This window comes from Aegilops tauschii, chromosome 2 (assembly GCF_002575655.3).
Source record: "Aegilops tauschii subsp. strangulata cultivar AL8/78 chromosome 2, Aet v6.0, whole genome shotgun sequence".
Classification (NCBI taxonomy): Eukaryota; Viridiplantae; Streptophyta; class Magnoliopsida; order Poales; family Poaceae; genus Aegilops; species Aegilops tauschii.
Genome location: NC_053036.3, coordinates 183,672,873 through 183,744,961, shown reverse-complemented (window position 1 = coordinate 183,744,961; position 72,089 = coordinate 183,672,873). Strand labels below are relative to the sequence as shown.

The following is a 72,089-nucleotide window of genomic DNA, read 5'->3' as shown; positions in this document are numbered from 1 at the left end:
ATTTTAAAATTTCCTACGCATCACCAAGATCCATCTATGGAGTATACTAGCAACGAGGAGAAAGGAGTGCATCTACATACCCTTGTAGATCGCGAGCGGAAGCGTTCCAATGAACGGGGTTGATGGATTCGTACTCGCCGTGATCCAAATCACCGATGACCGAGTGCCGAACGGACGGCACCTCCGTGTTCAACACACGTACGGAGCAGCGACGTCTCCTCCTTCTTGATCCAGCAAGGGGGAAGGACAGGTTGATGGAGATCCAGCAGCACGACGGCGTGGTGGTGGAAGTAGCGGGATCCCGGCAGGGCTTCGCCAACGCAAGCGGCAGGGAGAGGTGTTGCAGGGGGAGAGGGAGGCGCCAGGGGCTGTGTTGCTGCTGCCCTCCCTCCCCCCCACTATATATAGGGACCCCTGGGGCGGGCGCCGGCCCTGGGAGATCAGATCTCCAAGGGGGGCGGCGGCCAAGGGGGAAGGGGGTGGCTTCCCCCCCCCCCCCAAGCCAAGTGGGGCGCCCCCACCCCTAGGGTTTCCAACCCTAGGCGCAGGGGGAGGCCCAAGGGGGGACGCCTCAGCCCACTAAGGGCGGGTTCCCTTCCCACTTCAGCCCATGGGGCCCTCCGGGATAGGTGGCCCCACCCGGTGGACCCCCGTGACCCTTCCCGTGGTCCCGGTACAATACCGATAACCCCCGAAACTTTCCCGGTGGCCGAAACTGGACTTCCCATATATAATTCTTCACCTCCGGACCATTCCGGAACTCCTCGTGACGTCCGGGATCTCATTCGGGACTCCGAACAACTTTCGGGTTTCCGCATACTAATATCTCTACAACCCTAGCGTCACCGAACCTTAAGTGTGTAGACCCTACCGGTTCGGGAGACATGCAGACATGACCGAGACGCCTCTCCGGTCAATAACGAACAGCGGGATCTGGATACCCATGTTGGCTCCCATATGTTCCACGATGATCTCATCGGATGAACTACAATGTCGAGGATTCAATCAATCCCATATACAATTCCCTTTGTCAATCGGTATGTTACTTGCCCGAGATTCGATCGTCGGTATCCCGATACCTTGTTCAATCTCGTTCCCGGCAAGTCACTTTACTCGTACCGTAATGCATGATCCCGTGGCTAACTCCTTAGTCACATTGAGCTCATTATGATGATACATTACCGAGTGGGCCCAGAGATACCTCTCCGTCATACGGAGTGACAAATCCCAGTCTCGATCCGTGCCAACTCAACAGACACTTTCGGAGATACCCGTAGTGTACCTTTATAGTCACCCAGTTACATTGTGACGTTTGGCACACCCAAAGCACTCCTACGGAATCCGGGAGTTGCATGATCTCATGGTCTAAGGAAATGATACTTGACATTGGAAAAGCTCTAGCAAACGAACTACACGATCTTTTGTGCTATGCTTAGGATTGGGTCTTTGTCCATCACATCATTCTCCTAATGATGTGATCCCGTTATCAACGACATCCAATGTCCATGGTCAGGAAACCGTAACCATCTATTGATCAACGAGCTAGTCAACTAGAGGCTTACTAGGGACATGGTGTTGTCTATGTATCCACACATGTATCTGAGTTTCCTATCAATACAATTCTAGCATGGATAATAAACGATTATCATGAACAAGGAAATATAATAATAACCAATTTATTATTGCCTCTAGGGCATATTTCCAACAGTCTCCCACTTGCACTAGAGTCAATAATCTAGTTCACATCACCATGTGATTAACACTCACGGGTCACATCACCATGTGACCAACATCCAAAGAGTTTACTAGAGTCAACAATCTAGTTCACATCACTATGTGATTAACACTCAATGAGTTCTGGTTTGATCATGTTATTCTTGTGAGAGAGGTTATTAGTCAACGGGTCTGAACCTTTCAGATCCGTGTGTGCTTTACGAATATCTATGTCATCTTGTGGATGCTACCACGCGCTACTTGGAGCCATTTCAAATAATTGCTCTACTATACGAATCGGGTTTACTACTCAGAGTCATCCGGATTAGTGTCAAAGTTCGCATCGACGTAACCCTTAACGACGAACTCCTTTTTACCTCCATAATCGAGAAAATTCCGTAGTCCACTAGATACTAAGGATAAGTTCGACCGCTGTCATGTGATCCATTCCCGGATCACTATTGTACCCCTTGACCAACTCATGGCAAGGCACACTTCAAGTGCGGTACACAGCATAGCATACTGTAGAGCCTATGTCTAAAGCATAGGGGACGACCTTTGTCCTTTCTCTCTCTTCTGCTGTGGTCAGGTCTTGAGTCTTACTCAATACTCACACCTTGTTACACAGCCAAGAACTCCTTCTTTGCTGATCTATTTTGAACTCTTTCAAAATCATGTCAAGGTGTGCGTTCTTTGAAAGTATCATCAGGCGTCTTGATCTATCTCTATAGATCTTGATGCCCAATATGTAAGCAGCTTTATCCAGGTCTTCCTTTGAAAAAACTCCTTTCAAACAACCCTTTATGCTTTCCAGAAATTCAACATCATTTCGGATCAACAATATGTCATTCACATATACTTATCAGAAATGTTGTAGCGCTCCCACTCACTTTATTGTAAATACAAGTTTCTAACAAACTTTGTATAAACTCAAAAACTTTGATCACTCCATCAAAGCGTATATTCTGACTCCGAGATGCTTGCTCTAATCCATGGAAGGATCGCTGGAGCTAGCATACCTTTCAGCATCCTTAGGATCGACAAAACCTTTCTGATTGTATCACATACAACCTTTCCTTACGAAAACTGGTAAGGAAACTTGTTTTGACATCCATCTGCCAGATTTCATAAATGCAGCTAATGCTAACATGATTCCGACAGACTTAAGCATCGCTACGGATGAGAAAATCTCATCGTAGTCAACTCCTTGAACTTGTGAAAACATTCTTTGCCACAAGAAGAGCTTCATAGACGGTAACCTTACCGTCCACGTCCGTCTTCTTCTTAAAGATCCATTTATCTCAATGGCTTGCCGATCATCGGGCAAGTTCACCAAAGTCCATGCTTTGTTCTGATACATGGATCCTATCTCGGATTTCATGGCTTCTAACCATTTGTCGGAATATGGGCCCACCATCGCTTCTCCATAGCTCATAGGTTCATTGTTGTCTAGCAACATGACTTCCAAGACAGGATCACGCATTACTCTGAAGTAGTACGCATCCTCGTCGTCCTACGAGGTTTGGTAGTGACTTGATCCGAAGTTTCATGATCACTATCATAAGCTTCCACTTCAATTGGTGTAGGTGCCACAGGAATAACTTCATGTGCCTTGCTACACACTAGTTGAAGTTATGGTTCAATAACCTCATCAAATCTCCACCATCCTCCCACTCAATTCTTTCGAGAGAAACTTTTCCTCGAGAAAGGACCCGTTTCTAGAAGCAATTACTTTTGCTTCCAGATCTGAAATAGGAGGTATACCCAACTGTTTTGGGTATTCTATGAAGATGCATTTATCCGCTTTGGGTTCGAGCTTATCAGCCTGAAACTTTTTCACATAAGCATCGCAGCCCCAAACTTTTAAGAAACGACAACTTAGGTTTCTCTAAACGGTGTCGTCTCAACGGAATTGCGTGGTGCCCCTTTTAAAGTGAATGCGGTTGTCTCTAATGCCTAACCCATAAACGATAGTGGTAATTCGATAAGAGACATCATGGTATGCACCATATCCAATAGGGTGCAGTTATGATGTTCGGACACACCATCACACTGTGGTGTTCCAGGCGGTATTAATTGTGAAACACTTTCCACAATGTCTTAATTGTGTGCCAAACTCGTAACTCAGATATCTCTATGATCATATCATAGACATTTTATCCTCTTGTCACGACGATCTTCAACTTCACTCTGAAATTACTTGAACCTTTCAATAATTCAGACTTGTGTTTCATCAAGTAAATATTCTCAGCATCTACTCAAATCATCTGTGAAGTAAGAACATATCGATATCCACTGCGTGCCTCAGCACTCATTGGACTGCACACATCAAATGTATTACTTCCAACAAGTTGCTCTCTTGTTCCATCTTACTGAAAACGAGGCCGTTCAGTCATCTTGCCCATGTGGTATGATTTGCATGTCTCAAGTGATTCAAAATCAAGTGAGTCCAAACGATCCATCTGCATGGAGTTTCTTCATGCATATATACCAATAGACATGGTTCGCATGTCTCAATCTTTTCAAAAACGAGTGAGTCCGAAGATCCATCTACATGGAGCTTCTTCATGCGTTCTATACCAATATGACTCAAATGGCAGTGCCACAAGTATGTGGTACTATCATCACTATTTTATATCTTTTGGCATGAACATGTGTATCACTGCGATCGAGATTCATTTTAGGTGCAAGACCATTGAAGGTATTATTCAAATAAACAGAGTAACCATTATTCTCCTTAAATGAATAACCGTATTGCGATAAACATAATCCAATCATGTTTATGTTCAACGCAAACACCAAATAACAATTATTTAGGTTTAACACCAATCTCGATGGTAGAGGGAGCATGCGATGCTTGATCACATCAACCTTGGAAACACTTCCAACACATATCGTCATCTCACCTTCAGCTAGTCTCCGTTTATTCTGCAGCTTTTATTTCGAGTTACTAACTCTTAGCAACCGAACCGGTATCTAATACCCTGGTGCTGCTAGGAGTACTAGTAAAGTACAGCTTCGCAACGGTGCACAGTTAGGGGGAACACGTCTCTTGAAATTTTAGTGAGGGATCATCTTATTTATGCTACCGTCGTTCTAAGCAAATAAGATGTAAACATGATAAACATCACATGCAAATCATAAAGTGACGTGATATGGCCAATATCATCTTGCGCCTTTGATCTCCATCTGCGAGGCGCGGCATGATCACCTTCGTCACCGGCATGACACCATGATCTCCATCATTGTGTCTTCATGAAGTTGTCTCGCCAACTATTACTTCTACTACTATGGCTAACGGTTAGCAATAAAGTAAAGTAATTACATGGCGTTTTCATTGACACGCAGGTCATACAATAAATTAAGACAACTCCTATGGCTCCTGCCGGTTGTCATACTCATCGACATGCAAGTCATGATTCCTATTACAAGAACATGATCAATCTCATACATCACATATATCATTCATCACATCCTTTTTGGCCATATCACATCACATAGCATACCCTGCAAAAACAAGTTAGACGTCCTCTAATTGTTGTTGCATGTTTTACGTGGCTGCTATGGGTTTCTAGCAAGAACGTTTCTTACCTACGCAAAAGCCACAACGTGATATGCCAATTTCTATTTACCCTTCATAAGGACCCTTTTGATCGAATCCGATCCGACTAAAGTGGGAGAGACAGACACCCGCTAGCCACCTTATGCAACTAGTGCATGTCAGTCGGTGGAACCTGTCTCACGTAAGTGTACGTGTAAGGTCGGTCCGGGCCGCTTCATCCCACAATACCGCCGAAACAAGATAAGACTAGTAGCGGCAAGAAGAATTGGCAACATCTACGCCCACAACTACTTTGTGTTCTACTCGTGCATAGTAACTACGCATAGGCCTGGCTCATGATGCCACTGTTGGGGATCGTAGCAGAATTTTAAAATTTCCTACGCATCACCAAGATCCATCTATGGAGTATACTAGCAATGAGGGGAAAGGAGTGCATCTACATACCCTTGTAGATCGCGAGCGGAAGCATTCCAATGAACGGGGTTGATGGAGTCGTACTCGCCGTGATCCAAATCACCGATGACCGAGTGCCGAACGGACGACACCTCCGCGTTCAACACACGTACGGAGCAGCGACGTCTCCTCCTTCTTGATCCAGCAAGGGGGAAGGAGAGGTTGATGGAGATCCAGCAGCACGAAGGCGTGGTGGTGGAAGTAGCGGGATCCCGGCAGGGCTTCGCCAAGCGCAAGCGGGAGGGAGAGGTGTTGCAGGGGGAGAGGGAGGCGCCAGGGGCTGTGTTGCTGCTGCCCTCCCTCCCCCCACTATATATAGGGACCCCTGGGGCGGGCACCAGCCCTGGGAGATCAGATCTCCAAGGGGGGGCGGCGGCCAAGGGGGAAGGGGGTGGCTTCCCCCCCAAGCCAAGTGGGGCGCCCCCCACCTCTAGGGTTTCCAAACCTAGGCGCAGGGGGAGGCCCAAGGGGGGTGCCCCAGCCCACTAAGGGCTGGTTCCCTTCCCACTTCAGCCCATGGGGCCCTCCAGGATAGGTGGCCCCACCTGGTGGACCCCCGGGACCCTTCCGGTGGTCCCGGTACAATACCGATAACCCCCGAAACTTTCCCGGTGGTCCAAACTGGACTTCCCATATATAATTCTTCACCTCCGGACCATTCCGGAACTCCTCGTGACGTCTGGGATCTCATCCGGGACTTCGAACAACTTTCGGGTTAATGCATAGTAATATCTCTACAACCCTAGCATCACCGAACCTTAAGTGTGTAGACCCTACGGGTTCGGGAGACATGCAGACATGACCGAGACGCCTCTCCGGTCAATAACCAACAGCGGGATCTGGATACCCATGTTGGCTCCCACATGTTCCATGATGATCTCATCGGATGAACCACGATGTCGAGGATTCAATCAATCCCGTATACAATTCCCTTTGTCAATCGGTATGTTACTTGCCCGAGATTCGATCGTCGGTATCCCGATACCTTGTTCAATCTCGTTCCCGGCAAGTCACTTTACTCGTACCGTAATGCGTGATCCCGTGGCTAACTCCTTAGTCACATTGAGCTCATTATGATGATGCATTACCGAGTGGGCCCAGAGATACCTCTCCGTCATACGGAGTGACAAATCCCAGTCTCGATCCGTGCCAACTCAACAGACACTTTCGGAGATACCCGTAGTGTACCTTTATAGTCACCCAGTTACGTTGTGATGTTTGGCACACCCAAAGCACTCCTACGGTATCCGGGAGTTGCACGATCTCATGGTCTAAGGAAATGATACTTGACATTGGAAAAGCTCTAGCAAACGAACTACACGATCTTTTGTGCTATGCTTAGGATTGGGTCTTTGTCCATCACATCATTCTCCTAATGATGTGATCCCGTTATCAACGACATCCAATGTCCATGGTCAGGAAACCGTAACCATCTATTGTTGAACGAGCTAGTCAACTAGAGGCTTACTAGGGACATGGTGTTGTCTATGTATCCACACATGTATCTGAGTTTCCTATCAATACAATTCTAGCATGGACAATAAATGATTATCATGAACAAGGAAATATAATAATAACCAATTTATTATTGCCTCTAGGGCATATTTCCAACAGGTAGGTATGGTGGCTGTTTTGAGGAAGATATAATAAGGCTTATGTGTGATAGAGTGTATCATCACGGGGTTTGGATGCACCGGCGAAGTTTGCACCGACTCTCGAGGTGAGAAAGGGCAATGCACGGTAACGTAGAGGCTAGCAAATTGCGGAAAGGTAAGAGTGCGTATAATCCATGGACTCACATTAGTCATAAAGAACTCATATACTTATTGCAAAATTTTATTAGCCCTCGAAGTAAAGTACTACTACGCATGCCCCTAGGAGGATAGATTGGTAGGAAAAGACCATCGCTCGTCCCCGGCCGCCACTCATAAGGAGGACAATCAAAAATAAATCATGCTCTTCATAGCATAACGAGAGACTATACGTGCATACTTCGGGAATCACAAACCATAACACCAATATTCTTACTAACCACAACCATTTTGCTAGTACCTCCCACATATTCCATCTCTATATCGCAAAACTATTGCAAGGAATCAAGCATATCATATTCAGTGATCCATAAGTTTTATGTAGGATTTCATGACTAACCATGCAATTGACCAATTCCTTTTGACTCTCTAAATAGATAAAAGTGAAGCATGAGAGTTTAATTCTTTCTACAAAATATCATTCTCTAACAAATATAAGTGAAGCAAAAGAGCATTCTTCAAATAACGGTTTTCTATGTGAAGAGAAACAGGCAATCCAAACTTCAAATGATATAAGTGAAGCACATGAAGCATTCTACAAGGCCATACTCAAAAGATATAAGTGAAGTGCAATGAGCATTCTATAAATCAACCATGGACTATCTCATACCAGCATGGTGCAAAAAAGAAAAATGAAAACTAAATGCAAAAGACGCTCCAAGATTTGCACATATCATGTGAACGAAACGAATCCGAAAACATACCGACACTTGTTGAAGAAAGATGGGATGCCTTCCGGGGCATCCCCAAGCTTAGACGCTTGAGTCTCCTTGAATATTTACTTGGGGTGCCTTGGGCATCCCCAAGATTGATCTCTTGCCTCTCCTCCTTCTCCTCACATCGAGACCTCCTCGATCTTCGAACACTTCATCCACACAAAACTTAACCGAACTTTTAGTGGCGGGGTTAGTGAATATGGTAATGAAATCACATCATGTACTGCTGTAACATTATTGTATAATTATAAACAAAAAATACCCGCTGTATGCTATCACAATTCTATGGCCCCAAGTCAAGGGGGTTCAACAAGAATTCAAACATACGCAAATAATGAAGCTATAATAGCAATCTGTGAAAACAGGACAGTCTGTAAAGATTTGAACATCCACCATACTTCTGTAACTCTAACAATTCTGAAAATATTAGGAAAAATATAAAAATTGTATAGAAAGACAGTGCAAAAAGTTTTAGAACCATTTGACGTTCCAGTAAAAAATGTAAAATCGCACACTACAGCCAAAGTTTCTGTTTTGCACCGCACAAACCAACAAGTAATTTAAACATCCTAAAGGAGAATCTTGGCACATTATTTTTAAAATACAGTGGAATTGTACAAGGGGATAATTATTTTTTTGAAAAGTTTCTACAATTAAGATTCACAAAGTTTCCATGAGAATGAACAAAGTTCAAGGACGTCCCCCACTTTCACAATGCTCGTCTCTCTCACTTTCGCTTTTCTTTTTGAAAAATTTTGTGCTCCCCTCTGTATTTTTTTGTTTTTAAACTATATAAAAGCACTCAACAGAAATAAATGACTCTCTAAAACTTCCGGGTTGTCTCCCTGGCAGCGCTTTCTTTAAAGCCATTAAGCTAGGCATAAAGTGCTCAAGTAATGAATCCACCAGGATCCCAAGGTATATCAGAACCAATTTTAATTAACAATGATTTGGCATTTAGTAATGAGCACAAATCAACATATATCATGCAATGACGAAGTCTAACTCTCTTCCTATGCATCGGCATGTCATAGAAGAACAATTCATGCACATCAAGTAAAGGCCAATACATAGCATAAGCAGTTTCTTGCAACTTTTTCGTGTTGGAAACATAAAGAGGCGGAGATATAGTTCCTCTCTCATAATAATTGCAAGTAGGAGCAGCAAGCACATGCATATTATACTCATCAAAATCATCATGCACAACGGTAAAAGGCAACCCATCAATGTAATCCTTAATAAGTGCAAACTTCTCTGATATAGTGTAGTTTGGAGAATTCAAAAAGATAATAGGACTATCATGTGTGGGTGCAATAGCAACAATATCATTCTTAACATAAGGAACTATAGCAAGTTCATCTTCATAAGCATAATTCATATTGGCATCTTGGCCACAAGCATAGCAAGCATCATCAAAAAGGGATATTTCAAATGAATCAACGGGATCATAGCAATTATCATGGCATTCATCCTTCGGTAAGAATGAAGGGGAATTAAATAATGTATGAGTTGAAGAGTTACTCTCATTAGAAGGTGGGCACGGGTAGCTAATCCGCTCTTCCTCCTTTTGTTCTTCGCTCTCCTCGTCATCTTTTTCATCCAATGAGCTCACAGTTTCATCAATTCCTTCTTCAATAGACTCCTGCAAAATATTAGTCTCTTCTCGGACAGCGGAGATTTTCTCAATAAATTCATCAATATCGGAATTATAGTTTTAATTATCATAGCAATATTTAAGGATGGCAAAATTTTCAGGTCTATAAACATCATCATCAAAAGCTTCAAACTTTTCAAACAAAGATTCAATTTCATAAGCACTCTTAAAAGCAACAAATTTTTCTATTCGTTCCACATCATAGTAGTCATATATACCATTAGAATAAGAATCTAATGTTTCATTATCATTAAATTTGCATGAAAAGGGAAGGTGTGGAGCATTCATCCTAGAGCAACAAGTAAAATTATATCTCAAGCATAAATCCCGAGCATACCAATGCAACATATAAATTTGATCCCATAAAAGTTTCCCTTTTGTGTCAACCGATAATCCCTAAAGTATTCACGTTGATCCAATGTTACTCCCATAATCATGTTGAATGGGGTTTTCTCAGGATTATCAAAGTAGTGCATAATATTTTTCACATAACGAGCATCGAGGGTTTTAGGAGGTTCCCCATCTCCATGAGTAGCAAGTACCACTAATTTTTTTGGTGTTTCGTGTTCCATATCCATAACTAAAGATAGAGAACAACTTAGAACAAGAACTAAAAACTACTTGGTGATAAAACAAACAAGCACACACGAGAATATCCAGCCCACACTATTACTCCCCGGCAACGGCGCCAGAAAAAGGTCTTGATAACCCACAAGTACAGGGGATCGTTTGTAGCCTTTTTCGATAAATAAGAGTGTCGAACCCAACGAGGAGCTAAAGGTAGACCAAATATCCCCTCAAGTTCTATCGACCACCAATACAACTCTACGCACACTTGACGTTCACCTTACCGGAAACAAGTATGAAACTAGAAGTACTTTGTACGTGTGATAGGATAGGTTTACAAGATAATAAAGAGCACGTAAATAAAATCTAGGGGCTGTTTAGATAAAGACACAACTAAGTTAGTTTTAGTAGAGAGCTTTTGTCAACAAGAAAGCCATTTGTCCCTAGGCAATCGATAACAAGTACCGGTAATCATTCTTGTAATTTCATATGAGGGAGAGGCATGAGCTAACATACTTTCTCTACTTGGATCATATGCACTTATGATTGGACCTCTAGCAAGCATCCGCAACTACTAAAGATCATTAAGGTCATAAAACCCAACCATAGCATTAAGTATCAAGTCATCTTTACTCTCATAAGTCATACCCCACTTACTCGGGTTTACGCTTCTGTCACTCTCGCTGAGGGAGTCCTGGATTAGGGGGTCCTCGGACGGCCGGACTATATCCTTTGGCCGAACTGTTGGACTATGAAGATACAAGATTGAAGACTTCGACCCGTGTCCGGATGGGACTCTCCTTGGCGTGAAGGCAAGCTTGGCAATACGGATATGTAGATCTCCTCCTTTGTAACCGACTCTGTGTAACCCTAGCCCCCTCCGGTGTCTATATAAACCAGAGGGTTTAGTCCGTAGGACAACAACAATCATACCATAGGCTAGCTTCTAGGGTTTAGCCTCTACGATCTCGTGGTAGATCAACTCTTGTAATACTCATATCATCAAGATCAATCAAGCAGGAAGTAGGGTATTACCTCCATCGAGAGGGCCCGAACCTGGGTAAACATCGTGTCCCCCGCCTCCTGTTACCATCCGCCTTAGACGCACAGTTCGGGACTCCCTACCCGAGATCTGCCGGTTTTGACACCGACATTGGTGCTTTCATTGAGAGTTCCACTGTGCCGTCACCGTAAGGCTAGATGGCTCCTTCGATCATCGGCAACGATGCGATCCAGGGTGAGGTTTTCCTCCCCGGACAGATCTTCGTATTCGGCGGCTTCGTACTGTGGGCCAACTCGCTTGGCCATCTGGAGCAGATCGAGAGCTATGCCCCTGGCCATCAGGTCAGGTTTGGAAACTTGAACTATACTGCCGACATCCGCGGAGACTTGATCTTCGACGGATTCGAGCCCATGTCAGGTGTGTCGCACAATCACGACGAGCATGACTTAGCTCTGCCGTCGGACAGTGTTCGGGAGATCACACCTGCAACTACTCCGGCCCTCAATCCGGAACAAATTGCGCCATCTGAGGACGGGTGGATGGACACTGCCATGGAGGCCGCATACTCAGTGGCGATAGAGCCGAATACTGACTTCACCTCCTACGAGACCCGTGTTGCCGAACCGTTAGATTCGTCCCCGGCCACGGGCTCCGAACCGCCTGCGTCCGTGCCTATCGAATCTGATTGGGCACCGATCTTAGAGTTTCCCTCTGCGGATATCTTTCAGCACTCACCACTGGGCGACGTGCTAAATTCATTAAGGTCTCTCTCCTTGTCAGGAGGCCTTTTGCCGAACTATGTCCGGCCCGAACGGGAAGCGGACGGCGAAGAAATTCGTTCCCCACCCACCACCCACTTAATAGCCACTGTCGACGATCTAACCGACATGCTCGATTTCGACTCCGAAGACATCGACGGCATGGACGACAATGCAGGAGAGGAACAGGAACCACCACCCACAGGGCGCTGGACGGCCACTTCATCACACGATATATATATGGTGGATACACCCAAAGAAAACAATGGCGAGGAACGGAAGGATGCAGCGAAAGATAGCTCCCCCGAGAAGCAACCAAAGCGACGACGTAGGCGCCGCTCCAAATCCCGCCTCGGCAAGAACAGCGATAACAGCGCAAGAAAAAATAACACCCCGGTCGACTCCAGAGGAAACAATGACCACATTGACCCGGCGACAGAACAGGATGAACCAGCGGACGGCGAACATAGTACGGAGCCGCTGTCCGATCACGGCGACGCCGAGGATAAAGCTCATCAACCTCTCTCCGGAGAGGAAAACAGTCCGGACGACGATGCACACATCATCCCGAAAAGGCACTTGGAACAAGAGAACCTCCGTAGAAGGCTTATTGCCACCGCGAGGAGTCTAAAGAAGCAGAAGCAAAGGCTTAAGGCCGCATAGAATACACTCAATAGTAGATGGAACAAAGTGCTTGACACCGAAGAAAAGTATGGTGGCAGCTGCCACACAAAAAGCTATCCAAAGCGCAAGCTGTTGCCTGAATTCGATGATGAGGCCTTAGAGCCCACATAGTCGAAAAATAAAATGGCCGACCGGTCGGATCGACCACCTCGTGGCCGCGATAGGGCGGCTAACGAGGCCGCACATAAGTCAGCACACGATCCAAGCGAGGACTTGCATCAAAAGGCCGGCGTGACCAGATCCATCTATGGATCTAGGAAGCGCGCTCCAGCGCATAATCAAAACCGAACACTACAACCGTCAGAACGCCATGACACATCCAAATACAGGGGTGCCGCGCACCCCTATGTTTCACCGATGAGGTGCTGGATCACGAATTTCCAGAGGGATTCAAACCCGTGAACATAGTGGCGTACAATGGAACGACAGACCCTGGGGTCTGGATTGAGGACTTCATCCTCCATATCCATATGGCTCGCGGAGACAATCTCCACGCCATCAAATACTTGCCCCTCAAGTTGAAAGGACCAGCTCGGCACTGGCTGAAGAGCCTCCCCGAAAATTCAATTGGAAGTTGGGAGGAGCTTGAGGATGCTTTTAGGGCTAACTTTCAAGGGACCTATGTCCGACCTCCGGATGCAGACGATTTAAGTCATATAATTCAACAGCCCGGAGAGTCAGCCCGAAAGCTTTGGAACAGATTTCTCACTAAGAAGAATCAAATTGTCGACTGCCCGGACGCCAAAGCCTTAGGAGCTTTCAAACACAGCGTCCGAGACGAATGGCTCGCCAGACACCTCGGCCAAGAAAAGCCAAGAACAATGGCAGCCCTAACAAGCCTCATGAGCCGCTTTTGCATGGGCAAAGATAGCTGGCTGGCACGTAGTAGCACCAGCGACCCAGGCACATCTAAAGTCATGGATGGTAATGGAAAACCACGACGCAGTAAAAGCAAGCGTCGAAATAACGAAGACAGCCCAGACAACACAGCGGTAAACGCCGGATTTAGGGGCTCTCGACCCGGTCAGCGGAAAAAGCCTTTCAAAGGCAATAGAGATGGACCGTCCAGCCTAAACAAGATTCTAGACAAATTATGTCAGATTCATGGCACCTCTGATAAACCTGCAAATCACACCCATAGAGAATGTTGGGTCTTCAAGCAGGCCGGCAAGTTAAACACTGAACACAAGGGGAGGGATACACCAAGTGAAGACGTGGATGAGCCTCGCCAGCAAAGCACTGGGGGATAGAAAAAATTCCCACCAGAGGTCAAAACAGTGAACATGATTCACGTAACAAAAATAAGAAGCAAACATGCACTCCGAGACATACGCGCCGTAGAGCCCGTCACCCCTAAGTCCAATCCTTGGTTGGCCTACTCGATCACTTTTGATCGCAGGGATCACTTGACAAGTATCCCGCACCGAGGATTGGCTGCCTTGGTGCTAGACCCAATTATCGACGGATGCCATCTCACCCAAGTCCTCATGGACGGCGGCAGTAGTCTTAATCTGATATATCAGGACACAGTCCGCAAAATGGGGATAGACCCGACAAGAATCAGCCACAGAAATACTACCTTTAAAGGAGTAATACCAGGCCCAGAGGCCCGCTGTACGGGCTCTCTAGTACTAGAGGTTGTATTCGGTTCTCCCGACAACTTCCGAAGTGAAAATTTAACTTTCGACATCGCTCCATTCCAAAGCGGCTATCAAGCACTACTCGGAAGAACAGCTTTCACGCGTTTTAATGCAGTACCGCATTACGCTTCTCTTAAGCTTAAGATGCCCGGTCTACGTGGCATCATCACAGTTAGCGGAAATGTTGAGCGTTCCTTACGCGCGGAGGAATGTGTGGCGGCTTTAGCAGCCGAACACTAAAACGGCCCCTCCAACCAGAATAAACGATCGGTCGTCAAGACCGCGGACAAGGCTAGACGAGTCCGGCGCATCAGTAGGTGTAACAGCTTAGATAAACCTGAGGGCCTCTTTGATTCATAGGATTTTAAAAATGTAGGAATAGGAAAAGTATAGGGTTGGAGTGGCTTGCTCACTTGAATCCTATAGAATTAGCAATGAGTGTTTGATGGCACGGGAAAAACAGAGGAATTGTAAAAAGAGGTTGGAGTGGATGTTAGATTTCCTATGAAACGTAGTACAAAAGATTCCATAGGAAAAAATCCCATGGGATTCAATCCTATGAATCAAAGGACCAACATAGGAAAAAATCCTAAGGATTTTAATTCTCCAGAAATCCTATAAAATTCCTTTGAATCAAAGGAGCCCTGAGATTGGTTTGATGGATATACCCCCAAAGGCGGTACCAGGGGCTTCCCGCATGTACAAAGGACTACAGTTCGGCTTGACCTTACTTATCTTGAATTTTAATGGTTTATTGAGAATAACCAATTTTTCACATGACAACTTTCACCTAAGTTCTTCTCTTTTGCAGATGATAATCGTGCTACACCCTTCCAGGATATGGCACAACGGAGACACAGGCGCAGATGTGCAGCAGGGCCCTGCTCAAAGGTTTCTTTTTAGATTAAGACCCTGTGTAAACCTTTTTTACTGCCTCTTGTTGCTTCACATCCTCCGGATACTCAGTATAACTGAGAGGGATGCTGACGTTATTGGCATTTCGCCACGTCAGAATAATGCACGTACCTGGACACTCGGGGTTCATTATCAAGGGCGTTACTCAGCCCGGTATATGTTGTAAAGACCGAATACCTTAGGGAGTGTTCGGCGTCGCGAGTTTGGCCTTATATGCATCAGCTCCGAATCATGTCTTTGGTCAAATGTTGGGTTTGCCCGGCTCCCGCGTTTTGCTACCTTATGTTCCGCTCTATCGGCTAAGGTGGCACCGGGAGAACTACTGTGATTGTGCCCTGGTTCATCCGGATGAGCACCTCAGTAGAGAAAGCCGAAAACTGACTATCATGATAAAGCGCGAGACTGGTCAACCACTCGATGACTTAGCGGAATCTTCGGGATTCCTCTGCATTAATGAAGGGCCGGTTTTCCCGGTCATGTACGTACGCGCACCGTATTCGGATAGCCGCGAAAATACCAGGGGCTATATAGTAGCCCCACTGTCAAACTCCTATGGTTAAGTGAAAGTGTTAAAGCAATATAGTCTGATTGCCTCGTTCGCCGTGCTACCACCTCCTTAATGGACCAAGACGTTGGATCAAGTGTGAAGACGCGCTTTTGCGAACACCCCCGCATTATATGCGTGGGGGCTGAAGCCGATGACTGCAAACTTTCAGGATATATATACATACATAAACGACCGCACAGGAGGCATAATAATACTTTCAGGCAAAAGTATAAACACAGCCTTTATAATTAAAATAACATTGTTCTTATAATTGGGATACATGTTACTAGAACATGATACTCTTCAAGCACTGAGCCTCTATTAAACGAGCGCCTTCTAAGACTTCTTCAAAATAGTGCTCGGCCGATATCCGGCCTACGGTCGAACTCTGGGTTGCAATAGCGGTGGCTTCCATCTCTGCCCAGTATGTCTTGACACGGGCAAGAGCCATCCGTGCACCCTCTATGCACGCCGACCTCTTCCCAGCGTCGATATGCGGCACGGCACCAAAGAATCGTTGCACTAAGCCAAAATAACTATTCGGCCTTAGTCCTTCCGGCCAAAGATGATCCACAACAGACCTCATGGCAAGCCCGGACAACCTATGGAGCTCGACCCACTCGGCCATTTGCTCATTTAACAACAGCGGACACGCCGGAGCATTGAACTGCGACCAGAACAACTTTTCCACTTCGTGCTCTTTTTGATCTTCAAAAAACCTGGTCGCATCAGCAGCACTTGCTGCCAAATCCAGGTACGCGTCTGCAGAACTCCATAATTGATCCAGAAGGGCATACTTAGGATCTCCGAACTTCGTCCGCAACAAAGAGGCTTCCCAGCCGCGATATCTCCAGCTTGACGTAGCTCCTCCTTTGCCGCTCTGATTTTAGAGCGGGCTTCCTTGGCTGCTACCGTGGCATTCTCCAGGTCCGCCATCTTCGTTTGGCTTTCCTTTTCAAGAAGCTCATAACGGTCGGTGGCATCTTTCAGCTCAACGGCCATCTTGGCTATTTTCTCTTTGCTCTGGCAATGCGCAGCCTGTTCGGCTCTTAGCTCTTCGACCGCCTTTAGGGCGGCCGCATCACTCTTCCTGGCTTGTTCCCTGGCTCGGGCAAGTTCCGCCCGAAGGGTCTCCACGGCGACAGCTCCATCTGCAGTCACAGCATATTACAGGTACTAGCATCATGCTCCTCTTAATATGTGTTGATCATAGGAGAATACATACCCTGTGCCTCGTCAAGCCGCTTGTTTACAAGCACGATATCGGCATCTGCCGCATCAAGTTGCCGCTTCAGTTCGGCAAACTCACCAGTCCGGCTAGCCACCGGACCCTCAGCCGCCTGCACGTGAAAGCAGCACGGTTATTACCTGGGACTATGATCCTCTATTTGTCATCTTTTTCGACAGCAACCAGAGTCTCAGGGGCTACTATCTGCATAGGGCACACCTAGCATGTGCGGTACCGTCAAATATATATATTACTTTGCGTACCTCAAAGCCTCTCAGCAGGCTCATAAAAGCTTCATGCAACCCGCTTTCGGCGGATGAAATCCTCTCAACCACCGTACCCGTTAGCGTACGATGCGCTTCTGAGATAGCCGCTTGCTCCAGAAGATTCATCAGTACGTCTGGTCGCGCACCGGATAGTCCCATACTCTTTCTGTTGCTCTCCTTTTGAGCCGAATACTCTGGACTTCGGGTGGCCGAAGGGTTACCCTCTGGCCTTGGCGGATCAGGAGAAATCCTCCGTCATGACACCTTAGGATCGTCCGCGTCACGAGGCGGGTAGGCACGGGGAGGTGTTTCGCTCTCCATCATCTCCGGAAGAAGATCCCCCGAAGACGAACCCTGTCGAGAAGGGCTACGATCCGAACTACAAGACATACGTCTCGGTTATTGTTCTAAGAAATGAAGCAGGGTATATTTACTATAAACTACTTTTATTTACTTACAGCTCGGTGGAGGGCTGGTCCCCTTGCGGGTACTGTGCGGTAAGGATGCCCTTCGGGGTAGGGCCCTCTGACAAAGGTTTCTTCCCTCGTTTGAAAACCATTGTTTCCAAGTCTTCAGAGACGGCCCTCTTCTTTCCTTGGGGAGAGGGAATTTTAGATTCTTCTCCCCGGTTATCCTCCTTCACGGAGGCACTAATTCCCCCGGTTTGGATGAATAATGAGTGAGGCTCGCTTTCGGCTTCTTTGTTCCTCCCCTTATCTTCCCCTGATGGCGCTTGATAAGGCGCAAGCTCAAGCATCCTGGCTAGTACAGGATCCGGTGAGCCCTCGGGAAGGGGGGCCGAACACCTGATCATCTTCGCCTTTTTTATCCAGCCCTGGTCAAAAGGCAACTTTTCAGAATGATGTTGTGGTAAATTAAAAGACAACGTGTTCGGCCGCGGAATTACTTACTTGGGTGTCTGGAGGATTGCAGTTCAGACCCGCATCCTCGATGGTGTCCGGACACTTTATTCGTGATCCGAAGAACAATCCATACATCTCTTCGAGCGTCGCGCCGAAGAATTGCTGAATAGTTCGCGGTCCTTCCGGGTTGAACTCCCACATACGGAGAGGTTGACGTTGGCATGGCAGGACCCGACAAACTAGCATGACTTGCATCACCTTGACAAGGCTGACATCTCCCTTGAAGAGATCTCGGATGCGGGTCTGCAACGTCGGCACATCATTAGCTGGCCCCCAGTCCAGCTCTTTGTTGACCCATGACGCCAATTGTGGCGGGGGGCCCGGACGGAAGGCGGGGGCAGCTACCCACTTAGCACTTCGGGGAGCGGTGATGTAAAACCACTCCCGCTGCCATAACTTGGATGTCTCCGGGAAGGAAACCTTTGGCCATGGAGCATCGGCGCCTTTGTTTATTATGGCGCCTCCGCATTCTGCGTGTCGCCCCTCAATCATCTTCGGCTTCACATTGAAGGTCTTGAGCCATAAGCCAAAGTGTGGGGTGATGCGGAGGAAGGCTTCACACACGACGATCAACGAGATGTGAAGGATGGAATCCGGACCCAGATCATGGAAATCGAGCCCGTAGTAGAACATAAGCCCTCTAACAAAGGGATCAAGACTAAAGCCTAGCCCTCGGAGGAAGTGGGAAATAAATACGACACTCTCGTTGGGTTCGGGAATGGGGATGACCTGCCCTCGAGCAGGTGATACGTCTCCGTCGTATCTACTTTTCCAAACACTTTTGCCCTTGTTTTGGACTCTAACTTGCATGATTTGAATGGAACTAACCCGGACTGACGCTGTTTTCAGCAGACTTTCCATGGTGTTATTTATGTGCAGAAACAAAAGTTCTCGGAATGACCTGAAAGTCCACGGAACATCTATTTGGAAAATAAGAAAAATACTGGAAGAAAAATCCACGTCAGAGGGCCCACACCCTGTCCACGAGGGTGGGGGCGCGCCTGCCCCCCTAGGGCGCGCCCCCTGCCTCGTGGGCCCCCTCACGCTCCACCGACCTCAACTCCAACTCCATATATTCACTTTCGGGGAGAAAAAAATCAGAGAGAAGGATTCATCGCGTTTTACGACACGGAGCCGCCGCCAAGCCCTAAAACCTCTCGGGAGGGCTGATCTGGAGTCCGTTCGGGGCTCCGGAGAGGGGAATCCGTCGCCGTTGTCATCATCAACCATCCTCCATCACCAATTTCATGATGCTCACCGCCGTGCGTGAGTAATTCCATCGTAGGCTTGCTGGACGGTGATGGGTTGGATGAGATCTATCATGTAATCGAGTTAGTTTCGTTAGGGTTTGATCCCTAGTATCCACTATGTTATGAGATTGATGTTGCTATGACTTTGCTATGCTTAATGCTTGTCACTAGGGCCCGAGTGCCATGGTTTCAGATGTGAACCTATTATGTTTTCATGAATATATGTGAGTTCTTGATCATATCTTGCAAGTCTATAGTCACCTACTATGTGTTATATCTGGCAACCCCGAAGTGACAATAATCGGGACCACTCCCGGTGATGACCATAGTTTGAGGAGTTCATGTATTCACTATGTGTTAATGCTTTGTTCCGGTACTCTATTAAAAGGAGGCCTTATTATCCCTTAGTTTCCATTAGGACCCCGCTGCCACGGGAGGGCAGGACAAAAGATGTCATGCAAGTTCTTTTCCATAAGCACGTATGACTATATTCGGAATACATGCCTACATTATATTGATGAATTGGAGCTAGTTCTGTGTCACCCTATGTTATGACTGTTACATGATGAACCACATCCGGCATAATTCTCCATCACCGATCCAATGCCTACGAGCTTTTCACATATTGTTCTTCGCTTATTTACTTTTCCGTTGCTACTGTTACAATCACTACAAAACCCAAAAATATTACTTTTGCTATCGTTACCGTTATTTCCATACTACTTTGATACTAAATACTTTGCTGCAGATACTAAGTTATCCAAGTGTGGTTGAATTGACAACTCAACTGCTAATACTTCAGAATATTCTTTGGCTCCCCTTGTGTCGAATCAATAAATTTGGGTTGAATACTCTACCCTCGAAAACTATTGCGATCCCCTATACTTGTGGGTTATCAAGACTATTTTCTGACGCCGTTGCCGGGGAGCATAGCTCTATTCTTTGAGTCACTTGGTATTTATATCTGCTGGTCACTATGAAGAACTTGAAAGACGCTAAGACAACAATTTATCCCTCAACTACGAGGTGAGGTAAGGAACTGCCATCTAGCTCTGCACTTGATTCACCTTCTGTTTTGAGTAAGCTTGCGACAACTAAACCTGCTTCTGCTATTCATTTTGATATGTCGCATGTTATTGATGATGCTACTTCTGCTATGCATGACACTTATGATGAACCTACTACTATGCTTGATACTACCGTGCCACTTGGTGAATTTCTTGATGAACAACTTGCTAGGGTTAGGGAGAAAGAAATTATTGAAACTGATAATATTGATGAAAGTGATGATGAAAACTCTCCCCCTAATAAATATGAATCGCCTGTTGTTCCTGAGGGTTATGTTTTTGAAAAGGAAGCTGCTTTAGCTATTTTCGCTTGCAAAGATAGATACGAGCTCAAGAGGTTATTAGCTAAATGGAAGCAGCAATCTCTTAATGCTAGAATGAAACCTGACCCTGCTTTTGCTACTTCACCTATCTGTGTTAGTGATAAGGATTATGAATTCTCTGTTGATCCTGATATAATTACTTTGGTTGAATCTGATCCTTTTCATGGCTATGAATCTGAAACTGTTGTGGCACACCTTACTAAATTAAATGATATAGCCACCCTGTTCACTAATGATGAGAAATCTCGCTATCTTTATATCCTTCAAATATTTCCGTTCTCATTAAAGGGTGATGCTAAGATATGGTTTAATTCTCTTGATCCTGGTTGTGTGCGTAGTCGCCGGGATATGATTTATTACTTCTTTGCTAAATATTTCCCCGCTCATAAGAAACAAGCTGCTTTAAGGGAAATGTATAATTTTGTGCAAATTCAAAAAGAGAGTCTCCCACAAGCTTGGGGGAGGCTTCTCCGATTACTTAATGCTTTGCCTGATCATCCTCTTAAGAAAAATGAAATACTTGATATCTTTTATAATGGACTAACCGATGCTTCCAGAGATTACCTGGATAGTTGTGCTGGTTCTGTTTTCAGGGAAAGAACACCGGATGAAGCTGAAATTATATTGAATGATATGTTGACAAATGAAAATAATTGGACACTTCCTGAGCCAGCTCCTGAGCCAATTCCTGAGCCTATTCCTAAACCAACTCCGAAGAAGAGAGGTGTTCTATTTCTCAGTCCTGAAGATATGCAAGAGGCAAAGAAATCTATGAAAGAAAAAGGTATTAAAGCTGAAGATGTTAAGAATTTACCTCCTATTGAAGAAATACATGGTCTTAATTTACCGCCTGTTGAAGAAACATATGATCTTAATCCTCCACCTATTGAAGAAACTCATGGTCTTGATAACCCGACACAGGTAGTAAAGGTAAATTCTCTCTATAGATTTGATGAAGGTGATATCCCTCACTATAAGTCTGCTAGACAATGCTTAGAAGAGTTTGATAATTTTATTGTCAAACAAGAAAACTTCAATGCTTATTTTGGTAGACAATTGAAATACAATTCTGATATGATTGAACACTTGGGTGATCATATGTCTAGAGTTAAAGGTGAACTTAAACTTATTACTAAACATGCTTCTATGGTTACCACTCAAGTAGAACAAGTACTTAAGGCTCAAAATGATTTGCTCAATGAATTAAATAGTAAGAATAATGACTATGTTGTTAGAGTGGCTACTAGAACTGGTAGAATGACTCAGGAACCTTTGTATTCTGCAGGCCACCCCAGGAGAATAGAACAAGATTCTCAGAGAAATAATATAGATGCACCTAGTCCTTCTAAAAAGAAGAAAAAGAAAAATGATAGGACTTTGCATGCTTCTAGTGAACCTATTGCTGAACCACCTGAGAATCCAAATGATATTTCTATTTCTGATGCTAAAACACAATCTGGTAATGAACATGAATCTAGTGATAACATTAATGAAGATGTTCATGATGATGCTCAACCTAGTAATGATAATGATGTAGAAATTGAACCTGCTGTTGATCTTGATAACCCACAATCAAAGAATCAACATTATGATAAGAGAGACTTTGTTGCTAGGAAACATGGTAAAGAAAGAGAACCATGGGTTCAGAAACCTATGCCCTTTCCTCCCAAACCATCCAAGAAAAAGGATGATGAGGATTTTGAGTGCTTTGCTGAAATGATTAGACCTATCTTTTTGCGTATGCGATTAACTGATATGCTCAAAATGAATCCTTATGCTAAGTACATGAAAGATATTGTTACTAATAAAAGAAAGATACCGGAAGATGAAATTTCCACCATGCTTGCTAACTATGCTTTTAAAGGTGGAATACCAAAGAAACTTGGAGATCCAGGAGTACCCACGATACCATGCTCCATTAAAAGAAACTATGTTAAAACTGCTTTATGTGATCTTGGAGCCGGTGTTAGTGTTATGCCTCTCTCTTTATATCGTAGACTTGATTTGAATAAGTTGACACCTACTGAAATATCTTTGCAAATGGCTGATAAATCAACTGCTATACCTGTCGGTATTTGTGAGGATGTGCTTGTTGTGGTTGCAAACGTGACTATTTTAACGGACTTTGTTATTCTTGATATTCCCGAGGACGATAGTATGTCTATTATTCTTGGAAGACCCTTTTTGAATACTGCATGGGCTCTTATTGATTGCAACAAAGGCAATGTCACTTTTCATGTTAATGGCAATGAGCATACGGTACACTTTCCGAGGAAACAACCTCAAGTTCATAGTATCAATTCTATTGGAAAAATTCCATCGATTATTATTGGAGGTTTTGAATTTCCTCTTCCTACTGTCAAAAAGAGATATGATATTCTTATTATTGGGGATGTGCATATCCCCGTTGAGGTAACATAGTGTTATTCAAAATTTCTCCGGTTCCATGTTGGTCGGAATGAGTTGGTTAACAAGACTTGATCAACCTTGTTAGTGCATTCCTTTTGATGAGCATAAGATGGATGAAGTTAGAAAGCACAACCTTGTGTACCCTCTTTTTACTTTCTGTTATTTAGTTGAAATAAAGTAAAAATATTATTTTTCTGTCTGTTTTCTGAATTATCCGTGCAATATAAAAATACCCCGAAAATAAAAGTTAATGGCAATGAATAGTATGTCTATTATTCTTGGAAGACCCTTTTTGAATACTGCATGGGCTCTTATTGATTGCAACAAAGGCAATTTCACTTTTCATGTTAATGGCAATGAGCATACGATACACTTTCCGAGGAATCAACCTCAAGTCCACAGTATCAATTCTATTGGAAAAATTCCATCGGTTATTTTTGGAGGTTTTGAATTTCCTCTTCCTACTGTCAAGAAGAAATATGATATTCTTACTATTGGGGATGTGCATATCCCCGTTGAGGTAACATAGTGTTATTCGAAATTTCTCCGGTTCCATATTATTCGGAATGAGTTTATTAACAAGACTTGATCAACCTTGTTAGTGGATTCCTTTTGATGAGCATGAGATGGATGAAACTAGAAGGCACAACCTTCTGTACCCTCTTTCTACTTTCTGTTATTTAGTTGAAATAAAGTAAAAATAGTATTTTCCTGTATGTCTTCTGATTTATCCGTGCAATATAAAAATACCTCGAAAATAAAAGTTCTCCAAATGCCCTGAAAATGAAATATGATTTTTTCTAGAATATTTGAGAATATCTGGCACTGAGAACACAGCAGGAGGGGCAAGCACCTGGCCACGAGGGTGGAGGGCGCGCCCACCCCTATAGGGCGCGCCCCCTGCCTCGTGGGCCCACGGTGGTTCCCCTCCACTTATTCCTGCACCCACACACTTCTTCTTCCTCCCAAAAAAATCCCCATCCAGCTCAAGCACGAGTTCTAGCTCATTTTGCTGCGATTTTCGATCTCCTTGCTCAAAGCACCTCTCACAAAACTGCTTGGGGAGATTGTTCCTTGGTATGTGACTCCTCCATTGGTCCAATTAGTTTTTGTTCTAGTGCTTTATTCATTGCAAATTTGTGCTGCCTAGGTGACCATGTTCGTGAGCTTGCGTGTCAAATTTATATGGTTCCAAGTAGTTCTAATGCTTGATATAGGCTCTAAGCACTTGTAGGAGTAGTTACTATCAATTTTGTTGAGCTTGGTTCACTTTTATTTGAAGTTACTAAAAATTTCAGAAATTTTTCAGAGGAAGAAATATGCTTAGGAAAATGTTCCAAGGTGGTTCTCCAAGAAAGCAAGGACCCAGGCTTGCAATGCGTGATGCTGACGATGAGCCACCAAGGGACGCTCCAGTGCGGCCTTGTGAATGGCCTTAAAAAAACTTTATGGATCGAGCGGGAATCAAAGAAGAATTTAACGCATATTTGTGTAACGCTGATCTTGTGAGCTTCCAGGCAGAGAAGTGCCGCCAATACCACTATCTCACTAGTTCATTTGTGAGGAGGTTTGAATTTTCATCTTCACGTAATTCTCCAACTGTCCTGTTTGATCTTCATGAAAAATCTTATACGATGGACTTAGAGGATTTTACCATTGCTTGCAAACTTCCACAATGGGGTAGTGCTAGTGAACCCCGCAAATCTGAATTTAGAAATTTTCTTGCTAGTATAACTGTGGGGGAATCTAGAGATATAGCACAGACTACCATAGGGAGCATTCATTTTCCTGCTATACATTATTTTGCTCTCTTCATAGATAGGTGCATAAATGGTAAAGATGAAGCATGTCATATGTGTGTCCCTGACCTTAGTATTCTTAGGAGTGCTGTGTTAGGAGACAAATCTTATAATTTGAGAGCCATTGTTGCACGTAGGTTGCATCATAATAGATTTAATGGAGATTTCTTTGAAGGAATTTATGCAACCCGCTTAGCTGGTTTTCTTGGTGTGGACATACGTGAGGATGATATTGAGTTGCCTCCTACTTATTTAGACTTTAATGCTATGGTTCACCACCAGTTTGTCGAGAGGAATGAATCACCTCTCCGGTATTGCTTAATCTTTGACAGACGTCGTGATGTCCATATTACTCTCCCTGCTCCTGCCTTCTTTGATTATCAAGCAAAAGGAAGATATGTTATTACCAGAGAGGAGGCAGATGAGTACGAGAGGAGAGCGGACGCAGCTCGCCACCACGCTGCAGCTCAGGAGGCGATAGTTGCTGCATCTCAGTACGACCCCGACTACAACTATGGATATCCGCCAGGCCATCCGTGGCAATAAACCAACATAGGCCAAAAGCCTAAGCTTGGGGGAGTACGTATTTCCCACCGACATTACATTTATGTTCACACACTCATTGCTAGATGTCGGTGCTCATACTCTTTCACTGTAATATCCATGCTAGTTTATTTTCTTTTTCTTGCTTTCTTCCTATGTGTTTAATAAACCTTAAGAAAAATATTAGTGTAGCTTTCAGTTAGTTTACTTTTCTTGCTGTAGTAGTAATAATTAAAAAGAAAACCCAAAAATATTTCCCGTTCTTCTTTTTGCTTGTTGGGAGCTTTCCCGTGTAAATAGTTTTATTTTCTTTTCTTTTCTTTGGGGGGCGATAGGAGAAGATCATGATTAAATTGTTGAAGTGGCTCTTATATGCATTATTGTTGATTTTAACCAAGAGCCCATATTGCCTTGTCTTCTCCTGTTTATTGAATGCTCGCAGATTCCAGCTTAGTCTAATGCACGTGCACTCTTATTATTTTCACATCGTTCGGTCGTGCAAGTGAAAGGCAATTATGACGATATATGATGGACTGACTGAGATGAGAGAAGCTGGTATGAACTCGACCTCTCTTGTTTTTGTAAATATGATGAGTTCATTGTTCCTGGTTCAGCCTATTATGAATAAACATGTTTGCAATGACAATTAGAGATCATAGTTGCTTATGCCATGCTTGATTAGCTATGAGTTATAATGGTTTGCCTTGCGTGCCAACATGCTATTAAAATGGTTGTGATGTGGTATAGTGGGGTGGTATCCTCCTTTGAATGATTTAAGTGACTCGACTTGGCACATGTTCACACATGTAGTTGAAGCAAATCAACATAGCCTTCACGATATTTATGTTCATGGTGGATTATATCCTACTCATGCTCGTACTCAATGTTTATTAATTTTAATGCATGTTCATGACTGTTGTCGTTCTCTAGTTGGTCGCTTCCCAGTCTTTTGCTAGCCTTCACTTGTACTAAGCGGGAATACTGCTTGTGCATCCAATCCCTTAAACCCCAAAGTTATTCCATATGAGTCCACTATACCTTCCTATATGCGGTATCTACCTGCCGTTCCAAGTAAATTTGCATGTGCCAAACTCTAAACCTTCAAATGAAATTCTGTTTTGTATGCTCGAATAGCTCATGTATCAACTAGGGTTGTCCGTATCTTCCATGCTAGGCGGGTTATTCTCAAGAGGAGTGGACTCCGCTCCTCATTCACGAGAAAATGGCTGGTCACCGGGATGCCCAGTCCCATGCTTTATGCAAACTAAATCAAAATAATTGCAAACAAAACTCCCCCTGGGACTGTTGCTAGTTGGAGGCACTCGTTGTTTCGAGCAAGCCATGGATTGATGCTTGTTGGTGGAAGGGGAGTATAAACTTTACCATTCTGTTTGGGTACCGCCTATAATGTGTGTAGCGTGGAAGATATCGCCATCTCTTGGTTGTTATGTTGACAATGAAAGTATGCCGCTCAAAATATTATTTATCTCTATTTCAAAACCGAGCTCTGGCGCCTCTACAAATCCCTGCTTCCCTCTGCGAAGGGCCTATCTATTTACTTTCATGTTGAGTCATCACCCTCTTATTAAAAAGCACTAGCTGGAGAGCGCTGCTGTCATTTGCATCCATTACTATTAATTTATATTGGGTATGACTATGACTAGATCTCTTTTACCATGAATTACAATGTCTAGACAGTCCTTGATCTTTAAAGGTGCTCTGCATTTATGTTTTGCTGTCTCAGAAAGGGCTAGCGAGATACCATCCTGTTATATCATATCATGATTGTTTTGAGAAAGTGTTGTCATCCGAGATTTATTATTATGGCTCGCTAGTTGATTATGCCATTGATATGAGTAAACATGAGACCTAAGAGTTATTGCGAATGTGGTTAGTCATAATCTTTGTCGAAAACTTGAATGCTGGCTTTACATATTTACAACAACAAGAGCAAACAGAGTTTGTAAAAGTTTTTCTTTATCACTTTCAGTTTATCAACTGAATTGCTTGAGGACAAGCAAAGGTTTAAGCTTGGGGGAGTTGATACGTCTCCGTCGTATCTACTTTTCCAAACACTTTTGACCTTGTTTTGGACTCTAACTTGCATGATTTGAATGGAACTAACCCAGACTGACGCTGTTTTCAGCAGACTTTCCATGGTGTTATTTATGTGCAGAAACAAAAGTTCTCGGAATGACCTGAAACTCCACGGAACATCTATTTGGAAAATAAGAAAAATATTGGAAGAAAAATCCACGTCAGGGGGCCCACACCCTGTCCACGAGGGTGGGGGCGCGCCCCCTGCCTCGTGGGCCCCCTGACGCTCCACCGACCTCAACTCCAACTCCATATATTCACTTTCAGGGAGAAAAAAATCAGAGAGAAGGATTCATCACATTTTACGATACGAAGCCGCCACCAAGCCCTAAAACCTCTCGGGAGGGCTGATCTGGAGTCCGTTCGGGGCTCCGGAGAGGGGAATCCGTCGCCATCGTCATCATCAACCATCCTCCATCACCAATTTCATGATGCTCACCGCCGTGCATGAGTAATTCCATCGTAGGCTTGCTGGACGGTGATGGGTTGGATGAGATCTATCATGTAATCGAGTTAGTTTTGTTAGGGTTTGATCCCTAGTATCCACTATGTTCTGAGATTGATGTTGCTATGACTTTGCTATGCTTAATGATTGTCACTAGGGCCCGAGTGTCATGATTTCAGATATGAACCTATTATGTTTTCATGAATATATGTGAGTTCTTGATCCTATCTTGCAAGTCTATAGTCACCTACTATGTGTTATGATCCGGCAACCCCGAAGTGACAATAATCGGGACCACTCCCGGTGATGACCATAGTTTGAGGAGTTCATGTATTCACTATGTGTTAATGCTTTAAAAGGAGGCCTTAATATCCCTTAGTTTCCCTTAGGACCCCTCTGACACGGGAGGGTAGGACAAAAGATGTCATGCAAGTTCTTTTCCATAAGCACGTATGACTATATTCGGAATACATGCCTACATTATATTGATGAATTGGAGCTAGTTCTGTGTCACCCTATGTTATGACTGTTACATGATGAACCACATCCGGCATAATTCTCCATCACTGATCCAATGCCTACGAGCTTTTCACATATTGTTCTTCGCTTATTTACTTTTCCATTGCTACTGTTACAATCACTACAAAACCCAAAAATATTACTTTTGCTACCGTTACCGTTATTTCCATACTACTTTGCTACTAAATACTTTGCTGCAGATACTAAGTTATCCAGGTGTGGTTGAATTGACAACTCAACTGCTAATACTTCAGAATATTCTTTGGCTCCCCTTGTGTCGAATCAATAAATTTGGGTTGAATACTCTACCCTCGAAAACTGTTGCGATCCCCTATACTTGTGGGTTATCAGCAGGCAGCATGTGCGAGATTTCGGCGGTCAGATACCTGGCTTCTCTTAGCTTCTTGATGTCCTCCTTTGTGACAGAGGAGGGCATCCACCGACCTTGAAGGTTGGATCCGGACATGACTGAAGGTCCGAAGCGCCTAGCCTGAGCCTTGGGTGTTGGAACTCGAGGTGGGGGAAGGATTCGATTGAGTGCGAGAAGAAAAGGACAGGCCTTGGCCCCTTTATAAAGAGGGTGAATATCAAGCGTCCTCAGCGTGGCCGTTTGGAACTTGCCTAAAATCGAGGAGTCATACCAGCAGGCACGATGGGGTTACCCACGCCCGTATTGATGAGAATCCCGTGAAAAAAGGGACACGGTCTCTGCTTCGACAGGACGTGCCAATAAAACTGCCTCGCAACACGTGCAGTGGCAGGCTCAGAAAAGCGGTTCCTCATGACCAGACCACGGCAGTACGTCACGTTATGAAAAGCTGTCAGCAGATTAGATTTGTGGAAATATTATTCTCTCTACGGTGTTTTGCAGAGCCGGACACTATCCTTGTGTTCAAAATCTTCTATGGAGTATTCGGAGGAGGAACCCGCCTTGCAATGCCGAAGACAATCTGCGCGTCGGACTCATCGTCATTGAAGCCTGGTTCAGGGGCTACTGACGGAGTCCTGGATTAGGGGGTCCTCGGACGGCCGGACTATATCCTTTGGCCGGACTGTTGGACTATGAAGATACAAGATTGAAGACTTCGACCCGTGTCCGGATGGGACTCTCCTTGGCGTGGAAGGAAAGCTTGGCAATACGGATATGTAGATCTCCTCCGTTGTAACCGACTCTGTGTAACCCTAGCCCCCTCCGGTGTCTATATAAACCGGAGGGCTTAGTCCGTAGGACAACAACAATCATACCATAGGCTAGCTTCTAGGGTTTAGCCTCTACGATCTCGTGGTAGATCAACTCTTGTAGTACTCATATCATCAAGATCAATCAAGCAGGAAGTAGGGTATTACCTCCATCGAGAGGGCCCGAACCTGGGTAAACATCGTGTCCCCCGCCTCCTGTTACCATCCGCCTTAGACGCACAGTTCGGGACCCCCTACCCAAGATCCGCCGGTTTTGACACCGACACTCGCAACCCACCATAAGCGAACCATGAACATATTGCAACACCCTACAGCGGGGACCCCTCACATTTGCACGAGAATGGAGGGCACCGTAGGACAGCACCATAAATAAAATATACAATCATACCAACCAAGATCACGATTAACCCATAGGACAAAATGGATCTACTCAAACATCATAGGATAGCCATAGATCATTGGAAAATAACATATGGAGTTGAGCACCATGTTTAAGTAGAGATTACAGCGGGGGGGAAGAGGTGTTACACCGCTGCATAGAGGGGGAGAGAGTTGGTGTTGACGGTAGCAAGATTGTTGACGTAGATCGCCGTCCCGATCATTGCCCCGGTGGCACTCCGGCGCCACCAGAAGCAAGGGGGAGAGATCCCCCTCCTTCTTTTTCTTCCTTGGCATCCCCCCTAGATGGGAGGAGGGTTCCCCCTCTGGTCCTTGGTCTCCATGGAGGCGGACGGGCGGGAGCCCCTCCGAGATTGGATCTCCCTCTCTGTTCTTTTCTATTTCGCGTTCCCCAGATCTGGCCGAAAACTGTTTCTTATATTTTCGGAGATCCGTAACTCCGATTGCGCTGATATTTTAACACGATTTTTTTCCGGATATAAGCTTCCTTGCGCCCGAAGTACGGCTCCAACCGATGTTCGAGGAGGGAACAACCCACCACCACGCGCCAGGGGCCTCTAGCGCGCCCTGGTATCTTGTGGGCTGTGTGGGCCTCCGATTGCGGTGATTCCAACTCCCAAAAATCACATATATTCCAAAATAATTCTTCATGAAATTTATTGCATTTGGACTTCGTTTGATATGGATTTTCTGCGATACAAAAAACATGCAGAAAACAGGAAGTGGCACTGGGCACTGGATCAATAGGTTAGTCCAATAAATCATATAAAAAGTTGCCAAAAATATGTGAAAGTTGTATAATATTGGCATGAAACAATCAAAAATTATAGATACGACGGAGACGTATCAGCCCCTAGCCATAGAATATCCCACCCTATATAACATTGTGCAACGTAAGGAAGACTACATAGGCACAGTCTTTCAAACACGCCCTTGAATATTCAGTTCAGACGTGCATTAGTTGGTGAACGATGGACGGCCTGGATGCGCCTGGTCCGGCGATTGATAGAGGTTCAATTATCAAACCAACCTGATTCATTGCAGTGGAAGTTATCCAAAAACGGGGTGTTTATGATGAAATCTTTCTACATGGATCCGATTAATTCTGGCCCAATCTCGAGGTCGTTACATATTTGAAAGGTTAAGGTTCCCTTGCGTATTAAAATCTTTATGTGGTTCGTCCACAAGCAAGTGATCCTCACTAAAGATAACTTAATAAAGAGGCGGTGGGTAGGTAGTTCACGTTGTTGTTTTTATGATCATGATGAAACAATACAACACTTATTCTTAAGATGCCCACTTGCCAAATTGCTTTGGCGAACAATTCATATAGCCTTTAATATTACGCCTCCAGTTGACATTGAATCGTTATTTGGAATGTGGTTAGCTGGGGTTGAGACTATCACCGCGGCTCGTATCCGGATTGGAATATGTGCGCTCATATGGCTATATGGAATTGCAGGAACGATATGATTTTTCACAGACAACATACTTTAACTTTTTTGTAGGTTATCTTCAGAGCTACTGCGTGAATCCGTACGTGGTCCTTACTCACTCCTATGGACTCCAGGGAGCCTTTGTTTACTGGGTGCAACCAGTGGGAGATGGTAGCACGGGCTATATTCAACCGGTTCAGATGGCGGTCGCATAATAGGATAGGAGTCTAGGGAGCTTGTCCTTTACATTGTCATACCGGTTGTGATCTTGAGCATGTACTTTTCTTTTATTTTTCCGCTTCTTTTGCGAGTTGTAATACTTTAACGACTTTGTGCTACTTCAAGACTTTTTAATAAGAGGGTTGCATGCATTGTCATGATGCAGAGGCCGGGTACCCCCATTTCCAAAAAACAAGGAAGCGGTTTTTACACAAGGTCTACTACTATTATTGTTGCGTGCAGAAATTGGAGGGCAGTAGCGTTAAGTGCAACAATCTACCCCTGACCGTGGTCACTTGGCTTGAATAGAAAACATGCAGAGATTGGCGCGAGGTCCAGGCCACGACGTTCCTAGCCGTTCAAATCCACGCCTATTTTTAAACGCGTTCCCGTTTGTCTCGGGGCCGCGCCGGCGCCAACCTCTGCCCACCTCCGCGTCCATCCGTCTCTCCACCGCTTCGTCTCTCCCTGCCTCTCTACGGTGCCACCGTTAACCTCTCCTCACCGCCCTCTGCGCCCATTGCCTCCCTCTGCCATTGATCCCGAGACCGACCGGAAGAGGCGCGCGGCCTGGAGCTAGGGAAGCCTCGGTGGCCAGGGAGGAGGCGGCCACAAAATCAACATGGTTCTGGAGCTGGATAGGGTCCTGATGCTGCGCGCCGCCGTTCTCGCCGTCGTCGCCGGCTTCGCCGCCGCCGGATTCATCTCAAGTTGGTCCGCGGTCATCCTCGTTACGGCACTTGATTCCCGTATTATTATTTTGATTGACGTGATTCGGCATTCTTGATCCGTGGTTTGATCATCTGACCGATCTGCCGCTGCGCCCCGTGGATGCAGATGACGCGCTCCAGTCGCACTCGCACGGCCGGAGCTTGCTGCAGGCCAAGAAGGGTAAGTAAATCCAACTTTTGCGTTCGCTCCCTCCTACGTCCCGCGAGGCTCGTACGTGGAATGGACCGGCTGACATGGATCTCCCGCGCAGAATGCCCGGTGACCTTCGAGGGGGCCAACTACACCCTCATCACGAGCAAGTGCAAGGGCCCCCTGTACCAGCCGGCGCTGTGCTGCGCGGCGCTCGCGGAGTTCGCGTGCCCCTACGACACCTACATCAACGACCTCGCCACCAACTGCGCCGCCACCATGTTCAGCCTCATCCACCTCTACGGCAAGTACCCGGCGGGGCTCTTCGCCAATACATGCAAGGGGGACAACCTGGGGCTCAAATGCCCTGAGGACGTCCCGCAGGTCCAGCCGGGCGAGGAGGGCAAGAGCTCCGCCGCCGTTGCTACTGCCGCACAGGGGGCACTCGTCGCGGCCAGCGCAGCTGTCATGTCCCTGCTCATTGTAATGTCTTGATCAGAGCCGGACGGTAGCTGTACGTCGCCATGATCAGAAGTCATTCGTGTGTGCCGTGTGCTTGTGCGCTGGTTTCTGTTGCATGCATTAGTTTGTGGTCATATGTAATTCTGGATCCTGCACAGGGTGATCATTCACCGATTAACATTTTAACTTGTTCTTTTAACCGCTGTACATTGTTACCAGAAGGGCTAGGAATTTGGGCAGAGTCAGCTACGGTGCTTCTGACAAAGTAAACTTTGGAATGTTAAGAGTCACTTACAACCCCTAAATACAACAACGGCTGAGATCGCTTCATACCCCTTCATTAAAAAGGTAGGATTGTCCTATCACATAAAAAGCCGCCGCCCGTGCGACGGGGCGGTACCCGTGCGATGGGGCTGTACGTCGACTGCCCGTATACGCGGCCGTCCGCGTACGTACGACGACGACCAGTCATGGTCAAAGAAAAAAAAAGACGACGCGACCTGTCGAGCGGCGTTTGCGTGGCGACGTGGTGTCGGCGAGGGAGAAAAAAATCGAAAAAAATTACGACACGACGTGTGGACGGATGGTTGCGTGCTGTCGTGGCGTCGGTCAAGGGCGGTTCCCGCGGCGGCCGCCGCCCCCGAGACACCATTAATGCCGGCGTTAAGCCGCGGCGTCGGTCACCTACCCGTCTGCCTCCCCCACCCACCGACGCACGTTCATAAACACTCCGCTCCCCTCCCGTCTGCCTCCCCACCCCAGTCGGCGCGTCTCACCCCACTCACCTCACCCACCGACGCACTCCAGCGACGACGACGCCCTCCCTTCTCGGCGGCCTGCATGGCATCCGACGGCAGCGACGGCAGTGGTGGCTCGTGGCCGACTAGCTTGAGCACGCCGGAGACTGACGAGCTCATCCGGGTCGGGCTGATGGTGCCGCCGGGCTGCCGTCTGCCGCACGCCTTCCGCATGACCGCCGACGGGTACCCGACGAGGGGGCCCGGCGCGTCGCGGGATGAGCTCCGCCGGCACGAGGGCGGCCGCTGGAACATCGTCGGCCGCACTAGGTTCTGGAAGGGGAAGGACTACTGGAGAGTCGTCGCGAAGGCTCATCGGGAGTTGCGAGCGGGCGGCTCGTCGTCTGGCCCGGGCGGCTCGTCGTCGGCCCCGGGCGGCTCGTCGTCTGCCCCGCTGCGGCCACGCCGCCTCCAAGCTCGTCCCGCCGTCCGGTGCCCGCCCTCGCTGCGCCCGCCTCCCCTCCCGCCGTCGAGATCCCGCCGGAGCAGTTCGCGCTGCGCGAGGACGGCGACCCCGATGACTACCCCGGCTACCTCATCGCACTGCGGGCGTCGCAGGCAGAAGCGGCGGCCGCGGAGGCGAGAGAGGCCGCCGAGCTGCAGGCCGCACTCGACGCCGCGGCGGCTATGGCGGCTGCAGCAGAGGCCGCCGAGCTGCAGGCCGCACTGGATGCGGCGGCCGGCATCGGTGCGGTACAGGCGCAGGCAGCTCCGGTGGAGGACGGCGCCGGGACTGGGACGACGGCGGCAAGAGCAGCAGCGACGACGACGATGACGGTGGTGCGGGCGAGATCGTGGACCTCGCCGCCTCCGACGACGAGTAGATTAGGTTTAGATTAGGTCCAGTTATGTTTAATTAATTTCGCTTAGGTCCTGTTTAATTAAGTTTTTTTATGTTCTAATGTAAAATGAACCGTCGTAAGGTTTAATGAACTATATTTATGTTGGAATGAAATTTTGATGAAAATTATTATGGAATATTGTGGAAAAGTTTTTAAATTTTGAATCATTTTATAAAATAAAAGTCCGCCGAAAGAAATTAAAATTTAATAGTTTATCGGGAAAATTGAAAGAAAAATAAAAATGATATAAGAGAAAAGAAGAAGAGAGGAAGAAAGGAAGAGGAAAGACGAAATTAGAAGAGGGAATTCGTAATTATTTTGAAAAAGTTAGTATGAAATAATTTTGATTAATAACGGTGTTTTCACTAGCTCATGAGATATTTATTCTCTCAAGGGGATCCGCCCCCGGATTGCTCAATGCAGCTACTCAATGTTTATATACACTGTTTTCGGACTGTCGACGCCAAAAATAACAGTGTTCTCGGACTGTTGACGCCAAAAAAATAACAGAGTTTTATTCTCATGTAGATACAATGCGATATAAAAATGTGGGCATGTTTGAAGGGTATAGAAAAAAACGATGTGCCGGACAAACCTTTCCACACCGAAACCACCCCCTTCGACACCAAGTACCTAAGCGGTTTCACGGAATGCACCCAACTTTCGGCAGCGTGTGTGGGGCCCCGCCCGGGCACCCCACGCCAAAATTGAACGAAATCCGACAATGAACGCACGTTGCGTCACGTCCGGGCAGTATTTTAGGGGTTTTCGGCCCGGAAAATCGTAGAAATTATATAGAGCCTCGAAACGCGACAAACTTTTGCGTGCGTGCCCTGCATGGTCACTGTAGCACGTGGGAAAAAATGGGCCCGTTTGGCGGATGCGAAGGAGAGACGTGCGCCCGAGGGTCCCCTCCGCCCATACCGAAACCACCCCCTTCCACACCAAGTACCTGAGCGGTTTCACGGAATGCACCCAACTTTCGGCAGCGTGTGTAGGGCCCCGCCCGGGCACCCCACGCCAAAAATGAACGAAATCCGACAACGAACGCACGTTGCGTCACGTCCGGGCAGTATTTTAGGGGTTTTCGGCCCGGAAAATCGTAGAAATTACATAGAGCCTCGAAACGCGACAAATTTTTGCGTGCGTGCCCTGCATGGTCACTGTAGCACGTGGAAAAAAATGGGCCCGTTTGGCGGATGCCAAGGAGAGACGTGCGCCCGAGGGTCCCCTCCGCCCATACCGAAACCACCCCCTTCCACACCAAGTACCTGAGCGGTTTCAGAAAATGCACCCAACTTTCGGCAGCGCGTGTGGGGCCCCGCCCGGGCACCCCACGCCAAAAATTTACGAAATCCGACAACGAACTCACGTTGCGTCACGTCCGGGCAGTATTTTAGGGGTTTTTGGCCCGGAAAATCGTAGAAATTACATAGAGCCTCGAAACGCGACAATTTTTTGCGTGCGTGCCCTGCATCGTCATTGTAGCACATGGAAAAAAATGGGCCCGTTTGGCGGATACGAAGGAGAGACGTGCGCCCGAGGGTCCCCTCTGCCCATACCGAAACCACCCCCTTCCACACCAAGTACCTGAGCGGTTTCATGGAATGCACCCAACTTTCGGCAGCGCGTGTGGAGCCCCGCCCGGGCACCCCACGCCAAAAATGAACAACATCCGACAACGAACGCACGTTGCGTCACGTTCGGGCAGTATTTTAGGGGTTTTCGGCCCGGAAAATCGTAGAAATTACATAGAGCCTAGAAACGCGACAAATTTTTGCGTGCGTGCCCTGAATGGTCACTGTAGCATGTGACAGAATGGGCCCGTTTGGCGGATGCGAAGGAGAGACGTGCGCCCGAGGGTCCCCTCCGCCCATACTGAAACCACCCCCTTCCACACCAAGTACCTGAGCGGTTTCACGGAATGCACCCAACTTTCGGCAGCGCGTGTGGAGCCCCGCCCGGGCACCCCACGCCAAAAATGAACGAAACTCGACAACAAACGCACGTTGCGTCACGTCCGGGCAGTATTTTATGGGTTTTCGGCCCGGAAAATCGTAGAAATTACATAGAGCCTCGAAACGCGACACATTTTTGCGTGCGTGCCCTGCATGGTCATTGTAGCACATGGAAAAAAATGGGCCCGTTTGGCGGATGCGAAGGAGAGACGTGCGCCCGAGGGTCCCCTCCGCCCATACCGAAACCACCCCCTTCCACACCAAGTACCTGAGCGGTTTCATGGAATGCACCCAACTTTCGGCAGCGCGTGTGGGGCCCCGCCAGGGCACCCCACGCCAAAAATGAACGACATCCGACAACGAACGCACGTTGCGTCACGTTCGGGCAGTATTTTAGGGGTTTCGGCCCGGAAAATCGTAGAAATTACATAGAGCCTCGAAACGCGACAAATTTTTGTGTGCGTGCCCTGAATGGTTACTGTAGCATGTGAAAAAAAGGGCCCGTTTGGCGGATGCCAAGGAGAGACGTGCGCCCGAGGGTCCCCTCCGCCCATACCGAAACCACCCCCTTCCACACCAAGTACCTGAGTGGTTTCACGGAATGCACCCAACTTTCGGCAGCGCGTGTGGGGCCCAGCCTGGGCACCCCACGCGAAAAATGAATGAAATCCGACAACAAACGCACGTTGCGTCACGTCCGGGCAGTATTTTAGGGGTTTTCGGCCCGGAAAATCGTAGAAATTACATAGAGCCTCGAAACGCGACAAATTTTTGCGTGCGTGCCCTGCATGGTCACTGTAGCGCGTGGAAAAAAATGGGCCCGTTTGGCGGATGCGAAGGAGAGACGTGCGCCCGAGGGTCCCCTCCGCCCATACAGAAACCACCCCCTTCCACACCAAGTACCTGAGTGGTTTCACGGAATGCACCCAACTTTAGGCAGCGTGTGTGGGGCCTTGCCCGGGCACCCCACGCCAAAAATGAACGAAATCCGACAACGAACGCACGTTGCGTCACGTCCGAGCAGTATTTTAGGGGTTTTCGGCCCGGAAAATCATAGAAATTACATAGAGCCTCGAAACGCGACAAAATTTTGCGTGCGTGCCCTGCATGGTCACTGTAGCACGTGGAGAAAAATGGGCCCGTTTGGCGGATGCGAAGGAGAGACGTGCACCCGAGGGTCCCCTCCGCCCATACCGAAACCACCCCCTTCCACACCAAGTACCTGAGCGGTTTCACGGAATGCACCCAACTTTCGGTAGCGCGTGTGGGGCCCCGCCCGGGCACCCCACACCAAAAATGAACGAAATCCGACAACGAACGCACGTTGCGTCACGTCCGGGCAGTATTTTAGGGGTTTTCGGCCCGGAAAATCGTAGAAATTACATAGAGCCTCGAAACACGACAAATTTTTGCGTGCGTGCCCTGCATGGTCACTGTAGCACGTGGAAAAAAATGAGCCCGTTTGGCGGATGCGAAGGAGAGACGTGCGACCGAGGGTCCCCTCCGCCCATACCGAAACCACCCACTTCCACACCAAGTACCTGAGCGGTTTCACGGAATGCACCCAACTTTCGGCAGCGCGTGTGGGGCCCTGCCCGGGCACCCCACGCCAAAAATGAACGAAATCCGACAACGAACGCACGTTGCATCACGTCCGGGCAGTATTTTAGGTGTTTTCGGCCCGGAAAATCGTAGAAATTACATAGAGCCTCGAAACACGACAAATTTTTGCGTGCGTGCCCTGCATGGTCACTGTAGCACGTGGAAAAAAATGGGCCCGTTTGGCGGATGCGAAGGAGAGACGTGCGCCCAAGGGTCCTCTCTGCCCATACCGAAACCACCCCCTTCCACACCAATTACCTTAGCGGTTTCACGGAGTGCACCCAACTTTCGGTAGTGCGTGTGGGGCCCCGCCCGGGCACCCCACACCAAAAATGAACGAAATCCGACAACGAACGCTCGTTGCGTCACGTCCGGGCAGTATTTTAGGGGTTTTCGGCCCAGAAAATCGTAGAAATTACATAGAGCCTCGAAACACGACAAATTTTTGCGTGCGTGCCCTGCATGGTCACGCACGTGGAAAAAAATGGGCCCGTTTGGCGGATGCGAAGGAGAGACGTGCGCCCGAGGGTCCCCTCCGCCCATACTGAAACCACCCCCTTCCACACCAAGTACCTGAGCGGTTTCATGGAATGCACCCAACTTTCGGCAGCGCGTGTGGGGCCCCGACCGGGCACCCCACGCCAAAAATGAACGAAATCCAACAACGAACGCACGTTGCGTTATGTCCGGGTAGTATTTTAGGGGTTTTCAGCCCGGAAAATCGTAGAAATTACATAGAGCCTCCAAACACGACAAATTTGTGCGTGTGTGCCCTGCATGGTCACTGTAGCATGTGGAAAAAATGGGCCCGTTTGGCGGATGCGAAGGAGAGACGTGCGCCCGAGGGTCCCCTCCGCCCATACCGAAACCACCCCCTTCCTCACCAAGTACCTGAGCGGTTTCACGGAATGCACCCAACTTTCGGCAGCGCGTATTGGGCCCCGCCCGGGCACCCCACGCCAAAAATGAACGAAATCCACAACGAACGCACGTGAAAAAAATGGGCCCGTTTGGCGGATGCGAAGGAGAGATGCACTGACTATATTGATCCTACATCTCCTCCAAATAGAGTTAATTACAGAAAGACGCTTATTAAAATTGAATTAGAAAAGCTCGACCGGTGTAGGACAAAAGCACGACCGACGGTTATATCACGTCGGGTGGGTATTGATTGCAAACTGATCACCGCGGGCCCGACGCAGTAAATATCTCCATGAGCCATCGCTATCTGAGGGAATATTTCCGACAATCTCGGACGTCGGTGCCCAATCAACGTCGTGCGTGCCCTTTCCACCTCGTACGTGTCGACGACGCGCCCGATCTGATTCCGCCCGCCGTCACCCCCAGCGCCCGCCGTCACCCCACACTGGTCGCCGTCAACGCCCGCCGTCACCCACACTGGTCGCCGTCAACGCCCGTCGTCACCCGCATTGGTCGTCGTCAGCGCCCGCCATCGCCCGAACTGGTCGCCGTCAGCCCCCGTCGTCAGGCACACGGGTCACCGTCAGCGCACGCCGTCACCCGCACTGCTCGCCGTCAGCGCCCGCCGCTGCCCACACTGGTCGCCGTCAGATAGGTATATCTTTGAATATGTTTCATTCTAATATAACATCTCAGCTGCATGCAACGTCACATAGATATTATTATATGCAGTATGGACATCGATGGCGTGATTGGATGTTCCATAGAAAAGTGGGTTAGTCTTGTTAATAATTTGACACCAAGTCAGCGATTCACATTTTACGAAACGGAGATGGAGGGCATGTTACGAATACCTTCGGTGAAGATGCGTGATAATTTGCTTGCGCTTATGATTCAAGGTTTCAACCCAAGTACTAAAAAATTCATGGTACAAGAGGCAGCCGGAAAGAAAGGGTTGATTTCACTGAGGCTTGATGATGTGTTCGCTATTTTTGGTTTGAAGAACGAAGGAGTGGATGTTTCTAGTTTTTTGAGTATGGACCAAGGGAAAGCAGTAAAGAAAATTCCAGTTAGTTTTGTTAACAAAAAGACTGGTAAAATCTTGATTGATGATCTCATTCAGAAGATTGTGAGAAATAAAAATGCGGACGATGAATTTGTTCGGATGGCGTTCCTCGTCCTGTTAGGGACTATAATTGCACCAGTGTCTGAGGAGTACATACCAAAGAATTATTATGCGCTAGTGCAAGATGTCAGGTCGATAAAAAAAAGTTCAACTGGAACGCATTCACTTTGCGGTTTTGTTTGTTGGAGATTGGTATGGTCTTGCAGCCCGGCCGTGTTAGGGAATGGCCATGTGGCAACCTAGCACTTCTGCAGGTATGATATATTTCTTAAGTTGAAAATTTATATTATGTAATAATAGTGTAACACGTGATAAGTGATTTTTTTGTTTAGCAGTATCTATATTGGGAGAAGGTGCAGCCAATGACAGGTCCGCGGTATGATCCGTTAGCGCTGTTGAGCCCCTTGATGAGGAACTGGACAGAAGAGGCAGCGGAGAAAACGGACAAGTACGACTTCCAATATGGTCGTGGTGTTGGGATGGTAATACGTGCAATTAATTTTTTATTTAAAGTGTGCAATTAATTATTAATTAAATGTAACACCCCGGATGTAACTTTCCATATTTGTAACTCCAACTCTTGCCATTTTCGGCTATGTGCTATGATATTCCCTTCGTGGTCGGGTTTTGTTTTTCGTTTTGCTTTTTGTTCATGTCATGCATCTCATATCATGTCATCATGTGCATCTCATTTGCTTACGTGTTCGTCTCATGCATCCGAGCATTTTTCCCGTTGTCCGTTTTGCAATCCGGCACTCCCACATGCACCGGCGCACCCCTCTTGTTTCTTTTCGTGAGCGGGTGTTAAACATTCTCGGAATGGACCGAGGTTTGCCAAGTGGCCTTGGTATACCACCGGTAGACCACCTGTCAAGTTTCGTTCCATTTGAAGGTCGTTTGATGCTCCAACGGTTAACCGGGTAACCGCAAAGGCCTTTTGTGTGTTGCAGCAAAACCTCCCTCCAAACATCCCAATAACCCATCTAAGTCACCTCCATGCTCTCAGCCATTCGATTACGATCGTGTAGGCGAAAACCGCACCTCATTTGGACTCTCCTAGCTCCCTATGCCTATATAAACACCCCCTCCCCCGAAATTCGCAGATGATTCCACCCTAACCCTAGCCTCCTTCTTCCTCCGCGCGCCGGACACGTCCGCCCCCGCGCCGGACAGATTTCCGCCGCCGCCCCGAGCCAACCGGACCGTGCCACGTGGGCGCCGCCGCCGTCCCCGCGCCGCGGCCCGCCGGGGCCCGGATCAGGCCCTCCCAGCCCGCGCGCGCCTCTCCCCTCCGCCTGGATCCCGCGCCTCCCGGTCCGCGTCGCCGCCGCCTGGCCTCCCGCCGCCCTGCGCCCTCCGCGTTGTCGCCGTCCGCCTCCGACGCCGGCGCGCCGCCTCCCCGCGCCCGAGGACGTCGCCGACCCCGCGGCCCCGTGCTCCTCCGCCCGCAGGCCCCGTGCTCCGCGCCCGAGCGCCGCCCCCTCTCCCTCGCCGTCTTCCTCTCCTCTCCAGCTCCGGCGACTGGCCCGGCCGTCCTCGATCCACGCGCCAGATCCAGATTCCCCTAGGTTGACTTTCCCCTCCCTTTGATTTCTGCCAAGTCCCGTAATTATCTCATTATGTTGCTATGTTCATCATATCATATCTCATTGCATACTGCTCTATTTTGCGTGCATGATATATCCAAATGTTCATCACGAGATGCTCTTCATTTTGTTCCATTGTGCCATGCTCGTTTGAGTCCATCTTGATGCCCAAATCTCTGGTGCAAGAGTGCTATATAATGTTTACTGCTGTTACTTATCAGAACTTGGTGTTTTGTTATTTTTTGCTACATTTGATGTGTGCATCTTTTGGGCATGAGCTCTACAGGTGTTTTGATCTATGCCATGCCACCTTTACAGAGGTGTATGCCATGTATTTTTGTGATCTATGTGGTGACTAGCACAAGCATGCAAACTAGGCTTCGTGATGTTTCTGTTTTCAGGGACAGGATTTTTGCTAAGTTTGTTACTGCTGTTATTTTGTTCTGCGTTTGCTATAAAATGTTCCTGGCAGAATATTAACATGATATTCAATTTTGCCAAGGTTGTTGTAGTTGATCCATACATGCTATGAACTTTCTCTTGCCATGGTTAGCTTCATGAACATGTCTTCTTGCTGTAGGTATGCTTTTTTTGTCATACATTTCTTTGTGATGAGTAAATAAAGCTCACCAAGATGCCTTCATAAATCTGTTAATGCCATGCTCTGTTTTCTGCTAAGTCTGGAACCTGTTAACGAAACTTGCTATGTTTACATGGGTGGCATCATATCTTCTGTTCCTTTTTGGCTCATGGTCAATAAGGGACTTTTGTTCTATGCATTTAGTAGATTCATGCCATGCCTTGTTTTGCTATGATAAGTTCCTGTAGCATGTGTTTTGCTTGCTCTGAACATTGCTACCTGATGCTGTTTCAGCCATGTCAAGTATTTTCACTAAGTCTGTGAAACTGATATCTTTTGCACTTTTGCCATGCTTGTTTGAACCTGTTATGTTGTGATCTAGCCGTAGCTCAGTGTTCATCTTTTGTCAAGCATCTCCTGTAGATCACTTCCATATGCTTTGTTGCTATGTTGGGGTGCTGTATCATAGTTACTTGATGTATTCTAAGTGCTATCATGCTGTTAATCGCAGAATCGTGTCATTCTTATTTTGCTTGCCATTTGCAAACCGTGCATCCGTTTCCAGTGATCTTTATATCGATTTCGACCAAAATCATCTCATCTTACCAGTGGCATACTTGGTTTGCCAAGTTACTGCCTTGTTCATCCTTTTTCTTCCGGAGCACGCATACGCATCACATATCATATCTCGCATATCATGCATGTATTGCATCATGTTGCTTGTGCATTTTCCGTGATTGGTTGTGGTTCCATTGCTTGTGTTCTTGCTGTGGGTAGAGACGGGAGACGAGTTCGTGAACGAGGAACCTGTTGAGTACGCTTACGAGGATCAAGCTTTCGACAACTCTGAGAACCTTGCAGGCAAGATGACCATACCCTCGAAATCACTTCTATCTTTGCTTTGCTAGTTGTTCGTTCTATTGCCATGCTGCGCTACCTACCACTTGATATATCATGCCTCCCACATTGCCATGTCAAACCTCTAACCATCCTTTCCCAGCAAACCGTTGTTTGGCTAAGTTACCGCTTTTGCTCAGCCCTTCTTATAGCGTTGCTAGTTGCAGGTGAAGTTGAAGTTGGGTCCATGTTGGAACATGGATATTTTGGAATATCACAATATCTCTTATTTAATTAATGCATCTATATATTTGGTAAAGGGTGGAAGGCTTGGCCTTATGCCTGGTGTTTTGTTCCACTCTTGCTGCCTTAGTTTTTGTCATACCGGTATTATGTTCCTTGAGTTTGCGTTCCTTACGCGGTTGGGTGATTTATGGGACCCTCTTGACAGTTCGCCTTGAGTAAAACTCCTCTAGCAAGGCCCAACCTTGGTTTTACATTTGCCTACCTAAGCCTTTTTCCCTTGGGTTTTCGCGAGCCCGAGGGTCATCTTTATTTTAACCCCCGGGCCAGTGCTCCTCCGAGTGTTGATCCAAACTAGAGCACCGTGCGGGACCGTCCCTTGGCAACTTGGGTTACGTTGGTACCTGTACGCTTAGCTTATCCGATGTGCCCTGAGAACGAGATATGTGCAGCTCCTATCGGGATTTGTCGGCACAGCGGGTGGTCTTGCTGGTCTTGTTTTACCATTGTCGAAATGTCTTGTAAACCGGGATTCCGAGACTGATCGGGTCTTCCTGGGAGAAGGTTTATCCTTCGTTGACCGTGAGAGCTTATAATGGGCTAAGTTGGGACACCCCTGCAGGGTATTATCTTTCGAAAGCCGTGCCCGCGGTTATGAAGCAGATGGAATTTGTTAATGTCCGGTTGTAGAGAACTTGTCACTTGACTTAATTAAAATACATCAACTGTGTGTGTAGCCGTGATGGTCTCTTCTCGGCGGAGTCCGGGAAGTGAACACGGTTTGAGTTATGCTTGAACGTAAGTAGTTTCAGGATCACTTCTTGATCATTTCTAGCTTTGCGACCATTGCGTTGCTTCTCTTCCCGCTCTCATATGCGTATGTTAGCCACCATATATGCTTAGTGCTTGCTGCAGCTCCACCTCATTACACCATCCTTTCCTATAAGCTTAAATAGTCTTGATCTCGCGGGTGTGAGATTGCTGAGTCCTCGTGACTCACAGATTCTACCAAAACAGTTGCAGGTGCCGACGATGCCAGTGCAGATGACGCAACCGAGCTCAAGTGGGAGTTCGACGAGGAACGTGGTCGTTACTATGTTTCGTTTCCTGATGATCAGTAGTGGAGCCCAGTTGGGACGATCGGGGATCTAGCATTTGGGGTTATCTTATTTTCATTTGGATTTGACCGTAGTCGGTCTATGTGTGGATTTTGGATGATGTATGAATTAATTTATGTATTGTGTGAAGTGGCGATTGTAAGCCAACTCTCGTTATCCCATTCTTGTTCATTACATGGGATTGTGTGAAGATGACCCTTCTTGCGACAATACCTACAATGCGGTTATGCCTCTAAGTCATGCCTCGACACGTGGGAGATATAGCCGCATCGTGGGCGTTACATTAAATTTGAATGTATAATTCTTTATGTTGTAGATCGATGACACCATTACTGAAGAGTACCGACTAAACAAAATTAGAGTGGAACAAGCTGAAAAAAACAAGAAATCCAGTACGAAAAAGTCTAACATTACAGGAAGGAGAAAAGGTGTGAGTACATCTGAGGCCTCCGCTAGCCAGAACCCTATTATGGATCGGATTATGACTGAGCTGAAGCACATTCGTAAGGACATGTTTCGTACAAGTTTTGCTTTTTTGTCGTTCAATTTGTTTTTTGATGTGTCACCCAATTAACTAGAACTTATTTGTAATCATAGAGGGTGATAGAGAAATTGAACAAAAGCGGTGTCTTCTACAAAGCCGGTGATAGTGAAAAAGAAGAAGAGAATGGGTATGGTGATAATAGTGAATCTGGAAACTATGGTGGAGACCCTCGTAAAGAATTTGTATATCAACCTGATATGGACAATTTGAAAACATCAGCAAGAAAGAATGTGCAAGAGGATGATGAAGTTGATCTTAATGATTCTGAAGAAAAGAGACCTTATTATTGCACACCTGACTATTTGGATAGTTTCAAGGGTGATAAACATGATCCTATCGAAGTTCCTGAGGTATCCGATGAGAAATCCGTTACATCTTTAGGAATAGATGAAATCGCATCACGTGGATCAGTTGGTTCTATTGGAGAATATGAGGTGCCGGAGGAGGTTGTTGGGAAACGGAAGCGCAACCGATCAAACCATGTGAAGTCTCCTTATGTGCCTACTATACCGACTAAGCGTGCAAAACGTCTGCAAAAGCAAGTGAGTTTTATAAATTTTCAGGCTATTTTAATTGACTTTGCGCTGAAGTTACTACTTATCATTGATTAAGTAACATATTAGAGTTATGTGCTGCAGAACTATTCGAGAAAGAAGTCTTTCAAAATTCTAGTGATGAATACGATGTGGTGAAAGCGTCTGTTAAGTTTGTCCGTGCTTATGAGCATTCAACAAAACATAGAAAGAAGGAAATATTCAATGATGGCATGCGCGAAGGTCTTAGTGCAGAGAGGGCTTGTAAGATTCTTAACCATCAATGGATCACCGGTGATGTAAGTTATTGTTGTGTTTTATATTATCGTTCACTGCAAATTGGAATTGTTATACATCTTTTAAATTATTTTCAGGTTATCAATGCTTATTCGTCGTATCTGTTGGGAGTTGTTGGTGACGATCGTCATATAATGCCGACCTGGCTGGTCAACTGGTTACTAGAATTTAGACCAGACACCGAGCCAGGAAAAAATGAGAATGAAGTTATGGCGAAGAAGAATGGACCCGTGAATATATGCACCGATGAGTATTTTAAAAAAGATAAGGTAAGTTCGATTGGCTTAATGTATGCATTTATTGGTTTTAAATAATAAAACAATATGTGTTGATTACATCGTATATTTATTGTGATGCGGACTTATATACCTCTTAATAAGGGAAATACCCACTGGGTTTCGGTCGTCATGCATCGCCCGAAGGAAGAGTTTCAGGTTCTTGATTCTTTGATGGGACGCGAACTTGACAGTGAAGTTAAAGACAAAGTTGAGGAGCTGGTACGGTTTAACTTTACATGGGCTTATCGAAACTATCAGTTCGTAATTTAACTATGTTAAATCCTTTGCATGCTATCAATCATATGAACAGAGAAAACAACTTGGATATGACATACGTGATGCGAATGCAAGCGGTGCTGTGAATTATCCGGATGTGTCTACCTGGCCTATTAAAACGTATAACATGCCACAACAGGAAGATGGGTGTGTATATACTTTCACATTGTTTTAATATCTTATCTGAAATGCGAACTTATGAATCGTTGTTTGTATGGACCAGCAATTCATGTGGAATATTTGTCCTTCGATGCTTTCAATACTGGGACGGTGACAAATGGACAAGCCGTTTTTCGCAGGTATGGTTTTATTTCAAATGCTTATACTTAATTGAATTCATTATGTGATACAAATCGCATTGGACTAATATGAAGTTCTAACAGGGGTCAGTTGATAAATCGAGGGACATAATGATTGCGCAGCTTATTTTTTCAGAGAGAAATACTCTCAACGATGTCAAAGACAAAGTTACCCGGCTTGCAAAGAAGAAATAAATGCGGCAAAATTTATGTAACAGAAAATTTTGTACGCTCAAATGATGCTTTCATTTATTTTGACTAGGATATTTTGTGATGAAGAAAACACTACTTGTTTGAATATTTAAGTTGAGAATGACATTTGGATTATTATTTTGTCTTCATGCCGTCGTCTATAATTTTCAATTACTCATATTCATACTTCTCCCATCGTCTACTTGTGTGACTTAAACAGTCCATGTTTATATAATGTTTAAAAAAATGCCCGCCCGGTGAATATTTCTCCCGTCGTCTACTTGTTTGAATAAAACAGATGTTAAAAAATTCTTCTGCCGTCGTCTACTCATGCGACTTAAACAGTCCATGTTTATATAAAGTTAGAAAAAAATGCCCCCCAATATTGCACGTCGCCACGTCGGCAAACGGGCCAACAGGGCAGCCACGACGGCACTGTCCCACAGGGCAGCGTCGGACGGCGGTAGCAAAGCGAGTTAATCAGAGGAGTTCGACTGCCTCTATGGCGTCGGGGTATATAAGTAGGTCGTCGCGCGCTTCGTCGGGCGAGGTGGGACTAAACATTCCATCGCCGCCGCCGTGTCGGGAGCGACGCGCGTGACCGCGTGGGCCGGCCCAATAGCACTATATAGCCGGACAGACGACGGCCCAGGTACCCCGCGGGGGCGACGGGAAATGTTTAGTCCCACCTCGCCCGACGGAGCGCGCGACGACCTGCTTATATACCCGACGCCACAGAGGCAGTCGAACTCCTCTGAATAACTCGCTATGCTATCGCGGTCCGACGTTGCCATGTGGGACAGTGCCATCGGTCCAGTCTGTGTAATGTCAGACTGGCCGGTGCACTTGTCGGGCCTTTTTTTTAAAATAAAGCTAAAAATGACGGTGTTATAAGCGACGGCGATAGTGCAGAAAAACAAACAACGATGGCACTACAGTGCATAATGAACACATCAAAATAAATAGAGTGAAAATACTTCTTGCATAACATAGTCTGTCATCAACAAATACATATATGGGTATCTTAGCAAATAGTCTGACATAAACAAAGTCTGACATCAACAAAGTAAAACAAGTCTCATGTACCATAATCTAACAATTAAAAAAGATCTCATAGACACAAGCAATCCATCAAAAAACTGTCTTCAATCAAAGGACGAGCAATCTTCCATACTCCAGAAATCAAGCAAAGTTCCTACATATCAAAACAGTAAGATATGTGTTAATTCAAAATAAACAAATAAATTTGGTTTGAACAATAAGATTTACATGAACATACGAAAATCGTACTTAGGATTTTGAGGGCGCGTGGACTTATAATGGTGCGATCTATGATGTCTCTTACCGATTTACCGCTCTCATTTTGGGGTTATGCTTTAGAGACTGCCGCATTCACTTTAAATAGGGCTCCGTCGAAATCCGTTGAGACGACACCGTTTGAATTATGGTTTGGGAAGAAACCTAAGCTGTCGTTTCTAAAAGTTTGGGGATGCGATGCTTATGTCAAGAAACTTCAACCTGAAAATCTCGAACCCAAGTCGGAAAAATGCGTCTTCATAGGATACCCTAAGGAAACTATTGGGTATACCTTCTACCTCAGATCCGAAGGCAAGATCTTTGTTGCCAAGAACGGGTCCTTTCTAGAGAAGGAGTTTCTCTCGAAAGAATTGAGTGGGAGGAAAGTGGAACTTGATGAGGTGATAGTCACCCCTTCCGAACCGGAAAGTAGCGCAGCGCGGGAAACTGTTCCTGTGATGCCTACACCGACTGGGGAGGAAGTTAATGATGATGATCATGAAGCTTCGGATCAAGTCACTAAACTTCGTAGGTCCACAAGGACACGTTCCGCACCAGAGTGGTACGGCAACCCTGTCCTGGAAATCATGTTGTTAGACAACGGTGAACCTTCGAACTATGAAGAAGCGATGGCGGGCCCGGATTCCGACAAATGGCTAGAAGCCATGAAATCCGAGATAGAATCCATCTATGAAAACAAAGTGTGGACTTTGACTGACTTGCCCGATGAGCGGCGAGCCATAGAAAACAAATGGATCTTTAAGAAGAAGACGGACGCAGATGGTAATGTGACCATCTACAAAGCTCGACTTGTCGCTAAGGGTTATCGACAAGTTCAAGGGGTTGACTACGATGAGACTTTCTCACCCGTAGCGAAGCTGAAGTCCGTCCGAATAATGTTAGCAATTGCCGCATACTATGATTATGAGATATGGCAGATGGACGTCAAAACGGCATTCCTTAATGGCTTCCTTAAGGAAGAGTTGTATATGATGCAGCCGGAAGGTTTTGTCGATCCTAAGAATGCTAACAAAGTATGCAAGCTCCAGCGCTCAATCTATGGGCTGGTGCAAGCATCTCGGAGTTGGAACATTCGCTTTGATGAGATGATCAAAGCGTTTGGGTTTACACAGACTTATGGAGAAGTCTGTGTTTACAAGAAAGTGAGTGGGAGCTCTGTAGCATTTCTCATATTATATGTGGATGACATACTATTGATGGGAAATGATATAGAATTCTTGGAAAGTATAAAGGCCTATTTGAATAAGTGTTTTTCAATGAAGGACCTTGGAGAAGCTGCTTATATATTAGGCATCAAGATCTATAGAGATAGATCAAGACGCCTCATTGGTCTTTCACAGAGTACATACCTTGACAAGATATTGAAGAAGTTCAGTATGGATCAGTCCAAGAAGGGGTTCTTGCCTGTATTGCAAGGTCTGCAATTGAGCACGGCTCAATGCCCGACCACGGCAGAAGATATAGAAGAGATGAGTGTCATCCCCTATGCCTCGGCCATAGGGTCTATTATGTATGCCATGCTGTGTACCAGACCTGATGTAAACCTTGCCGTAAGTTTGGTAGGAAGGTACCAAAGTAATCCTGGCAAGGAACACTGGACAGCGGTCAAGAATATCCTGAAGTACCTGAAGAGGACTAAGGATATGTTTCTCGTTTATGGAGGTGACGAAGAGCTCGTCGTAAAGGGTTACGTCGACGCTAGCTTCGACATAGATCCGGATGACTCGAAGTCACAGACCGGATACGTGTATATTTTGAATGGAGGAGCAGTAAGCTGGTGCAGTTGCAAGCAAAGCGTCGTGGCGGGATCTACATGTGAAGCGGAGTACATGGCAGCCTCGGAGGCAACACAGGAAGCAGTCTGGATGAAGGAGTTCATTACCGACCTAGGGGTGATTCCCAATGCGTCGGGCCCAATGACTCTCTTCTGTGACAACACTGGAGCTATTGCCCTTGCGAAGGAGCCCAGGTTTCACAGGAAGACCAGGCATATCAAGCGTCGCTTCAACTCCATTCGTGAAAGTGTTCGAAATGGAGACATAGATATTTGTAAAGTACACACGGACCTGAATGTAGCAGATCCGTTGACTAAACCTCTCCCTAGGGTAAAACATGATCAACACCAGGACGCAATGGGTGTTCGATTCATCACAATGTAACTAGATTATTGACTCTAGTGCAAGTGGGAGACTGTTGGAAATATGCCCTAGAGGCAATAATAAATGGTTATTATTATATTTCTTTGTTCATGGTAATTGTCTATTGTTCATGCTATAATTGTATTGTCCGGAAATCGTAATACATGTGTGAATACATAGACCACAAAGTGTCCCTAGTAAGCCTCTAGTTGACTAGCTCGTTGATCAACAGATAGTCATGGTTTCCTGACTATGGACATTGGATGTCATTGATAACGGGATCACATCATTAGGAGAATGATGTGATGGACAAGACCCAATCCTAAGCATAGCATAAAAGATCGTGTAGTTTCGTTTGCTAGAGCTTTTCCAATGTCAAGTATCTTTTCCTTAGACCATGAGATCGTGCAACTCCCGGATACCGTAGGAGTGCTTTGGGTGTGCCAAACTTCACAACGTAACTGGGTGACTATAAAGGTGCATTACGGGTATCTCCGAAAGTGTCTGTTAGCACGGATCGAGACTGGGATTTGTCACTCCGTGTGACGGAGAGGTATCTCTGGGCCCACTCGGTAATGCATCATCATAATGAGCTCAATGTGACTAAGGCGTTAGTCACGGGATCATGCATTGCGGTACCAGTAAAGAGACTTGCCGGTAACGAGATTGAACAAGGTATTGGGATACCGACGATCGAATCTCGGGCAAGTAACATATCGATTGACAAAGGGAATTGCGTACGGATTGATTGAATCCTCGACACCGTGGTTCATCCGATGAGATCATCATGGAGCATGTGGGAGCCAACATGGGTATCCAGATCCCGCTGTTGGTTATTGACCGGAGAGGCGTCTCGGTCATGTCTGCATGTCTCCCGAACCCGTAGGGTCTACACACTTAAGGTCCGGTGACGCTAGGGCTGTAGAGATATATGTATGCGGAAACCCGAAAGTTGTTCGGAGTCCCGGATGAGATCCCGGACGTCACGAGAGGTTCTGGAATGGTCTGGAGGTGAAGAATTATATATAGGAAGTCAAGTTTCGGCCACCGGGAAAATTTCGGGGGTTACCGGTATTGTACCGGGACCATCGGAAGGGTCCCGGGGGTCCACCGGGTGGGGCCACCTGTCCCGGAGGGCCCCATGGGCTGAAAGTGGAAGGGAACCAGCCCTTAGTGGGCTGGGGCGCCCCCCTTGGGCCTCCCCCCATGCGCCTAGGGTTGGGAACCCTAGGGGGGGAGCTTCCCCCTTGCCTTGGGGGGCAAGGCACCCCTTTCCACCCCTTGGCCGCCGCCCCCCAACCCTAGATGGGTTTTGGCCAGCCCCCCCCCCTCCCAAGGGGGCCTATATAAAGGGGGGAGGGAGGGCAGCAAGCTACAGCCTTGGGCGCCTCCCTCCTCCCCTGCAACACCTCTCTCTCTCTCGCAGAAGCTCGGCGAAGCCCTGCCGGAGACCCGCTACATCCACCACCACGCCGTCGTGCTGTTGGATCTCCATCAACCTCTCCTTCCCCCTTGCTGGATCAAGAAGGAGGAGACATCGCTGCACCGTACGTGTGTTGAACGCGGAGGTGCCGTCCGTTCGGCACTCGGTCATCGGTGATTTGGATCACGGCGAGTACGACTCCGTCATCCACGTTCATTGGAACGCTTCCGCTCACGATCTACAAGGGTATGTAGATGCACTCCTTTCCCCTCGTTGCTAGTAGACTCCATAGATGCATCTTGGTGAGCGTAGGAAAATTTTAAATTATGCTACGATTCCCAACAGTGGCATTATGAGCCAGGTCTATGCGTAGTTACTATGCACGAGTAGAACACAAAGTAGTGTTGGGCGTTGAGTTTGCCAATTCTTCTTGCCGCTACTAGTCTTTTCTTGTTTCGGCGGCATTGTAGGATGAAGCGGCCCGGACCGACCTTACACGTACACTTACGTGAGACAGGTTCCACCGACTGACATGCACAAGTTGCATAAGGTGGCTAGCGGGTGTCTGTCTCTCCTACTTTAGTCGGAACGGATTCGATGAAAAGGGTCCTTATGAAGGGTAAATAGAAATTGGCAAATCACGTTGTGGTCCTACGTAGGTAAGAAACGTTCTTGCTAGAAACCTACAAACCACGTAAAAACTTGCAACAACAATTAGAGGACGTTTAACTTGTTTTTGCAGCAAGTGCTATGTGATGTGATATGGCCAGAAGATGTGATGAATGATATATGTGATGTATGAGATTGATCATATTCTTGTAATAGGAATCACGACCTACATGTCGATGAGTATGACAACCGGCAGGAGCCATAGGAGTTGTCTTTATTATTTTGTATGACCTGCGTGTCATTGAATAACGCCATGTAAATTACTTTACTTCGTCGCTAAACGCGTTAGCCATAGAAGTAGAAGTAATCGTTGGTGTGACGACTTCATGAAGACACAATGATGGAGATCATGATGATGGAGATCATGGTGTCATGCCGGTGACAAAGATGATCATGGTGCCCCGAAGATGGAGATCAAAGGAGCATAATGATATTGGCCATATCATGTCACTATTTGATTGCATGTGATGTTTATCATGTTTTTGCATCTTATTTGCTTAGAACGACGGTAGCAAGTAGGATGATCCCTTATAATAATTTCAAGAAAGTGTTCACCCTAACTGTGCACCGTTGCGAAGGTTCGTTGTTTCGAAGCACCACGTGATGATCGGGTGTGATAGATTCTAACGTTCGAATACAACGGGTGTTGACGAGCCTAGCATGTACAGACATGGCCTCGGAACACACGCAATACACTTAGGTTGACTTGACGAGCCTAGCATGTACAGACATGGCCTCGGAACACGGAGGACCGAAAGGTCGAGCATGAGTCGTATAGAAGATACGATCAACATGGAGATGTTCACCGATCTTGACTAGTCCGTCTCACGTGATGATCGGACACGGCCTAGTTAAACTCGGATCATGTTTCACTTAGATGACTAGAGGGATGTCTATCTGAGTGGGAGTTCATTAAATAATTTGATTAGATGAACTTAATTATCATGAACTTAGTCTAAAATCTTTACACTATGTATTGTAGATCAAATGTCCAACGTTGTCCTCAATTTCAACGTGTTCCTAGAGAAAACCAAGCTGAAAGATGATGGCAGCAACTATACGGACTGGGTCCGGAACCTGAGGCTCATCCTCATAGTAGCCAAGAAAGATTATGTCTTAGAAGCACCGCTAGGTGATGCACCAATCCCACAGAACCAAGACGTTGTGAACGCTTGGCAATCACGTGCTGATGATTACTCCCTCGTTCAGTGCGGCATGCTTTACAGCTTAGAGCCGGGTCTCCAAAAGCGTTTTGAGAAACATGGAGCATATGAGATGTTCGAGGAGCTGAAACTGGTTTTTCAAGCTCATGCCCGGGTCGAGAGATATGATGTCTCCGACAAGTTCTTCAGCTGTAAAATGGAGGAGAACAGTTCTGTTAGTGAGCACATACTCAGAATGTCTGGGTTGCACAACCGCTTGTCTCAGCTGGGAGTTAATCTCCCGGATGACGCGGTCATTGACAGAATCCTCCAGTCGCTTCCACCAAGCTACAAGAGCTTTGTGATGAACTACAATATGCAGGGGATGTAAAAGACCATTCCTAAAGTATATTCAATGCTGAAATCAGCGGAAGGGGAGATCAGAAAAGAACATCAAGTGTTGATGGTGAATAAAACCACTAAGTTCAAGAAGGGCAAGGGTAAGAAGAACTTCAAGAAGGACGGCAAGGGAGTTGCCGCGCCCGGTAAACCAGTTACTGGGAAGAAGTCAAAGAATGGACCCAAGCCCGGGACTGTGTGCTTTTATTGCAAGGGAAGTGGTCACTGGAAGCGGAACTGCCCCAAATATTTAGCGGACAAGAAGAAGGCCGGCAACACCCAAGGTATATGTGATATACAAGTAATTGATGTGTACCTTACCAGTACTCGTAGTAGCTCCTGGGTATTTGATACCGGTGCGGTTGCTCATATTTGTAACTCAAAGCAGGAACTACGGAATAAACGGAGACTGGCAGAGGACGAGGTGACGATGCGCGTCGGGAATGGTTCCAAGGTCGATGTGATCGCCGTCGGCACGCTACCTCTGCATCTACCCACGGGATTAGTTTTAAACCTCAATAATTGTTATTTGGTGCCAGCTTTGAGCATGAACATTGTATCTGGATCTCGTTTAATTCGAGATGGCTACTCATTTAAATCCGAGAATAATGGTTGTTCTATTTATTTGAGAGATATGTTTTATGGTCATGCCCCGCTGGTCAATGGTTTATTTTTGATGAATCTCGAACGTGATGTTACACATGTTCATAGTGTGAATACCAAAAGATGTAAAGTTGATAACGATCGTCCCACATACTTGTGGCACTGCCGCCTTGGTCACATTGGTGTCAAGCGCATGAAGAAGCTCCATGCAGATGGACTTTTGGAGTCTCTTGATTACGAATCATTTGACACGTGCGAACCATGCCTCATGGGTAAGATGACCAAGACTCCGTTCTCCGGAACAATGGAGCGAGCAACCAACTTATTGGAAATCATACATACCGATGTGTGTGGTCCAATGAGTGTTGAGGCTCGCGGAGGATATCGTTATGTTCTCACTCTCACTGATGATTTAAGTAGATATGGATATGTCTACCTGCTGAAACACAAGTCTGAAACCTTTGAAAAGTTCAAGGAATTTCAGAGTGAGGTTGAGAATCAACGTGACAGGAGAATAAAATTCCTACGATCAGATCGTGGTGGAGAATATTTAAGTCACGAGTTTGGTGCACACTTAAGGAAATGTGGAATAGTTTCACAACTCACGCCGCCTGGAACACCTCAGAGAAATGGTGTGTCCGAACGTCGTAATCGCACTCTATTGGATATGGTGCGATCTATGATGTCTCTTACCGATTTACCGCTCTCATTTTGGGGTTATGCTTTAGAGATTGCCGCATTCAATTTAAATAGGGCTCCGTCGAAATCCGTTGAGACGACACCGTATGAATTATGGTTTGGGAAGAAACCTAAGCTGTCGTTTCTAAAAGTTTGGGGATGTGATGCTTATGTCAAGAAACTTCAACCTGAAAAGCTCGAACCCAAGTCGGAAAAATGCGTCTTCATAGGATACCCTAAGGAAACTATTGGGTATACCTTCTACCTCAGATCCGAAGGCAAGATCTTCGTTGCCAAGAACGGGTCCTTTGTAGAGAAGGAGTTTCTCTCGAAAGAATTGAGTGGGAGGAAAGTGGAACTTGATGAGGTGATAGTCACCCCTTCCGAACCGGAAAGTAGCGCAGCGCGGGAAAATGTTCCTGTGATGCCTACACCGACTGGGGAGGAAGTTAATGATGATGATCATGAAGCTTCGGATCAAGTCACTGAACTTCGTAGGTCCACAAGGACACGTTCCGCACCAGAGTGGTACGGCAACCCTGTCCTGGAAATCATGTTGTTAGACAACGGTGAACCTTCGAACTATGAAGAAGCGATGGCGGGCCCGGATTCCGACAAACGGATTGATTGAATCCTCGACACCGTGGTTCATCCGATGAGATCATCGTGGAGCATGTGGGAGCCAACATGGGTATCCAGATCCCGCTGTTGGTTATTGACCGGAGAGGTGTCTCGGTCATGTCTGCATGTCTCCCGAACCCGTAGGGTCTACACACTTAAGGTCCGGTGACGCTAGGGCTGTAGAGATATATGTATGCGGAAACCCGAAAGTTATTCGGAGTCCCGGATGAGATCCCGGACGTCACGAGAGGTTCCGGAATGGTCCGGAGGTGAAGAATTATATATAGGAAGTCAAGTTTCGGCCACCGGGAAAATTTCGGGGGTTACCGGTATTGTACCGGGACCACCGGAAGGGTCCCGGGGGTCCACCGGGTGGGGCCACCTGTCCCGGAGGGCCCCGTGGGCTGAAAGTGGAAGGGAACCAGCCCTTAGTGGGCTGGGGCGCCCCCCTTGGGCCTCCCCCCATGCGCCTAGGGTTGGGAACCCTAGGGGGGAGCTTCCCCCTTGCCTTGGGGGGCAAGGCACCCCTTTCCACCCCTTGGCCGCCGCCCCCCAACCCTAGATGGGTTTTGGCCGCCCCCCCTCCCAAGGGGGCCTATATAAAGGGGGGAGGGAGGGCAGCAAGCTACAGCCTTGGGCGCCTCCGTCCTCCCCTGCAACACCTCTCTCTCTCTCTCTCTCGCAGAAGCTCGGCGAAGCCCTGCCGGAGACCCGCTACATCCACCACCACGCCGTCGTGCTGTTGGATCTCCATCAACCTCTCCTTCCCCCTTGCTGGATCAAGAAGGAGGAGACATCGCTGCACCGTACGTGTGTTGAACGCGGAGGTGCCGTCCGTTCGGCACTCGGTCATCGGTGATTTGGATCACGGCGAGTACGACTCCGTCATCCACGTTCATTGGAACGCTTCCGCTCGCGATCTACAAGGGTATGTAGATGCACTCCTTTCCCCTCGTTGCTAGTAGACTCCATAGATGCATCTTGGTGAGCGTAGGAAAATTTTAAATTATGCTACGATTCCCAACAGTAAACGCTGCCCATCTCTCCTCAAATACTTTTTTTGAAGTGGCATAATAAAGTAGAGACCTGAACTCCTTTAGAGACTTATGATGAAGGCATTTCTGCATGTTCTTCTCAATATGCCACGAGCAAAGACGATGCCAAATCTCCGAAAGTACCTTTCTGATGGCCTTAATCATAGCTGCATCTCCATCAATAATTACTGACCTGGGCCTCTTCTGACAGTGAGCCCTCAAAAACGTCTGAAGCAGCCAGACATATGTATCTTCCGTCTCGTCAGACACAAGAGCACAACCGAATACTGTGGTGCAATGGTGGTTGTTCAGACCGACAAAAGGTATAAATGGCATGCCATACCTATTCATCCTGTATGTGCTGTCGAAGACGGTCACATCACCGTAGTCAACATAGTCTCGACGTGATTGAGAATCACACCAGAATAGGTTTTTCAGCCTTCCTTCATCATCGACGGTGTGCTCAAAGAAGAAATCTGGATCCCTCTCTCTTCTGGTCATCATGATCCCAATGGCAGTGTCTGCATCACCTTGTGCAAGAAACTTCATTTTTTCTCTATAACACATGTTATAAAGCTTCTTCCTCCCAAAACCAGCCTTTGCATATGACCCGTACCTACTGACGAGAGTATCATAAATCATATGTTTCCTGATTCCAGCACCTCCCATAGTTAAGATATCACCTTTCTGATATTCTTTTATCTGATTATGAGACCGAAGAAACGTGACTTCATCCGGTCTAGCTAGAACGTGACTGTGATCATCACTGAAACTGCTGACATACCAAACGCCACGCTCTTTATCAAGTTTCAAAGTTATATGCGCATCGCAGAAGCAACGAGTTTCCCCTCTGAGCCTGCGGGTCCTGCCTTCCATTGTACAAAGTTTTGCCTGTCGTTTCCCAGCTCTCGCACACAGATACTTTCTCAAGCGCATAGTTCCCTCAGGACCTTTCGAATATTTCAGTGAGTCCTTTCTTACGCTGAAACCACGCTCGTAAGCATACTGGTTATAGAAAATGTAAGCCTCTCCTAGTGACCTGAACGTCTTCCTCATCACCTTCCAATGCCTGTCCAATGATTCTTGCTGATATTCATCAAATCCGGTGTCAAAATTAAACATATCATCACCAACATGCTCATCCTTACCGCTTGGACCATCTACATCTCCCTGTAAATTAATGCATGAAACCATGTATGTCAGTCAGTTATTATTTTAATATGTAATGTATGTAAGTTTCAAAACTTACTTTGCTGGAGCTGTCATCATGAGATGCATCAACGTGCGATTTGTCACTTTCATCGTCCACAATATTCCTCACAAAGTCCCCGTTCTCATCCATCTGCGCACATTTCAAAAAAATACATGTAAGCGCTCATATGGTTATTATGTCATTTCTTCTCCTATTTTTATAAAAACATACCCGGAGTGCACTTTCAGCAAATGAATCATCTATATCCATATCATCATCATCATCATCACCATGTCGCTGCATGATCTGAAAAACATGTAATTGTCCGTGTGGTTTATCATATTTATTGTTTTTATCAACATTGATCACACTTACATTGCCACTATAAGATTCATCCAAACTCATGTAGTTCTCCTCAGCAGGTTCACCCATATTCAGTGACGAGGTTTCGTTGTCCTCGCCGTAATCACCGCCATCATAATCGCCCTCCTCCTCTAACTATACATGTTTAAAAAAATTCTAAGATCAATCGAACACCGTGTTGGAAATATGCCCTAGAGGCAATAATAAATTAGTTATTATTATATTTCCTTGTTCATGATAATCGTTTATTATCCATGCTAAAATTGTATTGATAGGAAACTCAGATACATGTGTGGATACATAGACAACACCATGTCCCTAGTAAGCCTCTAGTTGACTAGCTCGTTGATCAATAGATGGTTACGGTTTCCTGATCATGGACATTGGATGTCGTTGATAACGGGATCACATCATTAGGAGAATGATGTGATGGACAAGACCCAATCCTAAGCCTAGCACAAGATCGTGTAGTTCGTTTGCTAAGAGCTTTTCTAATGTCAAGTATCATTTCCTTAGACCATGAGATTGTGCAACTCCCGGATACCGTAGGAATGCTTTGGGTGTACCAAACGTCACAACGTAACTGGGTGGCTATAAAGGTACACTACAGGTATCTCCGAAAGTGTCTGTTGGGTTGGCACGAATCGAGACTGGGATTTGTCACTCCGTGTAAATGGAGAGGTATCTCTGGGCCCACGGTAGGACATCATCATAATGTGCACAATGTGACCAAGGAGTTGATCACGGGATGATGTGTTACGGAACGAGTAAAGAGACTTGCCGATAACGAGATTGAACAAGGTATCGGGATACCGACGATCAAATCTCGGGCAAGTACTATACCGGTAGACAAAGGGAATTGTATACGGGATTGATTGAATCCTCGACATCGTGGTTCATCCGATGAGATCATCGAGGAGCATGTGGGATCCAACATGGGTATCCAGATCCCGCTGTTGGTTATTGACCGGAGAGTCGTCTCGGTCATGTCTGCGTGTCTCCCGAACCCGTAGGGTCTACACACTTAAGGTTCGGTGACGCTAGGATTGTAGAGATATTAGTATGCGGTAACCCGAAAGTTGTTCAGAGTCCCGGATGAGATCCAGGACGTCACGAGGAGTTCCGGAATGGTCCGGAGGTAAAGATTTATATATGGGAAGTCTTATTTTGGTCGCCGGAAAAGTTTCGCGCATTATCGGTATTGTACCGGGAGTGCTGAAAGGGGTCCGGGGGTCCACCAAGGGGGTCCACCAGCCCCGGGGGGGCCACATGGGCTGTAGGGGTGTGCGCCTTGGCCTATATGGGCCAAGGGCACCAGCCCCAAGAGGCCCATGCGCCAAAAGATAAGGGAAAGGGAGAGTCCTAAAGGGGGAAGGCACCTCCGAGGTGCCTTGGGGAGGATGGACTCCTCCCTGGCCGCACCCCTCCTTGGAGGAAGGGCCAAGGCTGCGCCCCCCCCCCCTCTCCCTTGGCCCTATATGTAGTGGGGGGAGGGAGGGCAGCAATAGCCAAGCCCTGGCGCCTCCCTCTCCCTCCCGTGACACATCTCCCTCCTCCCGCAGCGCTTGGCGAAGCCCTGTTGGAATCCCGCTACTTCCACCACCACGCCGTCGTGCTGCTGGATCTCCATCAACCTCTCCTCCCCCTTGCTGGATCAAGAAGGAGGAGACGTCGCTGCTCCGTACGTGTGTTGAACGCGGAGGTGCCGTCCGTTCGGCGCTAGGATCATCGGTGATTTGGATCACGACGAGTACGACTCCATCAACCCCGTTCTCTTGAACGCTTCCGCTCGCGATCTACAAGGGTATGTAGATGCACTCCTTCCCTCTCGTTGCTAGTAAACTCCATAGATTGATCTTGGTGATGCGTAGAATTTTTTTGAATTTCTGCTACGTTCCCCAACACACCGTGTAACATCATCCTAAAATAATTTGTTCATCATGCACAACGATGTGTCAAACCAACCTCTTGCACGTCGGCGAGGATTTCAGCTGGATCCATTTTGTCCGATGACGAACGCGCTGACGGCATGACGTTGCTGGCCGGCCGAGGCAGGTGTCGACGGCGTGAGGACGATGGCCGGTTGTAGCAGGCGGAGTCCGCGAAGGAAGGCGACGACGAAGATCACGGGTGGGCGGCCATCTGGGCGACGGGAAAGGAATGCGGCGGCGGCGGCAACGGCGCCGGGGCACGCGCGGCGGCCGGTTTGGGCGGCGACCCGGGCGACGGCGACTTCGTGGAGACGGGGGCCGACGTGGAGACGGCGTGGATGCGTTTAGGGTTTAGGGTTACGGCGGCGGGCGTCGGCGGCTCCCGTGACGTTTTTTTAATAACTATCGACGCAACGTGGAGACGTGCGGGCGTACGGCGGCGACGTACGGCGACGGGTGCGGGTATGCAGGTGGGCGTACGGGGCGCGACGTACAGCGACGGGCGGGCGTACGGCGTCGGGGTGGGTATTCCTATACCTAATATGAAATGACCATACTACCCATTATACGTTTTAGGGGGGTTGTACCGAAGCACTCCCCATGTTAGAGTTTATATGGGCATTTAGCGTAGCGTGCGCTAACCCTTTAGCTGTACTAGTGCATTCAGCTCCTATTATTATTATTATTATTATTATTATTATTATTATTCTGAAAGATTGAGCTCATAATTCAACATCACAAAAGTCTTGATAATTTTCAAAAAAAGGCAACACTCCTGCATTACACATTTAAAGATATACAATTATATTTTCCAATGCACAACACAAAACCCAGAAGAAGAAGAAAAACATGCCTGGCTGTGAATAGTACCAGCAAGGTACTATTCATAATTTAGTTTTTTTTGGGTTTAAAAGAAGTTTTATTCCAAAGTAACAGGCTTACAGTCTGCTAATACAAGATTATGAATGAAGGGGGGTGGCCGTTGCAACCAACAAGCGGTGCTACGAGCCGTTCGGTCATAATTAACAAGACAAGTGAGACCATGTTCTGTGATCTTAGGATCTTCACTGGTTTAAAATCCCTCTGCAGCATGTAGTTCTTAATCTCCCTGACCAATTGACCATTGGGCGATTTATCAAGTGAGGCATCAGTCATAGAAGAAAGGGCCACCATCGAGTCTGGTTGTACTACGACCGGAGTTAGACCATTCGATAGCCATAGACATTCCTATCTTAATAGCTTGAATTTCCGCCTCGAGAGCATTGTTACATTAGAACAATAGTTGACATGATATGCACATTTATTTGGTTAACCTTTATTTAGTTGTAGGTATGTGTGTTTATTTTTATTATTCTAATGTGATATGCACATTTTTTAGGTCACTAATGGCTGGTATAATCAATTTTATAAGCATCTTATATTAATTAACCAACATTTGTACAATCATTTTCTCAACAAGTTCCACCACTCTCCACGCATGGAGGAACCTTGTCATACACAACACCTTTAAGACTTGGTCCATTAGCCGGCTCCGGTATGGGAGCGGTGACTGCGGCACGTCGGCGGCTCGTTGTAACAACGGCAATGGTCGTTCGGTGGTCGATAAACCTCGATGTAATTTTTATTATGTTTGAGGTGCTTTGTATTTCCCGTGAATCTTTATAATAGATATGATTATACGCAAAAGAAAAAATATTTGGTCCATTAGGAAAGTTTTCAAAAGAATTTCAGTGTTTTTGAATGATTTGGTCCATTAGAACCTTTATAAGATATCTTCATTGATTTATTTGCACTCTATTTTAGAGTACCTGCCCTAGTGAACCATTAAAATAATTTGGGGTATGAACAAAACATGCTTTGTGAATTGTGATCGACACTACCCTAGTGACTTCGCCACTAAGAAATTCTACAACAGAAGGAAGTTGGTGTCGTGTTAAACCCTGAAAGCGATGGGCTTGGTAGGATTAAATAAAAATGGCCTTTTGCCTGCTTTGCTTTTGTATCGAACCCACTGTAAGTATGTGATTCTATTTCCCTAGAGCACTTACAGTCAACTACAAGGGCAGTGGAATATGGACTTTAGCCGCTCGTGTAATGCATGCATGCGCTAAACACGGCTTGGTTAAACGTGATAGCAAAAGATTTCCAGAGCAGATGCATGGTTTTCACATGGACAAATCTCAAGAATGTATACCTAAACTGTGCAGTTTAGTCAGGCCAGACCTGCCTTGTGCGTGTTAAAATAAACAATGTAATCAACTAAGAGATGCATTTCCAAATGTAGTCTGATGCAAAAGTACTAGACTGGACTATGTCAACTTTGTCCAGTTCATAATGCAAAACAGATGACACACTATCAGCTCTAATTCCAGTTAGATTTCTTTTTTTACAGGAAACTGTCGATCTATTCTTCTTCAATAATGGCAGTACAATGAACATCAGAAATAATAAAAATTACATCCAGATTCATAGCCCACCTAACGACAACTACGAGCACTGAAGTAAGCCGAAGGTGCACCGCCGTCATCGCCCCTCCCTCGCCGGAGCCGGGCACAACTTGTTGTACTAGACAGTCGGAAAGTCGATTTCAACAAGAACTTCAAGATTTACAACTTAGGCTCCGTTTTAAAGTGTAATTTGATAGTAGCATTGTTATCCTGCGAAATTCCGTGCAGGGCCATTCCTGAGATTTCAAGGGTGGGAGTGAAACTAAGATTGGGGGGTGTCCAAATCGTATCAACTAACTAGTTAATACTTAGGCCTCCTTTGGTCCGAAGGAATATCATAGGAATTCTATAGAATAGGAACAGGATTCTTGTAGAAAATTTTCCTTTACAGTCCTTTCGTTCATAGGAATGAATTTCTATTCCTACATAGAATTGGTTCATATCCTCCACATTTAAAAGAAAAATAAACATGAGCCTGGACTCAATGGAAAAATTCATATGAGGTGAATCTAATGGCATCTATTTTTCTATTCCTACTCATAGGATTTAAGATACATGTCATCTCATTTTTTATAAGTTTCCTATTCTATCCTATGAACCAAATGAGGCCTAAGTTAGAATTATGGAGGTTTCTGCTCCTTTGGGCCGTGATCATCAGAAAGTAGAATAGTTGATAATGATTCATATAGAAAGGAAGAAAAAAGGTTCCTCCAAGAACAAAAGATGCCAAATCCGTGGGGCACATGCAAGACACGTATAGACATTCTAGTGGTATGGCAAAGGTGGTGCACACTAGTGCAAAGCCCAGCACTGAGCTTCCTCCTCCCTTATCCCAGATTGATTAAGAAATCGAAAGGTCATCCCGCATGTAGGACAACCGCATTACTTTGTATTATTGCAATTGCAACTTGGCCAAGGCTTTATACATTGGAAAAGAAGGCTTGACCTTTTTCTGAATGATTGTGAGTATGCATCACTTTGTCATAACAAAGCCATGTACTGGCGAATGGAATTGTCTCCCGGATTGCTTCCTCCACGGCTATATGTATTTGCGTAAGCTAAACACAGAAATTTTGATACACCCGAGCATCTCTTTTGTTATGTGCTATGCTATGCAAGCATGCATCTTCCATGTGATTGACATAAGTAATCATCAGTTCCCAGAGGAAAAAAATAAGGTAAATGATGTTAGCAGAGAGCACCGGAAGGCAAGTTTTACAAGAAACATCAAAGAAGCAGAACATTTGATTTCATTCATGCCGAATCTCGCCAACTATTGTTGCATCAACAGAATTTTACACTTGGATTCAGACATAAGCCCTGAGCATCATGACACATATACACATCCGGTGCATGATGAACATAATCGCTATGGTGTTTACAACAACAGGCCAATTACGCCCACCACCAACATACATGTGTTGCTGCAAAACCAGTTCTTCAGACTTGATACAACAAACAGGCAGAGAATCGCCGGGCTGATGATATCGTCGCAGAGGGATCCACTGATTCTCCCTTTATTTTCCTTTCGATAACACGCAGGAGAGATCCACCTGTTCTTTTCGAATTGTGCCATGGTACAGAATAATTCCTTACTCCTGCTCTGGTTGCGCTGATGGGACGAGCGGCTGATGTTCATCAGCACCACTTGATATTCTGTCCATGCCACACAACTCGGGGGATTTTATAAGCACAAATGGTGATTTGTGTAGAGCAGCGAAGGCCTTGTTTCCTTCACCATTGCTCCCTAAACAAATGGTATCACCCCGCCCGTGCCAGACACCACACTGGACATTATTCATCTCCAAAGTTCTCGCCTCCTGCTTATTCAAAATGACAACTATGAGACCAATATATCCATAATAAACAAATTAGTGAACTTTTGGTTCCAAGGGGGTCCGAATGTATATAACCTGGCACAGCGCACAACAAGGACATATCAGATGGAGAACACAGTCATCTAGACTGCCATCAGTCCCCTGAAATCACACAAAAGGGTCAATGAGATGTCTTACTCTCCCCATCATTCCTGAATTAAAGTACATATACTAATATCTATTCAGAAGTTGGCAAAATAGTCATCACATACAAACTGGCAAGGGTATAACGAGCTACCAATATTAACTCAAAACAAGCTTCAGCTATTGTTCATTCGATTAAAGCCACAGATTTGAATTAATTATGATTCAAGAGAAGACAGGCACCACAGCCAACTGCAATAAGCACTAGTGTACTAGTAAGCTGTAATCTGTTTGAATACTTTATTTGAAAACGCTAATTCAGAAATACTTACCCGGATATTGAACTGTTTCCTGATTCTTCTTCGGAAGTAACCGGTATAGATTGCTATCAAGAGAACAGAACCAAGTCCCATATATAGATATACATGATGCTTCGTTACAGAAAAGGCAATTAAGCTGACCAGAACAGCAACTAATGAAATGAAGTAAGCCATTGCCTGAAATAGTTTCATATTGTATCAGAAGAGTGAATACGGGTTCTTAAAAAGAACATAAGCTTAACGACACAGCTCAAGTAAACCAATGGTAAAACTGAAAATGTCAGATTCAATGGGAACAAGAGTATGTTGCAGCATACAACAATGGTTGTAATAATTCTAAAAAGACTTCACAACAGGGCAGGAAAACAGAGAAAAACACAAATTTATCAGCACGTATTGACAGACATGGAGGATAAAGCACATTTGGTTGATAGCCACATCTTGCCACAGATGAGAGAACTGTTTGTGATTGTGACTACATAAACCCACAGTACCAAAATACGTGACAACTAATTTGTTTGGCACACTTTGCGTGACTTGTCATGGTAAGTCAAATTCTTGCGGGCTTCGACCTGGTCAACATGAATGACCCTGCCCTTTTTTTTAGCTTGTGCATACCCTAAAGGATAGGTTCTAGTAATATGATCTCTAGTTTATGTTGGAGTGAATGAGACTGCACGTTATACTTGCGAGAGGGTTGACTTGCCAATGTGAACAGGGCAGGATGTGCTTCATGTTGACCAGGTCTACGCCCAAAAGAATACAGAATTATCCAAGCAAATCCTTTTCACATTGGTAAGTCAAACATCCTATGCATTATCTTCTCCGTTGTATAACTAGTTAGAAGACAGCTTTGCTATTTTTGACTAAACAACTTAAATGGAAGTAAGCATTCATTTCAACAAATTTAGCAGGAGACATTCTAACAAAATATTCCACCTCTCTAGCATCAGGATGAAGTTATTGTTAGAATAAATAAATTGAGAAAAATCACATACATATTTAAGAAGTTAAGATGTTACTTTTCAGGGAAATAAAGATGGCCGTATGCATCGATTGATGCAGAGGCCGGGGGTTTTAACCTCCTTTTCCAAAAAAAGGGCAACTATATCAAGAAGTCTACTTTACTCTAAAAGGATTGACCTAAAAGAAATTCTGCATTTGATACTGGAATAAAGAGCCTAGCTCAACCAAACGGTTTCCTACTTACCAACAGCAGCATCATAAATAAAGTAACCTCAACTGGTTTTGCGTGCTTCCCTACACAGCAATTTGACTAAACTTTTGGCACAGAAAAATGTCAAGCAAGAAACGGACGAGACATGGTCATAAATTGCTCAGGGTATTATCTGTACCTGAAGGAAGCAAGATCCGAGATTGGCTCTCCGCATGTTCTTGCCAAACCTATAGAATGGGCAACTGCAAGTAGTTGCAAGCAAACAAGAACGTTAAAGCGAAGAACCCCAAAAGTTTAATCACAGTTGCACATTAAGATATGTTGTATACAGCAGAGGAAAATGGAATCTTTTTCAAAGACAGTCGAATAGAACAAAGGCAGAAGTTCAGAAGGGGTAAGACCTCACGTTGGGGAATGTTCCCTATACTACTAACTTATATTAAACATGTTGATTTCATGATTCAAGCTAGGAAATACTTTTCGGTACTCGAGTTAACCAACCAAAAATCCAAGAGAGAAACTAAACCTTGAGCAAAATTCTATCATTTATCATCTGCGAGTCTTCATCAGAGATGAAATATGCTCCAAGCACAGCTAGCACTAATTAGGCAAAGACCTTTATTTGGCGAAGGCCTTTCTTCTTCCTCGATTGCAGCTAGGAAGAAGTAACAAGCGATGAATCGAAAAGGGGAAAACCCCGGCCTCTGCATCATGAATTCATGATGATGATGCACACAGCCAAAACAAGCAGTATTCATGCGAGGCAAAACAGTACTACTACTCCATATCGAGTTGGCATAAAGACAGCAGCGCAGTTTATGCCCAAATCCGCAGAAAATCAATATGGAAAGATTGAGCTAAGCTACTACTAGTAGAATCTCCAAGCTTCCCCGTGGCAACCACCGAAAACAGGTCCTTCCGAACAAACCAATACAGGTTTGATGAATGAAAGGAGCGGCCAAGAGTTAGCTCCACCTACCAGGCGGCCTCGAACGCGATTCGCCGGTCCTCCAAGCAATCAATTACCACGTCCCCCTCCCACATCCTCTGCACGCCTCCGCCGGCGGCCCCCTCGCCGCCGCCCGAGCCCGCGCACGCCACCGCCTCCCCCATGCCGGCGCCCTTCCTCCTCTCCGCCGACATGGCGACGGACGCGCAGAGCATGTCGAAGTCCAGCACCGCCATCGCCTCCTCCTCCTCCTCGGGGAGGCTCCTCGGCGCCGTGGACGCCTCCTCCGCCGCCGCGGCCATGGATGGAGCCTCGCTCGCTCGCTCTCTCCCTCCCCTCCCTCTTTCTGTCCTGAAGTTTTTGTTTCGTACTATTGCGTTTGCTACTACTTGGTCCCGTAACGCGGTGGGTTTTTAACGTCTTATTAATAAGCGCCTCCGATTGGGAGAGGGGGAAAGGGCATCTCCGATTGGGATTCCTACCTGTTCGCAGTCGCTTAGGCGGCCGAATTGCCCACGGTGAGGTGGGTCCAGCGGGGCCCGGTTGTCAAGAGGTCCCACGCGCCAGCGGAGGATGCCGGGGAACACGTGGGTGCCGGGGGGACGAGGCGCCCGAATTACCGGTGGTTAAATCGGGCAATTAGCCCCGTGGCTGCTAATAATAACGTAACGCGCGTGGTCTGGGGGAGGAGCCTGGCGGTGGTTGGACTTTGGATTGGGCCGCCGCCCGCCGCGCCTGCTTCAGAGTCCAGACTGGATGCGGGTCCGCCTGTCAGTCAGGCGTTCTGTCTCCTTGCGCTTATCCGGTCCGAGAAAGGGGGTGCCGCTACGGGGCACCTAAAACGTGCACCTGAAATTGTGCAGCCCCAAGGGACAGGCACTGTAGTACTGCTGACGCTCAACTTGGCGGGCACCCCTCAAAAAGAAAAACTTGGCGGGCAATCATTTGGGTTTTTTGAGGGCAACCTGGCGGGCATCATGCTTTGGTTGCGTATGCAGGTGCACAAATTAGTTAGTTGTTCGGCCAAACCTGAACAGAATGGCCGTTCTCTTTCGCTCTCCCATTGAACACACATTGTTGGAAACAAATTTTCGTTTATCTCTCAGTCTCATGTGATAAATATGGACATCTATATCATGCGAAGGAAGGATCGTAGGTTTTCTTTTGTTGTTCTAAAGATTTTAGCTCGTGGCGATTCACGGCCTTCTGCTAGTTTTGTACGTGTCCTATGGCACATTCTTCAGGGGCATTGGGAGAGAAAGCTAGAACCTTCAAAGTCATAGAATACTTTGGAAACTTGTCGTAGAGCGATAATCCACTTCTGAGCCAAGGCTCAACTGCACCCGCGCTGAAGAAAAAAATTCAAAACAAATATTAGAAAAATTCCAAAATTCCAAAAAAATGCATGGTAAATAATTTGATGCGCGAGGTCGCTCTAATTTCAAGCCATTTCGACACCTGAGCAGCTCTCGGCAAAAAAGATAAATTCAGGGTTTGTAAAAAAGTTTACTGTTCATGCATTGTTCTGATCCAATTTGTCTTTTTTCTGAGAGCTACTCAGATGTCCAAATAATCTGAAAATTGGAGCGGACCTAAACAATAAATTTGCTACCATGCAAAAAAATTGGACTCTTTTTGAATTTTCTGTGATTTTTTCTGACCGAGTGCAGATGAGCCTGGGCACCGAAACGTCACACTTTCGTAGAGCAGCTGCAAAGTGTGAGCATTTAATCAAGGTATGATCATGCCTGTCCCATATAAAAAGCAAGATAAAGTTGTTTGAATTTTGTCAGTTCTTACATGATTTTCTTTTTCAAATTTATGAACTTTGCAAGTTATCATTTCATCATTTATAAACTCTAAAACTCTAAACTGTGAAATCAGTACCTGGAGCCAAGCTAAGATTTCAACTAGTAAGCAGAGTTTTACCATGACGATTTCATAGTTCAATTCATGCCAACATCCATATTTAAATTTTTGGAACATTTAGTACTTCCTCTGTTTTTATTTCCTCCGCATATTAGGTTTGTCTAAAGTCAAACTTTATATACTTTCAACAAGTTTGTTGAAAAATATATTGACATAGACACCACCAAATATATATCATTGGTTTCATCATTGCATATATTTTCACATAATATAAATTTATTACTGTAAATGTTCATATTGTTTTCTACAAACTTGATCAAACTTTATATTCAGTCAAAGCTAATATAAAGAGTAAATAAAAATGAAGGGAGCATATTTTAAATGGTATCTCCAGAATAACAATAAGCTAGGTTGAATCATTTCATGTTGTTCTTGTAAGCCATTGCTTGGACCTTATACCATTACAAGTAGGTTGGTTGAGCAGTTTGCATCTAATCTGGAATGTATGGCACCCTCCGAATCATATTAGATGGTAGTACTAGTCAGTTGTTATACCTTAATTATACTCACAACAAAGACATTATTATAGAAGAATGATAATAGAAGTGAACCCGGCCGGTTCCACCCAGCTGATTCTAAGATCAGAGCAACCAATATGTACTCCCTCCTTCCGAAAAAACTTGTTTCAAATTTGTCTCTCAAATAAATGTATCTAGCACTAATTAGGAACAAGTTTGTCGGGACGAAGGAAGTATCATATACTTTGTCTATCTTAAAATATAAGATGTTATTGCATCCTGGATGTAATAGCGTCTTATATTTTGAGAGAGATGGATTAGTTTAAGTGCAGTTAGTACAGAGAGTTAGAAGTAGCTATGCGGACGAAGCTTTTGCATACAGCCACACAGAGTACCACATGATCGGGAACAACCAAATCACAATTAGTAGAAGCGACGTACGTACCCAGGCGTTTCGGTTAAGCCTTTTCATCCATATACATACTGTATAATATAATATACTTCCTCCATAAACTAATATAAGAGTACTTAGAATACTAAATTAATGATCTAAATGCTTTTATATCAGAGGGAGTATATTTTTTGAGACAATACTGTAATAATATGCTAACTAGTAGTAATATACTAATAGTGTTGCCTACACTCACACGACAAGCGGGTACGGGCCGGTGAGGCAAAGGATGCCGTGCCGCCGCAAGGTGGTGTGGGCGGAAAGGGAAGGCGGCGTCCACCGAGGCTCCGGCTGCGTTGCGCACCATTCGTAGTGGAGCAGCAGGTGGGTGCCGTTTGTATTTTTTTCTGTTTTTTTTTTTTTTTTTTTGCGAGAGTGCATTACGTGAATAGTGAACCATGCCGTGCTCGGAAGCGTGCAGCTATACTTTTTTTTTAGGGGTAGCGTGCAGCTATACTGCCTGGTAAACATGGGCACCCTCGAGTCCGGGCCTGGTTCGGGCTGAGCTTTGCAAAGCCCAGCCTCAAAATCACAAGCCCGACCCGACCTGAAACACATGAACAGTACAATATTTAAATAATAAATTATACTTATATTACTAATATGCCATGTTTGGGATATTTAAATAATACATACACTTCACTGTTGCACCGTTCTCCATCTCTTCTCCTTCCACTCCTTAAGTTGTTCCCCTCCCCATCGCTGTCCACAATATCCCAGCACAAACAACCATTCCGAGGGATCTGACGACGAGTGTGACACCTTCCTCCGCAAGGCGGATGGCGGCAAGGAGGAGCTGGCCCTACGCATTGCACTGCGGCGTTCACGGGTGGACACGGGCGGAAGCTCCCCTGCTCCGTTCCCTGTCGCCCGCCACCGCAATGCTGACGCCGAAGCGGGCCTGTCCCGCACCGCATACCTCTCCGTGCCGCTGGCCCGCCGCCCTCATCATCCTCCGTTCGCTGCTCTGCAGGTAGTGGTGGGTGTTAGTGCCCGCTCCGTTGGCGCCGCTGATGCACACACCCGAACCGAAGGCGTGCACCGCCCGCCGCAAGAGGCAGCGGGCTAGGGAGAGAGCGGCGGCGTCGGAGGCAGCCGCATCGTCCTTCCGCCATCGCCGTGGGTTGCAGGTGGTGCCCGATGAGGAGGAGCAGCTTCTCACAGCTTTCTACCGCCGTTCATTGATGACGGCGGAGACGGACGGCCATCGGCTCCGTCAGAAAAATGAAAGAAATATGCCCTAGAGGCAATAATAAAGTTGTTATTTATATTTCCTTATATCATGATAAATGTTTACTCCCTCCGTTCCTTTATATAAGGTGCATTTGTTTTTTGATAAAATTCCAGAATGTAAGGTGCATTTCTTCTAATTCCTCATAATTCCCTTGT

At 46.2% G+C, this 72,089-nt stretch overlaps 3 protein-coding genes and 1 pseudogene across 3 annotated transcripts; 2 read left to right on the top strand and 2 right to left on the bottom strand.

Moving 5' to 3' along the window:
- The first annotated feature begins 32,799 nt into the window (after nucleotides 1-32,799).
- LOC109787459 (GPI-anchored protein LLG1-like) lies at nucleotides 32,800-33,668 on the top strand. The gene has a single exon (XM_073509563.1). The coding sequence runs from the start codon at nucleotides 32,978-32,980 to the stop codon at nucleotides 33,500-33,502; it is 525 nt and encodes a 174-aa protein (XP_073365664.1). The 5' UTR covers nucleotides 32,800-32,977; the 3' UTR covers nucleotides 33,503-33,668.
- A 641-nt stretch (nucleotides 33,669-34,309) lies between these two features.
- On the top strand, nucleotides 34,310-47,692 carry LOC109787460 (uncharacterized; annotated as a pseudogene).
- Nucleotides 47,693-48,609: 917 nt separating this feature from the next.
- On the bottom strand, nucleotides 48,610-61,198 carry LOC120973769 (protein FAR1-RELATED SEQUENCE 5-like; the record flags this gene model as incomplete). Its single annotated transcript, XM_073506985.1, has 6 exons — nucleotides 48,610-48,693; nucleotides 57,667-58,692; nucleotides 58,772-58,864; nucleotides 58,946-59,011; nucleotides 59,090-59,212; nucleotides 61,043-61,198. Coding segments are annotated over 6 exons (1,548 nt in total), but the record flags the coding sequence as incomplete, so codon positions are not given.
- Nucleotides 61,199-64,682: 3,484 nt separating this feature from the next.
- On the bottom strand, nucleotides 64,683-68,260 carry LOC109787465 (uncharacterized). The gene is made up of 5 exons (XM_020346015.4): nucleotides 67,893-68,260; nucleotides 67,092-67,155; nucleotides 65,749-65,913; nucleotides 65,369-65,434; nucleotides 64,683-65,275 (listed from the first exon to the last, which is right to left on the bottom strand). Exons 1-5 carry the CDS (start codon nucleotides 68,162-68,164, stop codon nucleotides 65,048-65,050), a joined length of 795 nt encoding a protein of 264 aa, XP_020201604.1. The 5' UTR covers nucleotides 68,165-68,260; the 3' UTR covers nucleotides 64,683-65,047.
- Between the last annotated feature and the right edge of the window lie 3,829 nt (nucleotides 68,261-72,089).

What these genes read in the sequence shown, in the direction of transcription:
- LOC109787465 (XM_020346015.4), bottom strand. Translation starts at nt 68,164, where the DNA reads ATGGCCGCGGCGGCGGAGGAGGCGTCCACGGCGCCGAGGAGCCTCCCC. An exon ending in TCGGATCTTGCTTCCTTCAG is followed by an intron (nt 65,914 to 67,091) that starts GTACAGATAATA and finishes AAACTATTTCAG; the next exon opens with GCAATGGCTTACTTCATTTC. An exon ending in CTTGTTGTGCGCTGTGCCAG is followed by an intron (nt 65,276 to 65,368) that starts GTTATATACATT and finishes TTGAATAAGCAG; the next exon opens with GAGGCGAGAACTTTGGAGAT.
- LOC109787459 (XM_073509563.1), top strand. Translation starts at nt 32,978, where the DNA reads ATGCAGATGACGCGCTCCAGTCGCACTCGCACGGCCGGAGCTTGCTGC.